Raw genomic sequence first — 72,089 nt, 5'->3', positions numbered from 1 at the left:
CAGAGTGACGTGCGGCGCTACGTGACTCCAGCTTAAATAGAGGCTGGGTCACATGGTGCACTGGCCAATCACAGCCATGCCAATAGTAGGCATGGCTGTGATGGCCTCTTGGGCCAAGTAGTATGACGCTTGTTGATTGGCTGCTTTGCAGCCTTTCAAAAAGCTCCAAGAAAGCGCCGAACACCGAACCTAAACCCGGACTTTTACGAAAATGTTCGGGTTCGGGTCCGTGTCACGGACACCCCAAAATTCGGTACGAACCCGAACTATACAGTTCGGGTTCGCTCATCCCTACGCATTACACATTGGTACAGAAGGAAAGAGGACACTGCCCGCGAGGGCTTACAATCTACAAGATATGCTACTAGACACACCTTTACTGGAGAGGTAACAAAATAAAAGATCTTATGTTCTCTTCAAAAGTAAAAAAAAAAAAAAAGAATGTCTTGATTTCTACCTTCATCAATTAGCATACCATCCCAAGCCTTTAATCACAGTGATTAGTGCAGTACACTCTTATACATATGATGGGCCTTTTGCCAGCGTGTAATGTGCAGTGGTCTTAACCACTAACAGACGAGGTGACCTCCACATAGTACAGGATTTATATTCGATACAGCAATCACTTCATCTCTAGCATGTTCATTACTGAAACTAGAGATAAGCAAATTACTCAAAAATTCGATTCGGCTAGTGCGCCGAAATTTTTCAAAAGAATTCAGTTTGATCCGAATTTATTCGCGGTGAATCACGTAAAAAACGGAGAGCCTTTATAGTGGTGTAGAACACTGTGCCTAGCAGTAACACACAGAGGAAGTCTGCTGTGGTAGTGAAACAATACTGTGAGGCCTCATGCACACGACCGTTGTGTGCACCCGTGGCCGTTGTGCCGTTTTCCGTTTTTTTTCGCGGACCCATTGACTTTCAATGGGTCCGTGGAAAAATCGGAAAATGCACCGTTTTGCAGCCGCATCCGTGATCCGTGTTTCCTGGCTGTGAAAAAAATATGACCTGTCCTATTTTTTTCACGGCCAACGGTTCACGGACCCATTCAAGTCAATGGGTCCGTGAAAGAACACGGATGCACACAAGATTGGCATCCGTGTCCGTGATCCGTGGCCGTAGGTTAGTTTTTAGACAGACGGATCCGAAGATCCGTCTGCATAAAAGCTTTTTCCAAGCTGAGTTTTCACTTCGTGAAAACTCAGAACCGACAGTATATTCTAACACAGAAGCGTTCCCATAGTGATGGGGACGCTTCTAGTTAGAATACACTACAAACTGTGTACAAGACTGCCCCCTGCTGCCTGGCAGCACCCGATCTCTTACAGGGGGCCGTGATCAGCACAATTAACCACTTCAGGTGCGGCACCTGAAGGGGTTAATTGTGCTGATCACGGCCCCCTGTAAGAGATCAGGGCTGCCAGGCAGCAGGGGGCAGACCCTCCCCCCCTCCCCAGTTTGAATATCATTGGTGGCCAGTGCGGCCCCCCCCCCCCTCTATTGTAATAATAGGTTGGTGGCCAGTGCGGCCCCCCCCTCCCTCTATTGTAATAATTCGTTGCTGGCACAGTGTGCGCCCCCCCTCCCTCGCTCTATTGTAATAATTCGTTGGTGGCACAGTGTGCGCCCCCCCCTCCCTCCCTCTATTGTAATAATTTGTTGGTGGCACAGTGTGCGCCCCCCCCCTCCCTCCCTCTATTGTAATAATTTGTTGGTGGCACAGTGTGCGCCCCCCCTCCCTCCCTCTATTGTAATAATTCGTTGGTGGCACAGTGTGCGCCCCCCCCTCCCTCCCTCTATTGTAATAATTCGTTGGTGGCACAGTGTGCGCCCCCCCCTCCCTCCCTCTATTGTAATAATTCGTTGATGGCACAGTGTGCGCCCCCCATAGGCCCCCCCTCCCTCTATAGCATTAACAACATTGGTGGCCAGTGTGCGGCCTCCCATCTCCCCCCCCCCTGCCCCCCATCATTGGTGGCAGCGGAGTTCCGATCGGAGTCCCAGTTTAATCGCTAGGGCTCCGATCGGTAACCATGGCAACCAGGACGCTACTACAGTCCTGGTTGCCATGGTTACTTAGCAATAGTACAATAGTAGAAGATTTATACTTACCTGCTGCTGCGATGTTCGTGTCCGGCCGGGAGCTCCACCTACTGGTAAGTGACAGGTCTGTGCGGCGCATTGCTAAATGAACCGTCACTTACCAGTAGGAGGAGCTCCCGGCCGGACACGAACATCGCAGCTCCCAGGTAAGTATGAATCTTTTACTATTGTACTATTGCTAGTAACCCGCTGCCACCAATGATCGGGGGGGGGAGATGGGAGGCCGCACACTGGCCACCAATGTTGTTAATGCTATAGAGGGAGGGGGGCCAATGGGGGGCGCACACTGTGCCACCAACGAATTATTACAATAGAGGGAGGAAGGGGGGCGGGCGGGGGGGGGCGCACACTGTGCCACCAACGAATTATTACAATAGAGGGAGGAAGGGGGGGGGCGGGGGGGGCGCACACTGTGCCACCAACGAATTATTACAATAGAGGGAGGAAAGGGGGGGCGGGGGGGGGGGCACACTGTGCCACCAACGAATTATTACAATGGAAGGGGGGGGGGCCGCACTGGCCACCAATGATATTCAAACTGGGGAGGGGGGGGTTTGCCCCCTGCTGCCTGGCAGCCCTGATCTCTTACAGGGGGATATGATAGTACAATTAACCCCTTCAGGTGCGGCACCTGAGGGGTTAATTGTGCTGATCACGGCCCCCTGTAAGAGATCGGATGCTGCTAGGCAGCAGGGGGCAGTCATGTACACAGTTTGTAGTATATTCTAACTAGAAGCATCCCCATCACCATGGGAACGCCTCTGTGTTAGAATATACTGTCGGAAATGAGGTTTCACGATCTAACTCATATCCGACAGTATATTCTAACATAGAGGCGTTCCCATGGTGATGGGGACGCTTCAAGTTAAAATATACCATCGGATTGGAGAAAACTCCGATCCGATGGTATAAAAGGGACTCCAGACTTTACATTGAAAGTCAATGGGGACGGATCCGTTTGAAATGGCACCATATTGTGTCAACGTCAAACGGATCCGTCCCCATTGACTTGCATTGTAATTCAGGACGGATCCGTTTGGCTCCGCACGGCCAGGCGGACACCAAAACGACTTTTTTTTCATGTCCGTGGATCCTCCAAAAATCAAGGAAGACCCACGGACGAAAAAACGGTCACGGATCACGGGAAAACGGAACCCCGTTTTGCGGACCGCAAAAAAATACGGTCGTGTGCATGAGGCCTGAGTCAGTATGACATGTAGAAGACAGGCATCGCTCTTAGAATCACTGCTCACTTCACTTATTTGGGCAGTTACGGGGCCAAAACTGACCAAATAACTCAAGTGTGAACTCAGCCTTACAGGTCAGTGTTAGCGTCAAGAAGAAGCGCACTCCTTTTACACCGTCGGCAGCTGATTCCACATAGATGTCTACAGAACCTGTTCTATTAAATGTTTATACAAGTAGAACCCCCCTGACAGAGTGGAGAGGGTGTCAGCAGTAAGTTTGTTTGACGTCACTGATTATTTTGCCCTTCATCTGATCCGTCAGAACAATATCCAACAAAAAACAGATCTTGTCTGTAGAGCATCCGCCTTCACTCGCTCAGCATTTGGTCAGTAATCCATCAGTATTGCTGAAGCCAAAAAAAACTGAAGTGGATCCAAAAAAGAGATGACATGTGAATGGAATATTTGCATGTCCTCTGTGTTTTGTACCCACTCCTGCTTTTGGCTACTAAATCATAAGCCAATTCTGATGCAAAATATGGACCATGTCATGCAGGCCTTATAGCTGTTACATAGAAAGGATCCGTTGTGCGTCTCATGTATCCTTCCTTCTGACAGAGTAGAAGAAAGGTCAACTAAATGATGATGTTAGCCAGGCCGAAAGGCAAAATAGTTGCCCAGTCATAAAGTGGGGAGGATGGGAACAGCATGAGAAGTCAACAGAGTGTCCCTATGACATAGTGGTGAGGTGGAAGCAGCATGAGGATACCACAGAGTGGCCCAATGACAGGGCGTGGAGGTGGCGGCAGCAGCATCAGGAGGAGGCCACAGGGTGGCACAATGACAGTGTGGAGGTGACAGCAGCATCAGGAGACCACAGAGTGGCACAATGACAGATTGTGGTGGTGGAGACAGCAGCATCAGGAGGAGGCCACATAGTGGCACAATGACAGTGTGGAGGTGGCAGCAGCAGCAGCAAGCCACAGAGTGGCTCAATGACAGAGTGTGGAGGTGGCGGCATCAGTAGATTCAGGAGGAGGCCACAGGGTGGCACAATGACAGTGTTGAGGTGGCAGCAGCATCAGGAGACCACAGAGTGGAACAATGACAGAATGTGGAGGTGGCAGCAGCATCAGGAGGAGGCCACAAGGTGGCATAATGACAGAGTGGAGGTGGCAGAAGCAGTAGCATGAGGAGACCACAGAGTGGCACAATTACAAAGTGCAGAGGTGGCAGCATCAGGAGGAGGCCACAGTGTGGCACAATGACAGAGTGTGTAGGTGGCAGCAGCATCATCAGAAAGCCACAAAGTGGCCCAATGACAGGGTGTGGAGGTGGCGGCATCAGCATCAGGAGGAGGCCACAGGGTGACACAATGACAGTGTAGAGTTGGCAGCAGCATTAGGAGGCCACAGAGTGGCACAATGACAGAGTATGGAGGTAGCAGCAGCAGCATCAGGAGGAGGCCACATGGTGGTACAATGATAGTGTGAAGATGGCAGCAGCATCATCAGGAGGCCACAGAGTGGCACAATGACAGAGTGTGGAGGTGGCGGCAGCAGCATCAGGAGGAGGCCACAGAGTGGCACAATGATAGTGTGGAGGTGGCAGCAACAGCATCAGGAGGCCACAGAGTGGCAAGGTGACATAGTGTGGAGGTGGCAGCAGCATCAGGAGACCACAGAATGGCAAGGTGACATAGTGTGGAGGTGGCAGCAGCATCAGAGGACTACAGAGTGCCAAGGTGACATAGTGTGGTGGTAACAGCAGCATTAGGAGAACACAGAGTGACCCGGTGACAGAATGGGGAGGTGGGTGGCAATACCAGTACCAGCTGAAGATGGTGGGTGACAGAAGGAGCACTTGGCATCAGATGTGTGGCATCAGGCGGGTGGCAGCATCAGAATTGTAGCTGAGGCAGGTAGCCAGAAGAAACCGGTCTCTTTTGTTAAAGTGTTGGTGTGGCACCATGGATGATCTAGTCTGATGCATCAGGTATTGATGGGTGGAAATCCTGGCTGATCCACGCCTGATTCATCTTGACGAAGGTCAGTCTCTCCACATTTTGGGTGGACAGGCGAGTTCTTCTTGGGGAATACTGGAATTATAGCTCCTCCGCACTAAACACCCGCTCTGATGACACACTACTGGCAAGCAAATGAGCATGCATCAAGCCATTTGTGCAAGTGACTCGGAGGGACTCCCTGTCTCCATCTCTACTGCATACTTCCACGGTGTGTATGGGTCCTTTGCCTCGTCTTCCTCATTTCCTGTAGCTCCTCTGGCTGCTCCTGCTCCTCCTCTCCTGTCACCTGTGTAGAAAAACTACCCATTTTGCTGCACATTACTTATGCTCCAATGTCCTCCTCCTCCAGTTCAGCCCCCACAGGGCTCATGTGGCCATGAGATCTAGGCGACACATCTCCAGTCTCCTTAACTGCCAGATTTACCAGCCTCTGTTCCAGGACATGAAGCAGTGGAATGACGTTGTTCATCCTGTAGTCCTGGTGACTGACAAATAACGTGGCCTCCTCAAAGGGCCTAAGCAAACGGCAGGTGTCATGCATGAGCTGCCACTGGCTGACATTGAAGTTACACAGGAGAGTACTCCGTCCGCTTGGATCATCAAGAAATCGTTTATGGCCTTTCTTTATTCATAAAGTCGGTCCAACATATGGAGGGTGGAATGCCAACAGGTGGAAATGTCGCATATTAGCCTATGTTGGGGGATGCCGTTCTGCCGCTGCAGCTCAAGGAGGTTGTGCTTTGCAGTGTATGAGTGGCTGAAGTGCATGCAGTGTTTCCTGGCCATTTTTAGAATGTCTTGCAGATGGGTGGAAGACTTCAGGAACCACTTGACAAACAGATTGAAAACGTGTGGCATGCAAGGCGCATGGCTCAACCCTCCTTGACACAGCGCCGACACCCTGTTCTTCCCATTGTCGGTCACCATGGTTCCGATTTTCAGTTGTCGCGGAGAAAGCCAGGATTCAATTTCTTGATAAAGGACATGTAGCAGTTCCTCCCCTGTGTGACTCCGTTCGCCCGGGCAAACGAGGTACAGAGCAGCGTGACACCACCGTGCCCTGCACATGTGGTATGCTGGAGGGGCACTGCTCAAGGACTGGCCCAACTTCTGTTCTACATGTGTGTGCAGGGCTGGTACTGCCTTTTTAGCAAAGAAATGACGGCTTGGGACTCTCCACCTCGGCTTGGCACAAGCCATCAGTTCTCTGAAAGGTGCAGAGTCCACCACTTGGAAATGGAGGGACTGCAGCACCAGCAACTTGGAAAGGAGCACATTCAGCTTCTGCACCGTTGAATGAGTGCACACATACTGTTGTCTCTTGTGATCGATTGCTGACGAAATGACTGACGAGAAGTAGGAGCAGGAGCATCAGGACCAGCAGATGATGGGAAGGACAGACAGCTCCCTTCGGCTGAGGTGGTGAAGCCTTGACTGCCTGAAACTGGGGGCATGCCACTGGGTGATGCAGCGGTTGCTGCGGCAGGCTGGACCACCACATCCGAGCCACGGTTCTCCCAGGCCAATTTATGATGACGCTGCATTTGTTGACGCAGGGCCGTGGTGCCGACATTGGCACCCTGGCCATGCTTCACCTTCTGCCCACAGATTCTACAAATGGCCATGTTCACCTCCTCCGGCGGCTTAAAAAACAACTGCCACACCACCGAATGGGTGATTTTACCCCCAACACTCCGCAGCACTACTTTCTGGGCAGGTAGGCTCCTGCGAAGCGGTTAATCTACCCCAGGCACTTTGGCTCCCAACCTCCCACTGCTACCACCCTGCTGACTCCCGGCCACGCTAGTGACTTGCTGGCTCCCCTGCTGCCTCACGGGCAAGTTGCCACCCTCTTCTTCCAATGATGATGAAGCCTCTTTGTCACCTGGCTCCCACTTGCGATCAGCTACATCATCATCATCATCGAGTACTGTCTGCACGTCACTGATGTCCTCCCCAACCGTCTTTGTATAAGGAGCCTGATTGCTTGCAACACCAGCTCCCACACCACTCTCCTCATCACTACTTGCCCACCTAGTGGAGGAAGCGGTGGATGTCTCCTCCACATCTTGGCTTGCCAGTAGCTGCTGACTTCTAGTAGCTCGTCCTCACTGTATAGTGGAGCTGAGCCCACAGCATAAAATACTTTACTTGCTGAGGGAACAGAAAAGGACAGAGGCAGGTCGAGGACAGGTGAGGGCACAGGACCTGCTCCCGGGCCATGCCAACTAAGGGTTGTGTCTGACGAACCCACCGACTCTTGGCTGGGGGTGTTGATGTCACTTGGGACGAAGTGGATAACCTAGTCAACCATTCAAGAACCGCTGGGTTGCTGGTCAAGGCACGACCGCTAGATGACACCGGGAGTTCAGGCCTCTAGCTGCGACTCCTGCTGCCACGCCCCCTTATTATGCTGCAACCTGTGCCTGCGCCAGAAACATTTAGGCCTCTGCCACTCCCCTGTGCAGGGTTTGGCACTTCTCTGTCTGACATACTGTTAGATCAAATAAATAAATAAAAAGGAAATTAAAACACCCCAAAAAAGTCTTTAATTTTCTCACTTCACCACACAACGGCTAATAAGCCCTTTTTTTCCCACTAATATACGGCAAAAAGGGCTTTAGAACATATAACTGCACTGCTGAACGGCAAATATATATATTTTTTGCCACTAATAGACGCCAAAAATGGCGGTAATTTTCTAATTTCACCACACAAATACTTTTTTTGTGCCACTTAGGGTACTTTCCCACTAGCGTTTTTGTTTTCCGCCATTGAGTTCCCTCACAGGAGCTCAATACCGGAAAAAAAGTTTTATCCTAATGCATTCTGAATGGAGAGCATTTCGTTCAGGATGCATCAGTTTTGTCCCTCTTACGTTTTTTGGACGGAGAAAATACCACAGCATGCTTCAGTTTTCTCTCCGGCCAAAAATACTGATCACTTGCCGGAATTAATTTACATTAAAGTGTATTAGTGCCGAATCTGGCATTAAGTGTTCCGGCAAAACGGATCCGGCTTTCCGGTCTGCGCATGCGCAGACCTTTAAAAGTGCAAAAAAAATTGTACCGGATCCGATTATCCGGATGACACCGGAGATACGGATCCGGTATTTCAATGTACAGTATTTGTCAGACGGATCCGCATCCGGATCCGTCTGAAAAATGCCATAGGTTTGCGTCCGCATTTCCGTATCCAGCAGGCAGTTCCGGTGACGGAACTGCCTGCCGGAATCCTCTGCCACAAGTGTGAAAGTATCCTACTAAAACGTAACTTTTATAATATTCAATTTTAAAATAGGTCCCACATATACAATATTAATAGACTGCGTATGATGCATCAGGCTGTAATAGATTGTATATATAGATACATGTACGAGGTACAGAGGCAATAAGGGACAAGGAGCGTCTAGGTCTAGAAATCAAAAATGGGGAAACCATACTCGGGGCAACCAAAGAGCCACATACTCAGATGGCCCTTCATCCTCTGGACCATCTGCTTTACCGCCCAATTTTTTAGAATCAGGGGGGACCCCATATCATCTCAGGGACCGCCCCAGACAACAAGAAAAATAGACCATGATCAGAAAGGACAGATAATTAACCTGACTAATAAAACATTCTCTGAAACAGAAATATCAGTCCTCACTAGGGGTATCACTTTTGTACCCACCTCTAGATTTAACTCTTTTCTATGGATTAAAGATCTAAACCTGTTTTGCCGCAAGCTAAAATGGCATAAATTTTTTAGGCATAACGATCTCGAGGAGAGTCTGAAATTAGGTATCCCCCTAAATGAACTCCCACTAGTCAGAAGTCTGGCTGAACTTTGTCAGGAAGGAGAAAGAAACATGGGGGAAGGCCCGTTCACTAATTTAAAACCTAAGAGTATAAAATCACCTCCCCCAATGGAAACCAACACCATAGATCTCTTCCTGAAAATGGTCAGCATGGAACTTGATAGACTAGAACAAAAAGTAGCTAAAGAAAAACCAAATCTTAAAAAAGAGGAAATAGAGGCCATGATCAAAATTCAGGAAGACCACAATATAATATTAAAGCCTTCAGACAAAGGAGGGAATTTGGTGGTCATGGACCATAAGATCTATAAACATATGTGTCTATCTATCCTGAATGATAAAAACTGTTATCAGACACTGGGAAGGGACCCTACATCCAAATTTAATAAAGATCTAGAGGCCCTACTTATAGAGGCCTTTGAAAATAGATTGATATCAGGTGATGAATTCAAATTCCCATCCCCATTCCTATCCCCAAACGGCCACGTTCTACACCATCCCGAAAGTCCACAAAGGGCTTACACCCCTTAAGGGACGCCCCATAGTTTCGGGGATCAACTCCTTAACTCAAAACACAGGCATATATATTGATAAGATACTAAGGACCTATGTCTCGGCATTACCCTCATTTATTAGGGACACGTCGGACCTACTTACCAAAATTGATGGTCTACAACTTGAAGATGGTATTTTGCTGGCCTCCATAGATGTGGAGGCTCTATATAGCAACATACCACACAATCTTGGACTACATGCAATTGAACACTTCTTAAAAACGAGAGGTGTTCAATTCATAGCCCACAACGTGTTCATTCTCAAACTAACCGAGTTTATCCTGAGGCACAACTATTTTCTTTTCGACTCCAGGCACTTCCACCAGCTCAGGGGCACGGCAATGGGGAGCCCCTGTGCCCCCACCTATGCTAACCTGTTCCTGGGCTGGTGGGAGGATACATTGGTCTTCACGGAGGAGAATGCCTGGACATCGCGAATTGTCTTCTGGGGCCGCTATATCGATGATATTTTAATATTTTGGAGCGGCTCCAGAAGACAATTCTCGGATTTTGTTGCATATCTCAACAATAACGAGATAGGTATGCATTTTACCTCAGAGATTGATGATTGCAGCCTGGCTTTCCTAGACCTACATATTACTCTGAATAACGGTGTAATAACTACCAAAACGTACAGGAAGCCTACAGCTGCAAACAATTTACTTAGATGGGAGAGTCACCACCCAGTGAACCTCAAGTGCGGAATCCCAAAGGGACAATATCTTAGGGTCCGCAGAAACTGTAGTAACAACTCAGACTTTTATAAACAGGCCAGAGATCTAAAGAACAGATTTAATGAAAGAGGTTACCCTGACCGTCCACTACAGAAAGCCTTTAAATCGGCCCTAAATACTGAAAGAAGGGAACTCCTGTCCTCAAAACAAGGGACAGAGCTAGAAACAGACCCCATCTTCCGTATTATAGGAACCTATGATAATCGGAGCAGAGAAGTGAGGGAGATATTTCAAAAGTACTGGGACATGCTCTTGACGGATATTGATGTGAAAGACATCCTCCCCACATACCCGGCCATAACATATCGTAGGGGACGGTCACTGGGTGATAGGTTTGTTCACAGCCACTATACCCCTGTTAAAAAAACAGGCACGTGGCTTGACAGAAGGCCTCTTGGTACCTTTAGATGCGGCTCATGTATTGCCTGCCCACATATTGTCCAAACAAAAACATTTACAAGCAATACTACTAAGAAAATATACACCATTAGGGATTTTGCAAACTGCAAAACCACAGGGGTTGTGTATCTGTGTACTTGCTCATGTAACCTACAATATGTGGGTAAGACCAAGAGAGAACTTAGAAGGAGGATTGGGGATCATCTCGGTGACGTGCGACATAAACGTGACACCCCTATAGCAAGACACATACAGAATTTCCATGATGGGAATAGCATGTCACTGAGATTCTGTGTAATTGAGGTAATCCGCCCATCCGCTAGAGGTGGGGACCTCAATAAAAGGATCCTACAAAAGGAGGCTGAGTGGACTCACAGGTTAAAAACTGTGAGCCCACTGGGCCTCAATGAAATGTTGTCATATGCATGCTTCATTTAATTCCGGTTGTGTCTGAAATGATTCATTAACCACTGATTAAAATAAAATATATATATGTGTAAAATGGACCAAGCAGGAATATAATATATTGACCGTGATAGGTCAGATTTTTGATATCTATATGTGTACAGCAATATATTTAATGGGGTTTATCTGGATATCTCTGCAATAAAAACACCCCCACTGAGCCCCAAACAGAATCTACCTTTACTTGCCTTATATTGGTATTAGTCATCTACCTACTTGAGATATTACCCTAAAAATAATAAAAATCACTAATTCATTGGGATATATTCTGTAATGAACCAAATAGAAAGTACAGAGATCCCATTAGTAATTCCTAATATAGTATTTGTAAGCCTGGGGGATCCCTTGCCGTTGAAGTATTTCATACTTTGCGCAGGTTTTTTATTAAGGTGCCTTGAATATTGTGTTGAAGTCTTTCAACATATCTGGCACTAATATAATACATCTGATCATGCGCCGGCTGAAGCGCAAGATCTATCCTCATGCGCTTCACAATGGACCCCTCCCCCTGACCTATGCGCATGCGCGAATAAAACACATCCATTTCCGGATGTGCCACTGAGAATGCGCAAGGTGGAGCACATGATCTCACTCGGTGCGTTCCACAGCGGACCTCGCTGGCCTCTGCGCATGCGCGGTCAAGGCAGTTCCGCTTCCGGACACACGAGCTGGAACGCACGCCACAACACACGGACATACGAGCTGGAACGCACGCCACAATATGCGGTAAGCGACACACCGCTATCTAATTAAGGTTAATGTAAAGGGTATTTAGGGGGACAGTTTCAGACACTCGTTCTGGACTGCATCTACCCAGTGGGCTTATCCAAGAAAAGAAAGTGATTGTGCTTGACGGTTACCTAGCCGCAACTTTATCAGTATTTACCCCCTGATGAATCTGACAGTATCCACTGTCAGAGGAAACGCGTCGGGACCTAAAAGAGAAAAACGACATCTAGCTGTTGATACTTGAGGACTCCTCTGTAGGGTGAGAAGATTAGGGAGAGCCACCGATAAGTGGGGTCGCTCCTTCTGGGGTGATTCTCCCGCAATTAGGCGGGAGACCTCTCCGCTTTCAGGCAGGGCCACACTAGCTGTATAGGGATACCTCTCCTCCTCTAGTGTCCCAGGACCCAGAACGTGTGGCACCTAACAAACATTGACGTTACTTTCCAGCATTCCAAGCCACCTCTGGGGATCGCATAGAGCCATCTACATGCCTGGATACTCGGAAAGAAGGAGGACTTATCCTGTATGCAACAAACCGTGAGTTACAAATATAAGACGTAACCCAACAGCATCCTCACCCAGCATCTAGTACCTCGTACATGTATCTATATATACAATCTATTACAGCCTGATGCATCATACGCAGTCTATTAATATTGTATATGTGGGACCTATTTTAAAATTGAATATTATAAAAGTTACGTTTTAGTAGTATAATAACTCAGTGAAACAATATATACTCCTACGACATTTCTAATCTAACCATTTCTGTGATTTTTTTCACAAGTGTGAAAGTACCCTAATACACCCAAAAAAGGGCTTTAGAACTGCACCGCTTAACGGCAAATATATTTATTTTTTGCCACTAATAAATGCCAAAAAGGGCTTTAGAACATATAACTTCACCGCTGAACGGCAAATAATATATATATTTTCGCCACTAATACATGACAAAAAGGGCTACAATTTTCTCACTTCACCACACAACGGCAAATACTTTTTTTGTGCCACTAATACACGCAAAAAAGGGCTCTAGAACATATAACTGCACCGCTGAATGACAAATAAGCCCTTACTTTTTTCCACTTATACACTTCACAAAAGGCTTTAGAACATATAATTGCGCCGCTGAACGACAAATAATATATATTTTTTTGGCACTAATACACACCACAAAAGGCTTTAGAACATATAACTGCACTGCTGAACAACAAAGAATATATATATTTTTTGCCACTAATACACGCCAAAAAGGGCTGTAATTTTCGCACTTCACCACACAACGGCTAATAAGCCCTTTTTTTCCCACTAATAAAAGCCAAATAATGCTTTAGTACATATAAATGTACAAGGGCAAATAAGACATATAAATATTTTCTTGTAATATACCCTGTTAATGGCTGTATCAAACAGCACTTGCACCCCAATAACAAGAACTATTTGCTGGAATTACAGAGCTGTATAATGGCAATTTGGATCTGCAGTCAGTGCAGCACGGGATTGTTCCTATTACCCAGGCTGTAAACTCCCCTACTGAACCCTGTTCTGCTTCAATACTGTGCAATGATTCCTCCCTATCCTTTCCCTAAACTTCTATTCAGCACAATACAAATTTTTAAGTCTTTCCAAGCACTGTCCCTACCTCCTGCTGACATCTCTCCCTGCACTAAGTACTCTGGAAAATGGCTGAATCCAAGATGGCTGAGGCTATTTATATGGCTGTGACATCACAGGGCTGCCTGGCTGCTGATTCGCTGCATGCATGGCATTATGGGTGATCCCTCGTTCTCAGAGTTCCTTGCTCCATGTCCTAACACGTGCAGCAGCCATTCGTTACTACGAAGTGTGAGGAATTTTGGATTCGGTGCGAATCAAATTTTTCCTGAAATTCGGATCGAATTCCACTTTGTCAACTTCGATTTGGTCACCTCTAATTGAAACTCTAAATAAAGATATTTCATGTATGATTCAGTATGTCATCAATGTATCTGCAGTCTGTCAAGTGTAGCAATATAATCTCAGCTATTGTAATATCCAAGCAAATGTATCTATGTAGACATCAGTGCATTTGTGAAATGTCAATCATTCCCAACCTTCCATGTGTACTGAGCAATGCTAAAAAGCAATAAAATACAGAGAAGAGACATTCTGTACAATTATACGCAGCACACTTTCTGGATTCCAAAGTTGTTGTCTTTAATAGTGCTCATGATAATATCCCCACTTTATAACCACCCATGTCAGCTTCGAATAAAAGGAAGAAAATGTAGCCCACCAACAATACAGCAAGTAGATCCAGTATCTGGAATATGTTTGTGATTTCTATAGCTTAGAGTATGGTAAATAATCTAATTGCAGGAGTCACATCTGCACATACTCAGCCAGCTGTGCGATCTTTCATTTGTGTCTCAGCCTATGACTTTCGTATGGCCGCTTCCAGTCCGAGATCTCTGGAGCAGCCAGAATATTTTAAACAGAAGATTTTCCATTTCTTGCCGCCACAGAATACTGTAAACACATGTATAGTTCACTTAAATCTGTGTAAAATATGTCAGTATCTTAAACTAAAAAAATCAGCCAAAGAACAAATGTTCCTTTGTAAAAGCAGATAAACAAATCCAACATATAAAAACTGCAAAGCAAAGAGGAATGAGATCGGATATTTCATGGGAATTACTCTTCCTTCTAATGCACAGCAAATTTCCTCTGCTGTACAGATGAAGGCATGTTCAGGTAAGGGCTCATGCACACGACCGTATGTATTTTGTGGTCCGCATAAAACGGATTCGCCAAAAATACGGATGACGTCCGTGTGCGTTCCGTTATTTGCTGAACAGAACAGCTGGCCCCTAATAGAACAGTACTATCCTTTGCGGATAATAATAAGACATGTTCTATTTCTTTGCGGAACGGAAATACGGATATAAGGAAACGGAGTAATTTTTTTAAATGAATGGTTCATACGGTCCGCAAAAAAATGGAACGGACACGTAAAGAGAATACGTTCGTGTGCATGAGCACTTAGTCTATGGTATCTATCTTTCCTTATTGTCCTACAGGCAGCACAACACAATGGGTTAACAATGTCTTGCTCCTCCCGTCTAGGACAGAAGATAAATCATTAGTAAATCAGACTAATTAAGCTGCCTATAAAGGAGTGCACAGCCACTAGGTAGATATGTTTTTTTTCCTTCTGTCTAGGACAATGAAGCTCACACATACAGAGGCTCCTGCTGCGAAGGTCAGTATGGATATTATATAGCTGGAAGTGGTTTCCAGAATACCATATGTGGTGCTGGAAGAGAGTCCATTGCTTTTTGCATGTTATAGAGCTGGAGGTGTGCTCCAAAGTCAACTGCAGGTCATTATTGAACTGGAAGTGGGTTCCAGAGTTATATGCATGTTATAGAGCTGGAGGGCTGCTCCAGAATTAACTGCGTAACATCAGTGCCGGACTGGGGTGCCTGGGGCCACCAAACAGCTACCAAAAAGAAATATTACTTGTTCAACTTTTGGGCTCATGCGCATGATTATTTGCAGTTTAGCACACAATACAGTATCTGTGAAGGTCCCTTTACACAGGGCGACAGAGCAGGAGATTGTTGGGAAGGAAGGAGGAGAACGCTGTATTTACATGTAGTGATCTCCGTTGTATGGGAGCAGTGATCACTAATGTTATTGTTCTTCCCCATACTGACTACTTGTTTGCCGGCAGCAGATCGTGATTACACAGCACAATCTAATTCCAATAAATGATCATTTTTATGTGCGCACAAACGATCGAATTACGGTACCCGATGAATGAGCATTTCATTCGTTCATCAGGTAATCAGCCTACACGGCATCCACCGCAGCCATTACGCCCAAGAGCTACTAAAGCGAGCAACATGGTAACCTGTGTCACAGTGAACTACACTGTGACAATATGTCTATCGTTATTTTTTCTGACATAATAAAACATTTAAAAAAAAATCATGTTTCCATTTATATATTTTTTTCTGCCAATGATCTTGTGTAGGGGCTCCTTTTTTGCAGGAAGAGTTGACATATTTATTGAATTTTTTGGGTGCATGTGATTTTTTTGATCGTTCAATATTACACTCCTCTTAGCAATTTTGAGGAGTATTTTTAGCTGAGGAGGAGTGTGAATTTTGCGGTAATTCACATATATAATCCATAGACCCACATAACGTTATGAGGCTGATATTTCTGCAGGGAAACATTTGCTAGTCTCCCAAGCAGAAATAAATGTAGACAATTTTTACATTTATCCAACATAATACACTAAACATAATACTGACGCCGCCATACACGGGGCCTGCCTGATGCCGCCATACACGGCTCTACCACATGCCCATTACATAGTTTACTATATACGCATTGCATGCACAGCTCTGCTACATGTCCATTACACAAATAGAACTACTGTTTGCACATTACACACAGAAAACTGTACAAGACTGGTTACACCGACATAGTCCTGCTTTATACACACCTTCCATACATGAAGTACCTCTGAATTCTCCACCAGCACAGACTGTGTTCCCCTAACTTCTCCCACACATGGCTGATCACATGACTGTGACATCACCACAGGTCCTGTAACCACAAAGTAGTGTTTGATCCAGTCTCTGGAGCTGCTCCTGGGGAGAGATGTCTGTGAGGGGTGCTGCTTCTCAGGAGAGGGGCGGGGCTTCAACTAGGCAGGGGCCCACCGAGGATTTCCCTGGGGGGCCAGTCCGAGCCTGCATAACATTACTGATCTAGAAGTGGTTTCCAGGATTTATTTTTCCCTTTGGGGGTTTCTATGGGTGGATTGAGCTGAGATTTATCTTTGAGGTTCCTGGTGAGTTTCTCATATGCATTGGGTGTTCCCTGCAAACTATCAATGTATGTTTCATGGTGTGCCAGTTTGGCTGTTACAAGCACTGTTATTGCCTTCAGGTTTGCAGCAGTGTCTCCATCTCAGGAGCCATTTTGGAGTAGAAGTATATAGGTGCAGTTGAGCTAAACTTGATGGGTAACATGTTAAGTAAAAAAATGGTACAAGGTTAACCTACTCTTTCAATGTATTTTCATTAGTTTGTCAAAATGGTATGAAATAACTCTGTGCCATGTGTTATCAGAGTCGTTTTTAGCTCCGCTACATCTGTGGTTCTGCACAGTGTGAGTTATTACTGCAGCAGTGGAATCACAGCAGCTCTAAGGATCATGGGTCTTGGAATGGCTCATGTGTAGCTTTTATGTATATGTTAGCGAATTATGTTACAATTACCGAACTCTGCAAAGAAGCCCATAAATGTTAGTATGTGCACCAACTGTGGACAATGTAGGAGATGTCTGTACCATTACCTTCTAACTGAAGGTCTCCAGTGCAGACATGGTACAGAGATTGTGGAATGGGTTACTTCTCAGCGGTCAGAAGCTTGCACTCTCTGGGCCTTTCTGCTCATATATCTACAATACCTTGCTTATCTGCAACTCCTTTACCTTATCTCCTGCCTCATCTCACCTGGATGTGAACTCTGTCTCTGTGATCAGGAGGATATTCAAGCTCTTTGTTTCATGATGGCCTACCTTAATTATTAAAAGTTGTGCTAGCTCACCTTGAAATTGTTGCACCCAGAGGGGATAAGCCCAAAATAGAGGGGGAAAAAAAGAGTATGGCAGCAGTGTGGTTACAGCGAGACAGGTAACATTATGTGGGAGCTTGATTACAGCTGTGTCTTGCAGATCCTGCAGTCTCAACTTAGCGGGTTAACCCGTTAAGGTAATATTCTAGTGGCCAGTTTGTCTGGGAAGACTTTTTTCTGCCTACCAGGTTATCCCTATGGTCAGAAAGATTGTTTCCTTCTCAACATAGTAATTCCTTGTCTATGGCAGACAGCAAAGCTTCTTTGGCTTTAGTTTCCTAGTGTCATAGGGATTGCTTCCCCATGAAGTCTCGCTTAGCCACTAAGATTGGGGGTCCATTCATAGAACCATCCGATTTTGCGGACCACAAGTTGCGGATCCATAGGACACGGATCTGTTGTGTGCATTTAGCATTTGTGGTTCAGTACTTCCTGCCCTATATGGTAATGCCCATTCTTGTCCGCAATTTGGAAAAGGGTAGGACATTTTCTATCTCTTTGGGGGCCGCAAAATGGATGTGCGGATGTGGACGGCACACTGTGTGCTGTCCGTGTTTCAGAGTCCCACTGTAATAATGGATCTGTATGGGATCTGCAAATTGCGGGACGTGTCGGGACTGTCCCTCTCAGTTCATTTGATCCCCCATAGACACAATGTGCAGAGGGATGTTCTGTTAGCGCCATTTTATTTTCCTCACCAAATTAATTCTACATTCTAAGGTCCCACAATATTCTTCTAGGTGTAGTTTCATTCTTGTCATTTTCATTCCAAAGATCAGCTAAGAGGGGCTCACAAGGAACAGGTAGAGAAGAGTACATTCTAAGTGTTCAGGCTCTCAAAGCACTAGAAAGTAGAAATTTGAAACAGGGAAACATCAAATTTAGGACACCAGGCTTCTGGTGGGATTACAGATCCTTTTCTCAAATTAGGCAAGGATTACGTCAGACTACTGGATAGAATCTTGTACCCAGGTGACTCCCTCAGGTTAAAGAAGTTTCCCCCAAGGCAAAATGGTCAACCCTTCACAAAGCCTCATATGGTGGTCTTTTCAAGAGTGTATGCAGTGCCAAAGCCACAGGTAAGATGGAGGTTAGAAAGGACGTGTTTAGATCTTTAGATGATGTAACATTCATCAGCAAGACTATTTTATAGCCAAGATCTCATACTTCTATCACATAACTGCCAACCCATTGCAAGTTCTCAGTGTCACTCCCTGCCCTGTGGGTGTCCTGAGGAGATCTGTCAGAGTTGCTGCACGTGACTCGATCTGACAGTTTGTTTTGTTGTGGGTTTGAGTAGAATACCACCTCCTCCCAGGTGTTGCTCTTTAGGTAATTGGTGAGACTATTTATTCCTCCCTCTCCCTATAGCCTTTGCGGGTTATAGTTCTGCCTTGTGTGAGCTCTGGAAGTTTGGTGGATCGTCTGCTCCAGCACATCTTTTGATAAGTCCTTTTCCCTTGTTCCTTCTGTGTCTGTTTTGACTAGGCCTCTAGGGTAACGCTAGCCCCTTCGGTTGTTGAAAGAGCTGGGTGCCTCTTTCCCTCTTCCCTACAGCTGAGGGTTTGGTTCAGTGTGTTATAGCCTTAGGTACGTGGGCATGTGCATATCTACCATTGAGATATGCACATGGGCATAGCAGCTTAGGGAAAGTGTTTTAGGGATTGCTAGGAGGTGACCCCTTTGTTCCATAGCATTTGGGGCGTAGTCAGTTGTTTTGTTTGCTTTGCCGTGTTCTGTTTCCTTCCCTTATCTTACCTACCATGACACTCAGGTTGGCAATCACTCACCAGGGTATCTCATCTTCAATTCACTGGCCTTTGGTTTTACCGCCTGGTATTTTTACTAAGTGGTGGCACTAACTCAGTCCCTAGCTTCCAGTTAGACTCCTGAAACTGGTTGCTTAAGCTATCACAAATCAAGGATCCAATAATCAAGGTGGATGTGAGTGGCAGTGGAGTAACTAGAAATAACTATAGATATAGAAAGTCAAATTGCAGCGCTCACCTGCGTATTGTATCAGAGGCACGGATGTGGCCAGGACAAAGCGAATATAAACTGTGTAAAAAGTAAAAGGGTCCAGCTTTTGATCAAACAATATCCCTTATTTGATGTGGTAAAATCCATACAAAACAAGACTGATGCAAAATTGATGCCTTTCAGATCTCAAGTTAACAATCCTAACTTATGATAACTCGGGAAGACCTGTATTGATGGCTTTGTCCAAGAAATACTGAACAAAGTCAATTTTTCTGGCCATTCTGATGACTTTGGTCGGGAAGTACACTTCCGCATTCTTTGAGTTCATGGGAGGCGGTCTCCTTAAGAGATGTATCTGTGATCTAATATCCGAGAACTGGGAGCAATATATCTAGCTCTTCATTTAGGGGAGACTCAAGAATCTGTCAGTGGTGGAGCAAACAGATAATCTCTACCATGTGCTATATGAACAATTGGCACAGGACTCACTTCGATCCACGGCACAGTCAATGCAGTCAAATTTTTACTTGGGCAGTGGAATGTCAAACCGTAGACAGCCATCCAGTCAAGGTATTCTGAATATTTAGACGGATCTGTTAAGTAGGTCACAGTTGAAGTCTCAGCGACTATTTTTAACAGATTGTATGCAGATGGGGTACCCCATTTAGATGCTAAGGGGAAAGCCTCCTATACAAAGCTCTGCTCCCTGAATCCAGCGGATCCATCAGAAAGAATAGATGGCCTATCTTTCAGTTGGGAAGGAATTTTTCATCCAAATTTTCCTCCATTGCCTCTTATATCCTGAGTAGTGTTGGGCGCAAATATTTGAATGGCGAATATTTAGAATATAGTGATATATATTCGTAATTTCGAATATTCTAGATTATTTTTTTTCATTGGTAACCTCCCTCCTTGCTTGTGGACCAATGAGAAGGCTGTAATGTCTTTGTCTGATCTTAGCAACATCCCTAGCAACCAATAGGAAAGTTGTCTACCCCTTACTATATAAGACCCTCCCCAGCAGCCCTTGCATGCAGTATTTTGCAGATCTGAGAGACAGCAGTGTTATTGCTGTTCTCTGCTTTCCTATGTCATTACATTAGTTAGTTAGCTTATACACTCACCTAAAGAATTATTAGGAACACCTGTTCTATTTCTCATTAATGCAATTATCTAGTCAACCAATCACATGGCAGTTGCTTCAATGCATTTAGGGGGGTGGTTCTGGTCAAGATAATCTCCTGAACTCCAAACTGAATGTCAGAATGGGAAAGAAAGGTGATTTAAGCAATTTTGAGCGTGGCATGGTTGTTGGTGCCAGACGGGCCGGTCTGAGTATTTCACAATCTGCTCAGTTACTGGGATTTTTCCTAACACCCCCACAGCGGCACGACAGGAGGATACCCCGCCTCCCCAGGGACAGGAAACAACGTGGAGATCTTTAAATACTCCCCTCCCCTTTCCTGCTCCAGTTGTTTCCTGTCCCTCTGGGAAGCAAGACGAGGAGTTTGTTCGCTGGTGGGATTTCTTTCGCCCATCAGCAGGATCGCCGGCAGGTCGTTAGGGGAGCAGGATCGCGGAACTGCGGTGCGGTTCTCCCTGTCTCCCAGGCACAAGTCCTCCAGTGGAGGCAGCCCCGGGCAGCGCTTCCTCGCTGATATCGCGAGAAGGAAGCCACAGGATCGCGGGTCACGTGAGCGCGAGCTCACAGGCGCCGGAGTTGGACGTCACTTCCCTGCACAGTTTTCAAAAAAGCGGCGGGAATCGGCGGCGTCCTGAGAACAGCCTGCAGCATGTCGGCATCAGGAGAGGACGCAATGCGCAGACCCTCGGATCCTTCCAAGACCGGCAGCCCGGTAAGCTACCCTCCTCTGGAGGGAAATGATGAATGTCTATATTGCTGTGATTCACTGTGGGGTTTAGGTTTTTTCTGACCTTCTGCACTGGATAAGGGACTGTACCTCTCCCTTTCTACAGACTAGGCAGCCCCCCCTTTTTTTATTAAACAAATTTTCTGACTTATATCTAATATAGGTCAGGGAAGTTCAGAAGTCAGAGGCCCAGCGTGTCAAAAAGTGTTCCATTTGTAAAAAGGCCTTACCGTCAGGGTATAAAAAAGCCCTTTGTGCCAAGTGTTTGGAAAAGATTGTGGCAGAAGAGTCCCCTTCCTTATTGGATAATATTAGAAATATTATTAAGGATGAAGTAAGCAGCGCTGTCGATCAAAGACTAGCTGCTACGTCCCAGAAGCCTTCTACTTCTATGACGGAGATGCCCGCGACTTTAGAGTCGGAATATCAAGAAGAGGACTTTGATGAAGGGGAGCTCTCAGAGTCTGAACCTCTTTCCTCTGAAGATGAGTCCGGGAAGCCTCTTTGTTCCATTGAGGAGACCGAAGTATTATTAAAGACCATTAGGGCAACTCTAAACCTAGAGGAGTCTAAACAGTCCAAAACTATACAGGATTTAATGTTTAAGGGCTTAGGAGAAAAAAGGAAGAGGGTGTTCCCCCTCCACTCTAATATTATAAAGTTAATTAATAAGGAGTGGACCGATGTGGAAAAGAGACCAAGCGTATCTAGGGTCCTAAAAAGAAAATATCCCTTTGCTGAGGAAGATACGTCCTCTTGGGACAAATGTCCTAAGGTGGATGCCCCCGTAGCAAAAATTACGAAAAAGTCAGCCTTACCCTTTGAGGATTTAGGTCTCTTAAAAAACCCAATGGATAAGAGAAGCGAGGCCCTACTAAAAAAATCTTGGGAGGCTTCCATGTCCATCCTTAGACCTAGCGTAGCCGCAACGTATACAGCCAGGTCCATGTCTATCTGGTTAAACCAGATGGAGGAGCACCTAGTATCAGGAACCCCTAGAGAGGATATTTTAGCTTCTCTTCCAGTTCTTAAACAGGCGGCAAAATTTTTGGCCGATGCTTCGGTCGACTCTATTAAGTTAGCAGCCAGGTCTGCGGCCCTCTCAAACTCTACCAGAAGGGCGGTGTGGCTTAGGTCCTGGTCAGGTGATGCGGCATCCAAAAACAAACTCTGCGGCATCCCCTGCGAAGGTGATAGGGTGTTCGGATCAGTACTGGACGACATCCTTGAAAAAGCCACAGACAGAAGAAAGGGGTTTCCTTCGGAACAAAAGAATTTTCGTCAGAGACGGTTTTTTCCCACATCTAGGGGCATACAAGATCAAAAGAGGAAGGATTTTCCCCCCGGTGGCGTTCGGGAAGAGGAAGAGGTCGAGGGTTTTTATTCAACCCCTCTGACTCCTCCCAAAGGTCATCAAAGCAATGACGCCAGATGCAGGGTAGGAGGAAGGCTGAAGTACTTCCTTCCAGCCTGGGAGAATATCTCCAATTCCCCTTGGGTTTTGGATGTAGTCTCATCAGGCCTAAAGTTGGAGTTTTCCACTCTTCCCCAGGAGGTGTTCCACATCACCAAAAAAGCCGGTCCAGTCCAAGCTCTAATACTAGATCAGGTAAAAATCCTTTTACAAAAAGAAGCTATAGTGTCAGTTCCCCTAGCAGAACAGGGAACAGGTTATTATTCCCCCTTATTTTTAGTCAAAAAACCGAACGGCTCATACAGAGCCATTATAAACTTAAAGGGACTGAACCAACATCTACTCTACAAACGGTTCAAGATGGAGAGCATAAAATCCACTATAAGTCTATTACAGAGAAACACCTTTATGGCAACCCTAGACCTTACCGACGCGTACTACCACATTCCAATCTGCAGAGAGCATCAGAAGTTCCTAAGATTTTCAGTACAACAGGGTTCGGTGGTACTCCATTATCAATTCCAGGTCCTTCCTTTCGGCATTACGTCAGCACCAAGAGTCTTCTCCAAAGTGATGGCAGAGGTGATAGCAGATCTTCATCTAAGGGGCATATTAGTTGTGCCGTACTTAGACGACTTCCTTATAGCGGCTGCATCAGAAAGTCTCCTATTAGAACAGATAGAAATAGTGAAGCAGAGCCTAACAGACCTGGGGTGGCTAATAAATATAGAAAAGTCAGACCTCCAGCCCGAAAAAAGGAAGATCTTTTTAGGAATGCTACTGGATTCAGGCCTCATGAGGACCTTCCTCCCACAGGAAAAAGTCCAGACTATCAAACAGGAATTTACGCTGTTCCGCAGCAAATCAAGAGTGACAATCAGATCAATAATGAAAATCTTGGGTCTAATTTCCTCAGCTATCCCAGCAGTAAAGTGGGCTCAGGCTCACTCAAGAACCCTCCAGGCTTTCATGCTCAGAGAATGGGACAAGAGCATAGCTTCTCTAGAACGGAGAGTAAGAGTCCCTCAATATGTAAGAGACTCCGTAAATTGGTGGTTGATCAACCAAAACCTAAACACAGGCGTCCCGTGGCAGCAAACAGATGTAGTCACTATCACTACAGACGCCAGCAAGAACGGTTGGGGGGCCTTTTCAGACAGGTCCGTAATACAAGGGGGCTGGCAAGAAAATCAAATCCTAGCCTCTTCCAACCTGAAGGAGTTAAGGGCAGTATGGGAGGCCTTGAAGGCCCTTCACTCAGAAGTCCACGGGAAAGAAGGGAGAATACTCTCAGACAACACCACAGCGGTGGCCTATCTGAACAGACAGGTGGGCACAAGAAGCCCATCCTTGGCGAGGGTCTCAAAAGAGATTTTCCAGTGGGCAGAAAGGAACATACTATCAATATCGGCAGTTCACATAAGGGGAGAAGACAATACAGTGGCGGATTTTCTCAGCAGAGATGTCTTGAAAGAAGGGGAATGGTCCTTAAACCCAAGGATATTCCATCAGATAGCACAAACATGGTTCCTTCCAGAAATAGATCTGTTCGCCACGCGTCAAAACAGACAGGTAGAGAAGTTCGGCTCTCTGGCTTATTCAGATCACCCTCTTATAGTGGACTCTCTCTCCCACCCATCGCCAAGAGTAAACTTGTACGCCTTCCCTCCCTTTGCGTTAATCCCCAAGGTGCTGCAAAAGGTACTACAGGAGAAACACAATCGGATCCTGATTGCTCCTTACTGGCCCAAGAGGTCATGGTTCCCTCTCCTAGTGAGAATGTCAGCAGGAGACGTGTGGCATCTACCAAACATCCCGGATCTCCTTTACCAGGGCCCAGTATGGCATCCCAGGACAACACAACTTCAGTTGACAGCATGGAGACTGAGCGGGAAATATTAAAAGGAAAGGGCCTCTCGGACGCGGTAATTTCCACAATTCTTTTTAGTCGCAAAAAGGTGACTTCTAAGATCTATGACAGGATCTGGCAGTCTTTCAGAAGATTTACAGGGGGGGATACCAGAGGTCCCCTTATAATCACTAAGGTACTAGAGTTCCTCCAGTCAGGTCTTCAGAAGGGGCTAAGAGTAAGCACTATAAAGGTCCATATATCAGCCTTGAGTGCCTTACTTGATATAAAACTAGCAGACATAGACCTTGTTAAGAGATTTGTGAAAGGAGCTCGGAGAAAACAGCCAATAGTGAGGTCCACTGTCCCTCCTTGGGACTTAAATCTAGTCTTAGCAGCCTTATCAGATAGCCCTTTTGAACCCTTATCTGAAATATCTCTAAAAATGCTTACCTTTAAAACAGTTTTCTTAATAGCTATCACCTCGGCTAGGAGGGTGGGGGAGATGCAGGCTTTCTCGTGCAGGCCCCCGTACCTGTCCATCAAGGATGATAGGATAGTACTGAGACATTCTCCCTCTTTTTTACCCAAGGTGGTCTCTAAGTTCCACTGTCTTCAGGAAGTGTCCCTCCCTTCCTTTGGATCCCCATCAGGCAGTCAGGAGCAAAGACTCTTCCATAACCTGGATGTAAGAAGAGCCGTTCTTACCTACCTAAAGGCTACAGAAGATCTCAGGAAGACGGACAGACTATTTGTTCAGTTTGCAGGCCCAAATAAGGGAAACGCGGCAAGCAAAGCATTCGTTAGTCGATGGATTAGATCGACAATCTTGACTTATTATGACTTAAGGGAGGTTCCTCCCCCGGCAGGCTTAAAAGCCCATTCAACTCGTTCTGTAGCAGCCTCTTGGGCTGAATCAGCGGAGGTTCCGTTAGAACAAATTTGCCAGGCAGCCACCTGGTCGTCACCTTCTACTTTCTTTAGACATTATCAGTTAGATGTGTTGAAGAACAGGGAATTATCATTTGCTCGCAGAGTGTTATCTGCTGTTGTCCCCCCCTGATATGGGATTCCTATGTTATTCCTCCTGTCGTGCCGCTGTGGGGGTGTTAGGAAAGATTTCAATTACTTACCGGTAATTGGTTTTTCCTCTAGCCCCCACAGCGGCACGGGGAATTTCCCTCCCAATGATTATTCAAACTTTTATAAAAAAATAAAAAAAAGGATGAAAGAAGGAAAAAGTTGTTTTGTCTTTCTTGGAGAGTATCCTTGTCTAATTCTCAATAACACATAAAGATTAATTTTGTTGCATCCATTCCAGAGTTTCTCGGTTATTTACTGGAGCAGGTAAGGGGAGGGGAGTATTTAAAGATCTCCACGTTGTTTCCTGTCCCTGGGGAGGCGGGGTATTCTCCTGTCGTGCCGCTGTGGGGGCTAGAGGAAAAACCAATTACCGGTAAGTAATTGAAATCTTCACGCACAACCATTTCTAGGGTTTACAAAGAATGGTGTGAAAAGGGAAAAACATCCAGTATGCGGCAGTCCTGTGGGCAAAAATGCCTTGTGGATGCTAGAGGTCAGAGGAGAATGGGCCGACTGATAGAAGAGCAACATTGACTGAAATAACCACTCGTTACAACCGAGGTATGCAGCAAAGCATTTGTGATGCCACAACACGCACAACCTTGAGGCGGATGGGCTACAAAAGCAGAAGACCCCACCGGGTACCACTCATCTCCACTACAAATAGGAAAAAGAGGCTACAATTTGCACGAGCTCACCAAAATTGGACTGTTGAAGACTGGAAAAATGTTGCCTGGTCTGATGAGTCTCGATTTCTGTTGAGACATTCAAATGGTAGAGTCCGGATTTGGCGTAAACCGAATGAGAACATGTATCCATCCTCTGATGGCTACTTCCAGCAGGATAATGCACCATGTCACAAAGCTCAAATCATTTCAAATTGGTTTCTTGAAAATGACAATGAGTTCACTGTACTAAAATGGCCCCCACAGTCACCAGATCTCAACCCAATAGAGCATCTTTGGGATGTGGTGGAACGGGAGCTTCGTGCCCTGGATGTGCATCCCTCAAATCTCCATCAACTGCAAGATGCTATCCTATCAATATGGGCCAACATTTCTAAAGAATGCTATCAGCACCTTGTTGAATCAATGCCATGTAGAATTAAGGCAGTTCTGAAGGCAAAAGGGGGTCCAACACTGTATTAGTATGGTGTTCCTAATAATTCTTTAGGTGAGTGTATATGTCAGTGTAGGTTATAGTGATATAGGTTCTGCTGTCCATACATACATGCTACATACATAGTGCTGTGATATCACAAGTTCACAACAATACTTAGTGCACCAATCACTAATAAGTAGTCAGACCTGTTAAAATGTGAAGTTGCGTGTATTGCACCAAAATATTCGCATAATTAATGCTGATTTCGCAATTGCGACTATATTGGATCACTCTATCTGCATATAAAGCTATTGTAATGTTCTGCCGTGCAAACCATTTTCTCCAGTCTCAGGAAACTTCTAGCAGCTTGAAAAAAAGTAGCTATAGTGACCCACGCCTGTATTTCACACGTATTATGCAAATATTACTTTGCCAATTTTTCGCAATCAAGAAAATTATCTGGAATTCTCAAATATATGACAAATATTTCCGAAATATCGCAAATTTGAATATTGCCCCTGCTGCTAATTGCTAATCCTGAGTGCTCAGGAAAATAAGACAAGAGTCTCGGCCATAGCCATAGTGCTCATCTGGCCAAGAGGGCATGATCCCTCACTGGCTACAACTTTCCAGAGGAAATTATTGGATATACAGTCTAGCCAAACTTTCTAGTTCAAGCAGGCCTACAAAATCCAACAGAGATGTTTCAGCTTATAGTCTGGAATCTGACAGTTCAGGACTGGAGAAGGGCTTGTAAGATGTGATGGAGGAAACTACTTTGCAGAACCCTGATTGGTCTGAAGTAGAGTTAAGCGGACACCTGGATGTTCGGGTTTGGCCGAACTTGAAAAAAAAAATCAGGTGGATGTGGCGGTGTAGGTTGACGTGGCGGTGTAAGTGGAAGCGGCGGTGAAGGAGGAATAGGTAGCCAACACTGATTTGTGTTATATTTTTTTTTTTAATTGGGGTATCCCCCAAAATATTGGGACATATAACAAAATAAAACAAAGAATAAGGGCACTTGAGTACAAGAATGGATGGTTGAGGCTGGTATAAATGTCTATTCTGCACAAGGTACGGACAAGTCCTGTGGGATCCATGCCTGGTTCATTTTAATAAACGTAAGCTTGTCCACATTGGCTGCGGCCTGTGATAATGCACTCTGCCGTGCTAAACACACGTTCACACTATACACTGGCTGCAGGGCAGGTCAGCACCTCCAAGGCTGACAAAGCTTTTCCACATTTTGGCCATGCTAACCCTGCCTTCTCAGGTGCTGGTGGTGCCCCAGCTGCGTTGGCGACCTCTTCCTCCTCCTCTGCCTTCGCCTTGTGCTTCCACTGTGCCCCCGCTGTCAGGTGGGAATGCTATCATCAGCGTGCGCTTGTAGTCGCGCATCTTCCGATCAGTAACAGATGTTTTAACTAAATTTTGTTCCCTGTCAGCAATGCAGAGCAGGGGTTCATTCATGGCAAAAGGGGATCTTGTCACCCAGCAATAGAACAGAGGATTTTGAGAGATTTAGGCCCCTGTCACCCAGGCTCAGCAGGGGTTTGTATATGCCAAAAATGGTAAAATGGCACCGACAATTGAAAATAATTTTTTCAATTTAGGGCACTAAAATTGGCACTTTTTTGCATTAAAATGGCTATAAAATAGTCCTTGAAAAGGCTAGAGGGATGTAAAAGGCAGTAAAATGTGCTTAAGAGCATGGCAACTGCTCTGCAAACAAATGTGGATAGGGAAATAACTTAAAATAAAATAATTAAAAATTACAAATTATTAACCTGCAACTCAGAGAATGAGGTGGATATGGAGTCGGAGGTTGAGGTGGCGGTGAATGTGGTGTTGTAGGTGGAGGCAGCAATGGAGGAGGAGGAGGTAGTCAACCATGTTTTTTTTTTTTTTTTTTTTTTTATTGGGGTAGGTAGCCCCCAAAATATTGTGACAAATAAAAAAAAAAAAGAAAACAAAGAATCATTGCACTTGACTTGAGTACAAGAATGTATGTTTGATGGTGGTATAAATGTCTATTCTGCACAAGAAACAGACAAGTCTTGTGGGATCCAAGCCTGGTTCATTTTAATGAACGTGAGCTTGTCCACGTTGGCTGTAGACAGGCGGCTGCGCTTGTCTGTGATGACGCCCCCTGCCGTGCTAAACACACGTTCAGATAATACACTGGCTGCAGGGCAGGCCAGCACCTCCAAGGTGTAAAGGGCAAGCTTAGGCCATGTGCCCAATTTGGTGACCCAGAAGTTGAAGGGGGCAGACCCGTCATTCAGTACGTGTAGGTGTGTGCACACATACTGCTCCACCATGTTGGTGAAATGCTGCCTCCTGCTAAGACGTTCCATATCAGCTGGTGGTGCTGGTTGTTGTGGCGTGCTGACAAAGCTTTTCCACATGTCGGCCATGCTAACCCTGCCTTCTGAGGTGCTTGCGGTGCCCCAGCTGCATTGGCGACCTCTTCCTCGTCCTCTGCCTTCGCCTTGTGCTTCCACTGTGCCCCCGCTGTCAGGTGGGAATGCCACCAGCAGCGCGTCTACCAGCGTGCGCTTGTACTCGCGCATCTTACGATCACGCTCCAGTGACGGAATTAAGGACGGTACGTTGTCCTTGTAACGGGGACTCAGCAGCGTGGCCACCCAGTAATCAGCACAAGTTAGAATGTGGGCAACTCTGCGGTCATTGCGGAGACACTGCAGCATGTAATCGCTCATGTGTGCAAGGCTGCCCAGAGGCAACGGAAAGCTGTCCTCTGTGGGAGTTGTATCGTCTGTGTCCTCTGTATCCCCACGCACCAGTGATGGCCATGAGCTGGTCTGGGTGCCACCCTGCTGTGAACATGGTTCCTCCTCCACCTCCTCATCCTCCAGAACTGTGCCCTGGCTGGACAATTGTGTACCTTGGGTTTGTGGGTGCAGGAACCTACCCTCTGAGCCACTTGGGAATGACTGGCCAGAAACCCTACGAAATGATCCCTCTTCCTCCTCCTCCTGTGCCACATCCTCTTCCATCATCGCCAGCAGCATTTTTTCAAGGAGGCATAGAAGTGGGATAGTAACGCTGAGAACGGCGTTATCGGCACTGGCCATGTTGGTGGAGTACTCGAAACAGCGCAACAAGGAACACAGGAGGCCCAGTCATTGGTGGTGAAGTGGTGCTGTTCCGCCGAGCGACTCACGCGTGCGTGCTGCAGCTAAAACTCCACTATCGTCTGCTGCTGCTCGCACAGTCTGGCCAGCATGTGCAAGGTGGAGTTCCACCTTGTGGGCACGTCACATATGAGGCGGTGAGCGGGAAGGCCGAAGTTACGCTGCAGCGCTGACAGGCGAGCAGCAGCAGGGTGAGAACGCCATAAGCGCGCACAGACGGCCCGCACTTTATGCAGCAGCTCTGACATGTCGGGGTAATTTTTAAGGAATCTCTGCACCACCAAATTCAGCACGTGGGCCAGGCAAGGGATGTGCGTCAAACCGGCTAGTCCCAGAGCTGCTACGAGATTTTGCCCATTATCGCACACCACCAGGCCGGGCTTGAGGCTGACTGGCACAAACCACTCCTCGGTCTGTTGTTCAAGGCCCGTCCACAGCTCCTGCGCAGTGTGGGGTTTGTCCCCCGTTTTAAGTTTTAAAACTGCCTGCTGTCGTTTACCCCTGGCTGTGCTGAAGGTGGTGAAGGTGTTACGCTGACCAGATGAGCAGCTGGTAGAGGATGAGGAAGCAGAGTAGGAGGAGGAAGCAACAGGAGGCAAACTGAAGTGCCCTTCAATCCTCGGTGGTGGAAGGACATGCGCCAAACTGCTATCCGCCTCAGGCCCAGCCGCCACTGCATTTTACCCAGTGTGCTGTTATGGAGATATAACAGCCCTGACCGCGCTTAATGGTCCACGTATCCGTAGTCAGGTGCACCTTGCCACAGATGGCGTTGCGCAGTGCACACCTGATTTTGTCCTCTACTTGGTTGTGAAGGGAAGGGATGGCTCGCCTTGAAAAGTAGTGGCGGCTGGGCATGACGTACTTTGGGACGGCCACCGGCATAAGGCCTTTAAAACTATCCGTCTCCACCAGACAGAATGACAGCATTTCAAAGGCAAGTAATTTAGAAATGCTGGCATTCAGGGCTAGGGATCGCGGGTGGGTAGGGGGGGTACTTCCTCTTCCTCTCTAGCGTTTGGGATATGGAGAGCTGAACGCTTCCGTGGGACATTGTGAAGATGCTTGGTGACCCAGGTGTTGGTGTTGCTGGCAGATCCTCTGTTTGTGGGGTGCCAGGTGGCACTGTCACTCCAGAGGTGGATGAAGAGGCCGCGACTGCAGCAGAAGAGGAAGCAGGAGGAGCCAGAGACCTTTCTTGGTTTTTGAGGTGTCTACTCCACTGCAGCTCGTGCTTTGCACTTAAATGCCTGGTCATGCAGGTTGTGCTCAGGTTGAGAACGTTTATGCCTCGCTTCAGGCTCTGATTGCACACCGTGCAAACCACTCGTGTCTTGTCGTCAGCACATTGTCTGAAGAACTGCCACGCCAGGAAACTCCTTGGAGCTGGTTTTGGTGTGCTCTGTCCCTTGCTGCGGTGGGCACTAGGAGGCGTACTGTCTAGAGGATGGCCGCTCCGCTTTTGCACCCTGCTCCCTCTTCTGCTGTGCTGGTGGCTCTGTGCCACCACCGCCTCTTTCTCCGAACTACATCGGTCACTCGCATGACAATGATTCCATGTGAGGTCGAGGACCTAATCGTCCTCCACATCATCTTCCACCCAGTCTTCACCCCTGCCTTCCTTGTCGGTCTGCACGCTTTCAAAAGCCCCAGCAGTTGGCACTTGTGTTTCGTCATCATCCGAGACGTGCTGCGATGGTCCTCCCATGTACTCATCTTGAAAAATAAGTGGTTGGGCATCGGTGCACTCAATCTCTTCCACTTCTGGGGCAGGGCTAGGTGGATGGCCCTGGGAAACCCTGCTAACAGAGTCATCAAAAAGCAGAAGAGAATGCTGCATGACTTGGGGCTCAGACTGCTTGGCTGATTTGCAAGGGGGTGAGGTGAAAGACTGATGGACATCGGCTGCAGGTACCAACTGTAGTCTTTCATCAGGAGACTGGGTGGGAGACAATGTGAAGGAACTGGATCCACTGTCAGCAACCCAATCTACTATCGCCTGTACTTGTTCAGGCCTCACCATTCGTAGAGCAGCATTAGGCCCGACCAAATACCGCTGCAGGTTTTGTCGCCTACTCTCACCTGAGGAAGGGGTTTTACTTGTGCGTGTAGCTGGCACAGATCGACCACGTCCTCTCCCTGCAACAGGAGCTCCACCAGCAGCACCACGACCTGGGCCACGTCCCTTATTTGACGCTCTCCTCATATTTTTTGAATTTAGGATCTTGCCCTAAATGGATGTTTAATTAATAGTAAAAAAGAACGACAGTATGTAAAGGGTGTATCTTACACGGTCTGAACCAGTGTAGGCCTCAAAGATTTCTTTGCACAAAATGGCTGTATTTCAAATGGCTGTATTTCAAATGGCTGTATTTCAAATACCTGATTCAAAACCCTGTATGTATAGGGGGATCACACACGCCCTGAATCAGTGAAGGCCTGAAGTAAATATATCTTTGTACAAAATGGCGGTATTTTAAATGGCTGTATTTCAAATGCCTAATTCAAACCCCTGCATGTCGGAGGGTATCTCACACGGTCTGAACCAGTGTAGGCCTGAAGTAAATATTGGTGCACCAAATGGCGGTATTTAAAATCTCTGAATGTAACCCAAATGTATTAAGGGTGTATCTCACAATGACATCTGCATCAAAGGCTGCCAACTAAATTTTTGGAGCCCAAACGACTGTTTGTTTAACAACTGAATTTGACAGCAGTATATAAGCCTGTAATTTCACACGTGCTGATGCTGCAAGGCCTGAAAAATAGTGTTTTTTGTCAAATAAGTGTGTTTTTCAAACCCCAGAAAATGATGGGTGTATTTCTACCTTAAATTGCACACTGACTAATCCAGATGTTGTAGTTTGCCCCCAAAAAATGGTGATTTGCAATGTCCCAAAAGCTCAGATGCAGTGCTGGTGCACTGAGCATGCATAAAATGGCCGCCATTGCCACCCACCTAACTAACAGAATTATAAAAGTTATATTTTTTTTTGGTCAATGGCCTCAGGGCAGGGTAAAACAATTGTATCCTGCACCCACACAACTATTTCTAGGTAGATCGCTGAGTTAGATTCTCTCCTATTCTCTCCCTGAAATCACAAGTCCAGCAGCATCCTCTCCCTACACTTGTAACAGCAGAGTGACGTGCAGCTGTCACGGCTGTATGTGAGCAACAATAGTATACACAGTACAGAGCTACTGACTGGACCCAGAACTAGGGAGGATAAAGGGTGACCCCTGTCCGACCCTCAACGCTCTCCCTATTCTGCTAAAGCACATGCCCGGATCCAAATGGCGGAACGAGGCATGCCCACGTGCCTAAGACTAATGACCACTGTAACCCCTACAATAGTGGAAGGGGCACGGCCACCAGTGCCCTACTCAGTATATGGAGGGAACCGTGGCCACCTCAGATCCAGTCAGAAAATAAACAGGAACACAACAATGTCTGCACACTTAGCTGAAGGTGTTGCAGCCGCAGAGAAGACGGATCCAAGGACAGGCTGGCAATATCCGGAGTGCTAGCTGCAGCAGAACACAGGTCCAGTGAACTGATAGCTACAAGTGAAGATACTAAAGCAAGAGCTACAACTGAAGTGAGAACTATAATCCACATCCTATCATAGGAGGAGGGGTGATATAAAGAGAGGGAAATCAAACACATGAAGAACAGCTGTGGTGAAAGAAACCAAAATTAAACAGAGTAGTGAGAACTCCTCCCAGCTCTAGTAGTGACATCATCACAGGGGTGGAGAAACAGAGCTGTGAGAACGTCCCAAAGCTCTGGTAGTGACAGTACCCCCCCCCCCTCTACGGGTGGACTCCGGACACCCAGGACCCACCTTCTCAGGATGAGCCCTATGAAATGCCCTGATGAGGCGAGTGGCTTTAATGTCCGACACCGGAACCCACATCCTCTCCTCAGGACCATAACCCTTCCAATGAACGAGGTACTGAAGAGAACCGCGGACAATGCGAGAGTCCACAATTCTGGAAACCTCAAACTCCAGATTGCCATCAACCAAAATCGGAGGAGGAGGCAAAGAGGAGGGTACCGTGGGCTGGACATATGGTTTTAAGAGAGATCTGTGAAATACATTATGTATCTTCCAAACCCGTGGAAGATCAAGACGGAAGGCAACAGGATTGATGACTGACAAGATTTTATAAGGCCCAATAAACTTGGGACCCAATTTCCAGGAGGGAACCTTCAACTTAATGTTTCTAGTAGACAACCACACCAGATCACCCACATTCAGGTCCGGACCAGGCACACGTCTCTTATCAGCCACACGCTTATACCTCTCACTCATCTTTTTAAGATTACTCTGAATCTTTTGCCAAATGGTAGACAAAGACGAGGAAAATCTCTCCTCCTCAGGTAAACCAGAAAGAGCCCCTCCCGAGAATGTCCAAAACTGCGGATGGAACCCATATGCACCAAAGAATGGTGACTTATCAGAAGATTCCTGACGACGGTTGTTCAGAGCAAACTCAGCAAGAGGGAGAAATGAACACCAATCCTCCTGGTTCTCTGCCACAAAACAGCGCAAATATGTCTCCAGATTCTGATTGAGGCGCTCAGTCTGACCATTCGACTGCGGATGAAAAGCAGAAGAGAAGGACAGCCGAACCCCCAGGCGAGAACAGAAAGCCTTCCAGAACCTGGACACAAACTGCGTGCCTCTATCGGAAACAATATCAGAGGGAATGCCGTGCAATTTAACAATATGGTCGACAAAAGCTTGCGCCAACATTTTAGCATTGGGTAAACCAGGGAAAGGTACGAAATGAGCCATCTTGCTAAAACGGTCCACCACCACCAGGATCACCGACTTCCCCGAGGAACGAGGAAGATCCGTGATAAAGTCCATGGACAGGTGTGTCCAAGGACGGGAAGGAATGGGTAACGGGAGAAGGGAACCTGAAGGCCGTGAACGAGGGACCTTAGCGCGAGCGCACGTCTCACAAGCAGCCACAAAACCCTCCACCGACTTACGAAGAGCCAGCCACCAAAATCTCCGAGCAATGAGATCTACCGTGGCTCTACTCCCGGGGTGACCAGCAAGAACCGTATCATGATGCTCCTTAAAGAGTTTGTGACGTAGCTCAGGAGGCACGAACAACTTCCCAGAAGGACAACGGGCAGGTGTCTCAGTCTGGGCAGCCTGGACCTCGGCCTCCAAATCGGAATATAGAGCAGAAACAACTACCCCCTCCGCCAAAATGGGACCCGGGTCCTCGGAGTTTCCTCCTCCCGGAAAACAGCGAGAGAGAGCATCAGCCTTCACATTTTTTATCCCAGGTCGGAATGTAACAACAAAATTGAATCTGGAGAAGAACAGAGACCATCTGGCCTGTCTCGGATTCATACGCCTGGCCGACTCCAAGTATGCCAGATTCTTATGGTCGGTAAAAACGGTGATAGGGTGCCTGGCCCCCTCCAACCAATGGCGCCATTCCTCGAAAGCCAACTTGATGGCCAACAACTCCCTATCTCCCACATCATAGTTTCTCTCTGCCGGGGAGAGTTTTTTAGAGAAAAAGGCACAGGGTCGCCACTTGGCAGGGGAAGGGCCCTGGGACAAAACCGCACCCACACCCACCTCGGAAGCATCCACCTCAACCATAAAAGGTAAGGAAACATCGTGATGCACCAAGACGGGAGCAGACGCAAAATTCTCTTTAATCTTAGAAAAGGCTGTAAGCGCCTCCTCCGACCAAGAGGAAAAATCCGCCCCCTTTTTTGTCATGTCAGTGAGGGGTTTGACAACAGAGGAATAATTCAAAATGAACTTTCTGTAATAGTTCGCAAAACCCAGAAAGCGCATCAATGCCTTCTGATTCTCAGGAAGCTCCCACTCAAGTACAGCACGGACCTTCTCGGGATCCATGCGAAAACCAGAAGCAGAGAGGAGAAAACCCAGAAATTGAATCTCCGATACCATAAAAAGACATTTCTCCAGCTTGGCGTACAATTTATTTTCCCGCAGAATCTGCAGAACCTGAAAAAGATGATCCTGATGGGTCTGAGCATCAGGGGAAAAAAATCAAAATATCATCAAGATACACCAATACAAATTTCCCCATTAAATGATAGAAAATACTATTAACAAAATGCTGAAAGACGGCCGGAGCATTCATCAGGCCGAAAGGCATAACGAGATTCTCGAAATGCCCGTCAGGGGTATTAAAGGCCGTTTTCCATTCATCCCCCTCTCTGACCCTGACCAGGTTGTACGCGCCTCTCAAATCCAATTTGGAAAACACCTTGGCCCCAACAATTTGATTGAAGAGGTCCGGGATCAGAGGAAGGGGATAGGGATCGCGAATCGTGATACGGTTCAGCTCCCTAAAATCTAGGCAAGGTCTCAGAGAGCCATCTTTCTTTTTAACAAAAAAAAAACCCGCGGCCACAGGTGACTTTGAGGGACGAATATGGCCCTTTTCGAGACTCTCGGAGATGTAAGTTCGCATAGCGATTCTTTCCGGTTGTGAGAGATTGTAGAGGCGTGCTTTTGGCAGCTTGGCGCCGGGAATGAGGTTAATGGGACAGTCAAACTCCCGGTGAGGAGGTAGCTCCTGAACACCGCTCTCGGAAAACACGTCCGAGAAATCAGAGAGAAATGATGGCACCGTTTTAGTAGACACCTCTGCAAAAGTCGCTGTGAGACAATTCTCTCTACAAAAATCACTCCACTCATTTATTTGCCTTCCTTGCCACTCAATAGTGGGGTTATGTCTAGTGAGCCAGGGTAACCCCAAAACTAGAGGAGACGGCAATCCGTTAAGGACAAAACAAGATATATCCTCCACATGAGTGTCACCTACAGCTAGCCGGATATTGTGAACAATGCCCTTCAGAGATCTCTGTGAGAGTGGAGCAGAGTCAATAGCAAAAACAGGTAGATCTTTATCTAATGTGCAAACCTGAAAACCATGCATGACTACAAATTGAGTGTCAATAAGATTGACGGCCGCTCCACTATCGACAAAAATCTCACAAGAAATGACTTTGCTCTCTAGCGCCACCCTGGCAGACAGGAGAAAATGGGAACTGCAGGTAAGAGGAAAAGCATCAAATCCTACATCAACTTTGCCCAAAGTAGCAGATGAAGCAGAACTTGATGATTTACCTTTTGAGATTTTTCTCTTATTATCGCTCTTAGTACGGTTCAAGAATCTCCTAGACGGACAAACATTTGCCAAATGACCTATGCCCCCACAACAAAAACAGACCATACTCTGAGGACTAAATCCTCTTTTATCAGGGGCAAGTCGAGCTAGCTGCATGGGCTCCTCCTCAGAGGGGAGCGAGACAGGATGAGGCCCCTGCACACTGAATGAGTCCGCACCACTGCCCCTAGACTGACAATGGCTGGACAGAGAGGTCTCGTTTCTTTCTCTTAGACGCCTGTCAAGGCGTACCGCCAATGACATGGCAGACTCTAAGGACGTTGGTCTCTCATGGAAAGCAAACGCATCTTTTAATCTCTCCGAGAGACCATGACAGAACTGACTCCGGAGTGCAGCATCATTCCAACCCGAATCAGCTGCCCATCTCCGAAATTCAGAACAATAAAGCTCCGCAGACCGTTTGTTCTGGCATAAAACACGTAGGTTAGATTCGGCCAGAGCAACACGATCCGGGTCATCATAAATCTGCCCCAGGGCCACAAAAAATCCCTCCACGGATCGAAGGGAGGGATCCCCTGATGGCAGCGAAAAAGCCCAAGTCTGAGCATTACCCCTGAGCAGGGAGATGACAATCCTCACCCTCTGCTCCTGATTACCAGAAGATTGGGGACACAAGCAAAAATGGAGTTTGCATGCCTCTCTGAAACGAACAAAATTCTCACTGCCCCCGGAGAACGTCTCCGGAAGTGAGACCTTTGGCTCGCAACAGACTCCATGAGCCGGAGCAGGGCCCAATGCTTGAAGCTGGGTCATAGATTGACGGAGATCCGCTACTTCCAAAGAAAGACCTGCATGCGGTCAACCAGGTCAGAAAGCGGATCCATGTAAAAAAAGGACGGTTTTGGTGGATTATAATGTCACGGCTGTATGTGAGCAACAATAGTATACACAGTACAGAGCTACTGACTGGACTCAGAACTAGGGAGGATAAAGGGTGACCCCTGTCCGACCCTCAACGCTCTCCCTATTCTGCTAAAGCACATGCCCGGATCCAAATGGCGGAACGAGGCATGCCCACGTGCCTAAGACTAATGACCACTGTAACCCCTACAATAGTGGAAGGGGCACGGCCACCAGTGCCCTACTCAGTATATGGAGGGAACCGTGGCCACCTCAGATCCAGTCAGAAAATAAACAGGAACACAACAATGTCTGCACACTTAGCTGAAGGTGTTGCAGCCGCAGAGAAGACGGATCCAAGGACAGGCTGGCAATATCCGGAGTGCTAGCTGCAGCAGAACACAGGTCCAGTGAACTGATAGCTACAAGTGAAGATACTAAAGCAAGAGCTACAACTGAAGTGAGAACTATAATCCACATCCTATCATAGGAGGAGGGGTGATATAAAGAGAGGGAAATCAAACACATGAAGAACAGCTGTGGTGAAAGAAACCAAAATTAAACAGAGTAGTGAGAACTCCTCCCAGCTCTAGTAGTGACATCATCACAGGGGTGGAGAAACAGAGCTGTGAGAACGTCCCAAAGCTCTGGTAGTGACAGCAGCGCTACGTGACCCAAGCTTATATAGAGCCTGGGTCACATGCTGCTCTGGCCAATCACAGCCATGCCATTAGTAGGCATGGCTGTGATGGCCTCTTGGGACAAGTAGTATGACTATTGTTGATTGTCTGCTGTGCAGCCTTTCAAAAAGCGCCAAGAAAGCGCCTAACACTGAACCCAAACCCAAACTTTTACGAAAATGTTCGGGTCCGGGGTAAAAAAAATCCTAAAGTTCGGTACGAACCCAAACTTTACAGTTTGGGTTCGCTCAACCCTAGTCTGAAGTCTTTATTTTTTTTACAGGAAGGTTTCTAGTACTGTAAGGCCTCATGCACACGACCGTTGTGTGCATCTGTGGCCGTTGTGCCGTTTTCAGTTTTTTTTCCGCGGACCCATTGACTTTCAATGGGTCCGTGGAAAAATCGGAAAATGCACCGTTTTGCAGCCACATCCGTGTTTCCTGGCCGTCAAAAAAATATGACCTGTTCTATTTTTTTTGACGGACAATGGTTCACGGACCCATTCAAGTCAATGGGTCCGTGAAAAAAACACGGATGCACTCAAGATTGGCATCCGCGTCCGTGGTCCGTGGCCGTAGGCTACTTTCACACAGACGGATCCGCAGATCCATCTGCATAAAAGCTTTTTCAGAGCTGAGTTTTCTTCAGATCCAACAGTATATTCTAACACAGAGGCGTTTTCATAGTGATGGGGACGCTTCTAGTTAGAATATACTTTGAACTGTGTACATGACTGCCCCCTGCTGCCTGGCAGCACCCGATCTCTTACAGGGGGCTGTGATCCGCACAATTAACCCCTCAGGTGCTGCACCTGAGGGGTTAATTGTGTGTATCATAGCCCCCTGTAAGAGATGATGTGCTGCCAGGCAGGAGGGGGCACCCCCCCTCCCTCCCCAGTTTTAAATTCATTGGTGGCCAGTGGGCCCCCCTCCCTCCCCTGTATTACTGTCCATTCATTGGTGGCCAGTGGGCCCCCCTCCCTCCCCTGTAGTACTGTAGATTCATTGGTGGCCAGTGGGCCCCCCCTCCCTCCCCCTCCTAATTAAAATCTCCCCCCTTATCATTGGTGGCAGCAGAGAGTTCCGATCGGAGTCCCAGTTTAATCGCTGGGGCTCCGATCGGTAACCATGGCAACCAGGACACTACTGCGGTCCTGGATGCCATGGTTACTTAGCAATTTTTAGAAGCATTATACTTACCTGCGAGCTGCGATGTCTGTGACCGGCCGGGCGCTCCTCCTACTGGTAAGTGAAAGGTCTGTGCGGCGCATTGCTTATAGCACAGACCTGTCACTTACCAGTAGGAGGAGCGCCCGGCTGGTCACAGACATCGCAGCACGGACGAAAAAACGGTAACGGATCACGGACCTACGGACCCCGTTTTTGCGGACCTTAAAAAAATTATTCCGGCAAGTGTTTAGGATTTTTGGCCGGAGAGAAAACTGCAGCATGCTGCTGTATTTTCTCCGGCCAAAAAATGTAAGAGGGACTGAACTGAATGGAATGCTCTCCATTTAGAATGCATTAGGATAAAACTGATCAGTTGTTTTTTTTTCCCCGGTATTGAGCCCCTGTGACGGAACTCAATGCTGGAAAAGCAAACACTAGTGTGAAAGTACCCTTGGTATGATAGTATTACCAATTGTATATGCCGTAGTTTTTATGTTTTTAATACTTAAAGAAAATCTTCGCATCAACATATTCTGACACCAATAACTTTTTTTATATTCCCATCAATGCTGTATGAGGGATCCTTTTTTGCCCCCAAGCTGTTATGTTTAGTTTTAAATTTTTGGGCGGTAAAGTAACAAAAAACTGTGATTTGGCCATTTATTTATTTTTGTTCCATATGCGATAAATAGTATTATATTTTAATGAATTGGCCATTTTCAGACACACAGATACCAATGGTGCTTAAAGGCTATTGACAAATTTGTAAAAAAATATATAAAATAATTACACTAATTTTGTGGAGAAAAGAATTTCACCAATTGGTTGTCTTTATTTTTCTGTTATTGTTCTACAGCATGCTGTGCTTCCTGTGCACAACAGGCTGCTCTCAGTGAGTTTACAGAGAATCCGTCATCTGACAGATTATCTAACTCCTGGCTCTACACAGGAGCGTGCACTGTCTCTCTCCCTCCCCTGCAGCCATCCTCCCTCCACCCTCTCCCCCTCAACAGGATGGAGGAGGGTGCAGAGTGTCAGCTGTAACATACAGCTGACACTCTGATTGAAATGGCTGACATAATCCCCTCCATGCTGTGATCCTTAGGGACCGCTGTATGGAAGGGGCTAACCATGGCAGCACAGCAGTCCTCCATCCCTCCCTCGACCCTCTCAATGCTGCCAGACAGAACTGCCCCCTTATCCCCCAGTTCAGGATGGCCAGCTCAACAGTCCTCCATTCCTCCCGCCCCCCACAATCTGAAGGTCTGCTGGACACCAAACTACTCCCCCCCCCCTATACAGCATACAGCTGACACTCTGCTTGAAATGATATCCAATTTCGGCCATTTAACCCCTTCCATGGCGCTATCCTTAGGACCACTGTATGGAAGGGGCTAACCATCGGGCTGCTGCTCTGGCAGTGTCCCGATGGTTACCATGGCAACTGGACGCTTTCACAGGCATCTGGCTTGCCATGGTATATCAGCCTGCAGGAGCCTGATCAGTCTAAGTGTACATGCAAACACTGCAGTACACTATATAGTATACTGCAGTGTATTGTAGATCCATCAGACCCACTGGATCTTCAAGAACCAAGTGGGTCTGGGTCAAAAAAGTGTAAAAAAAACCTACTTCTTCCTATAAAGAAATATATAAATATATATTTATAATTATAATAACATGATTAGTTAAAAATTAAAAACTAAAAATGTTTGGCATCGCCACATTTGTAATGATCTGATAATCATAACTTATGATCCATGGTTGCGGAATCCATAACAGAATTTTTAGATAACTTGAAACACAAATTCACTCAAAACTAGTCTCAATGTTTCAGCTCATAGCTTGAAAAAAGGCTCTGTGAATGAGCTGAAAGCATTGTGACCACAGGGGTGAATATAGTGTTTGAGTGCTGTAAAAAAATAAATAAAATATACACTCACCTAAAGAATTATTAGGAACACCATACTAATACGGTGTTGGACCCCCTTTTGCCTTTAGAACTGCCTTAATTCTACGTGGCATTGATTCAACAAGGTGCTGATAGCATTCTTTAGAAATGTTGGCCCATATTGATAGGATAGCATCTTGCAGTTAATGGAGATTTGAGGGATGCACATCCAGGGCACGAAGCTCCCGTTCCACCACATCCCAAAGATGCTCTATTGGGTTGAGATCTGGTGACTGTGGGGGCCATTTTAGTACAGTGAACTCATTGTCATGTTCAAGAAGCCAATTTGAAATGATTCGAGCTTTGTGACATGGTGCATTATCCTGCTGTAAGTAGCCATCAGAGAATGGGTACATGGTGGTCATGAAGGGATGGACATGGTCAGAAACAATGCTCAGGTAGCCCGTGGCATTTAAACGATGCCCAATCGGCACTAAGGGGCCTAAAGTGTGCCCAGAAAACATCCCCCACTCCATTACACCACCACCACCAGCCTGCACAGTGGTAACAAGGGATGATGGATACATGTTCTCAATCTGTTTACGCCAAATCCGGACTCTACCATTTGAATGTCTCAACAGAAATCGAGACTCATCAGACCAGGCAACATTTTTCTAGTCTTCAACAGTCCAATTTTGGTGAGCTCGTGCAAATTGTAGCCTCTTTTTCCAATTTGTAGTGGAGATGAGTGGTACCCGGTGGGGTCTTCTGCTGTTGTAGCCCATCCGCCTCAAGGTTGTGCGTGTTGTGGCTTCACAAATGCTTTGCTGCATACTTCAGCTGTAACGAGTGGTTATTTCAGTCAACGTTGCTCTTCTATCAGCTTGAATCAGTCGGCCCATTCTCCTCTGACCTCTAGCATCCACAAGGCATTTTTGCCCACAGGACTGCCGCATACTGGATGTTTTTCCCTTTTCACACCATTCTTTGTAAACCCTAGAAATGGTTGTGCGTGAAAATCCCAGTAACTGAGCAGATTGTGAAATACTCAGACCGGCCCGTCTGGCACCAACAACCATGCCACGCTCAAAATTGCTTAAATCACCTTTCTTTGCCATTCTGACATTCAGTTTGGAGTTCAGGAGATTGTCTTGACCAGGACCACACCCCTAAATGCATTGAAGCAACTGCCATGTGATTGGTTGACTAGATAATTGCATTAATGAGAAATAGAACAGGTGTTCCTAATAATTTTTTAGGTGAGTGTATATATTAGTCATTTTTCAAACTAGTGTAAAGTAGAACTGGCTTAGTTGCCCATAGCAACCAATCAGATTCTACCTTTCATTTTTCACAGCTCCATTGGAAAATTAAAGGAGGAATCTGATTGGTTTCTATGGGCAACTAAGCCAGTTTTCCTTTGCACTAGCATTGATAAATCTCCTCCCCCCTCCCTTTGACTTGTGTGTACATAGTATAGTGTGACGACAAACAATGCTAATCTGTGTGGTAAGTGACCGCTCACAGTGCAGACTGCAGACAAATACTGTATTAAGAAGAGTGCATGTTGTGACCATGTGAGAGCTGTCGGTAAAGGAGATCTATATCGGCCTTATATTGCCACGATTCTGACTGTAGATCGCTGAGGGGGGAGCAGAGCTGAGCTGGTGCATGTGAAATCAACAGGAACACCCACACAGGCTCAGGAGACATCCGAACAGTGAGTGAATCTCATAGAAGAGCATTTCTGAGTGCATGTGAATCAAAGCTGATACCAATAAACAAACAAGTGCAATTTTATTATGTGCTGCATTACAGTAAGCCTTTAACTTTGTTTTATTTTTTTATTTTAAAATAGAGCAATGTGATATTTTTGTATTTTGAAAAATATATATTTTTTTACCTTTCATTTTTTAGTCCTCCTAGGATGGTTTAACATGCAATTGTTAGATCGCTTACACCACAGACTGCAATCAAATAGCATTGCAGTTCATAAAAAATTCACTGTTTCTACTAAAGGGAACCTGTCTCCATAAGAATGCAATGTCAGCTACCAGCACCATGTTATAGAGCAGAAGGAGCTGAGCAGATTGATATATAGTTGTCACACACACGGCCTAAAAGGTATTTACATACGGTAGACCTATAGGTCTTCATTAAACCCTTGGCTGCCATGTAAAGGTATTGGCACTAGTGTTGATCGAGCATGCTCGGCCGAACATTATTTGTTCGAGTCTCCTCCCCGCATGTTTGATGGCTGCTACGCAGCCAATAAACATTTAGGTGAGTACTACCACTTGCTGTAATGCCTTAGCCATGTTGGTTACTGGCATTAGTAATTGGCTGGCCAAAACGCGTCATCGGGTGCTATAAAGCACCCAAAGACACGTGGTTCGGCTCATTGTTAGTCAGGGAGAGCTGTGCTCTAGAAGGGATAGATGGTGTAGGGAATTTATTCAATTGAATTTAATTTTTTTGTTAGGCAGTGTTGGTGTTAGAGACCCAAAAGTCCTTTTAAGGACTATTGTTGTGTCTGGCAGCAACATATAGTTTTATTGCAATCTGCGCTAAATTGCATGCAATTGTTTGGCTGCTCCATTACCGCCACAACATTTCCTGCGCTACATCTCCAGTATAACGTTAGCGCATCCGAAATATCAGTGACATTCAGTGTAATTTTTTGGGCATTTTTTAATGGCAGCGATATTACCTGCGCTACATCTCGCATTTCCAAAAGTCATCTACAGCTGCCACCGGCCTGGCAACGCTGCAGCAGCGCTTGCAATTGCCAGCTCACCGACTGTTTTGCGACGTGAGCACACGCTGGAACTCCACGTTCCACATGTTGGCCAGGCTTTGTGAGCAGCAGAGGGCAGTAGTGGAAGACCAGCTGCAACATGGTCATTTCCAGTCAGCTTCCACTCTTCACAAGCGATGAGTGGGCATGGATGTCTGACCTCTGAGGTTTTACGCAACTTTGAGGAATCAACACAGATGGTGATCGGCGATGTCGCTGTTATCAGCGTAACCATCCTACTTCTGTGTCTACTGAAACGCTCGCTGCTCACAATGAAGGCGGACGCTTTGCATGTGAAAGAGGTGGAAATAGGGGAAGACAGTACACATGGTGATAGCCAGACCACCCTCATTTCGTCTTCTCAGCGCGAATTTGAGCAGGAACAGGAGATGGTGTCTCCGCTACAGAGGATAGTACCCATAGTAGGTTTATTCCATTTGTTCAGCGTGGATGGGCAGAAGAGGAGGAAGATGATAAGGTTGAGAGTAATCCTCCTGTTGAGGACAACGAAGTCTTGTCTGTTGGGACTCTGGCACATATGGTTGACTTTGTTATGCTGCCTTTCCCGAGACCCTCGCATTGTACGCATATTGGCAAACACTGATTACTGTTTGTTCACCCTTCTCAACCCCCGCTACAAAGAGAACTTCTCATCTCTCATTCCTAGGAGGACTAGCAAAATGGTGCAATACTAGAAGGTCCTTGTGGAAAAATTGCTCCCAAAATTTCCAGCTGACAACGCTGGCGGCAGAGTAAGTAGTTCCTTGGGCAACTGAGGAGGGGAGACGAGGGGAACACAGCAGTTCCAACAGAGGCAGGGCAACACTCTCCAAGGCCTGGGACAGTTTCATGACACCCTGCCAGCACCCTCACCCTGATGCACAGCATACTGTCACGAGGAGGGAAAAATTTGGTAAGATGGTGAAGGAGTACGTAGCAGAATGTGTCTGCATCCTCCATGATCCCTTTGTGCCTTACAACTGGGTGTCTAAGCTGGACACATGGCACGAACTGGCGCTCTACGCCTTGGAGGTACTGACCTGCCCTGCCACCAGATTTTTGTCAGAGCGGGTATTTAGTGCTGTTGGGGGCATAATAACTGATTAGCGCATCTGCCTGTCAACTGAAAATGCTGACCGGTTGACTATTATCTAAATGAACAAGGCCTAGATTGCCCCTGACTTCTCAACTCCACCAGAGGAAAGCGGCTGAACATAAAGGCACTTTAATTGTGGCTTTTATGGTGTATTGAATACACTGTATTCTCATGCACCCCTTCCACCACAAAAAAGGGTCTCCTCACCTCCATCTATAACCCCTGCCGCTGGCGGGGGGGTCCGGGGCAGCTTCTACGTAGGGGACCCCTTCCCAGGGGAGCGATAGTCCTGTGGCCGTGTCCGGGAGCCGCTCCTGCCTGCGTCCTGCCTACTGTCCGGACCTGCGGGGAGCCGCTGTGGCCGTGTTCAGGCGGCTCACCAATGCTACTTCCGGGTTGGGGCCTCCGCCAGCAATCGGGTAGGCTGCGTGCATCGGCGTTCTGCCTGGCGCTTCTTTGATGACGTCGGCGGAAGGGGTGGAGCTTCCCCCCCCGGCCGCAGGGTCAGAAGTAGAGCCGAGGCACGTCCTTTAAAATCTAGAAATGCGGCTGCAGGAGCAGGCAGCCAGCGGATTGGCACACAGTGTTTGTGCTGAAGAGGATTCTAGCTTGTAGCAGTATGTCTGAACCCTCAGATGGACGCGCTGAACCCCTGGAACCCTTGAGGCCCGTCAGTCCGGTACAGGTCCTAAAGAGTGGGGAAGGAAAAATTTACACATCTGTTGGTGAGAGTAATCTTTTCCTTACTAATGGGGGTTGTTGTTCTTATTCTTTGTAGATCTCAAAGCCGCCCAAAAATCTATTATCAAGACCAAGCACAAAGAGTGTGCACAATGTAAAACGGCCCTAGCAGCTTCATATCTTAAACCATTATGTCCAGCATGTATTGATAAGCTAGTGGCGGAAGAGTCAGAGTTTAACCAGGTCTATGAAATCGCTAATTAGGTCAGAAGTCAAAGCCTCTCTTAAAGCGTTCAGTAAGAGTCGTCCCAGATCCCCAGATAAATCCCCGGAGTATGACCGTTCAGATAATGACTCTTCCGGCAATGAAGATAAAGAATCAGGGCAATTATTTTCCAGCAACTGATTCTTCAGAAGGGGAATATTCTGGGAGATCCTTTTTTCCTACTGAGGATACGCAGCCATTACTAAAGGCAGTGATCTACCATGCAACTGGAGGATATTAAACAATCTAAGTCAGTTGCGGACAAAGCCTTTCAAGCCCAAGGCCCAAAGAAGCACAGAGTATTTACAATTCACGGAAATTTACAGGCCTTAATTAGGAAAGAATGGAAGAACCCTGACAGGAAATTCTTCATCCCCAATTCTGTTAAGAGGAAATACCCATATGACGAATCGGTGTCCACAGTGTTCGATAAGGCTCGGACCGTGGATTCCCCGGTCGCCAAAATAGCTAAAAAAAGCGTCTCTTCCTTTTGAAGACCTGGGTTGCCTGGCTGATCCGTTAGATAAGAAAGCTGATATCTATTTAAAACTGGCTTGGGAGACGGCAGCCACATGCCTTAGACCGGCTATCGCAGCCACTTGGGTATCTAGGTCTCTGCGTCTTTGGTTAGACCAACTGGAAATTCACCTTAAAGAAAAGAAATCCAGAGAAGAGATCCTAGCTTCACTACCTACTTTTTCTAAGGCTGCAGATTTTTTAACAGACACATCTACAGACGTCATCCGGTTTGCTGCAAAGTCCTCTGCTATGACTAACGCAGCTGAAAGGGCAACATGGCTCAAATCTTGGAAAGGGGATCACGGCTCAAAAGCTAGACTCTGCTCCCTTCCATGTGAAGGCAACAGACTTTTTGGATCCTGTCTGGACGACATCCTAGAAAAGGCGTCAGACAAGAAAAAAGGGTTTCCCATTCCTCAAAAGAATTCCCTTTTTCGTAAACCCCAGCATGGATTTAGGAGACAAAGAGGAAGGCCATACGACAAAAAATAAAAAGACAGACTTCAGAGGAAATCAGGAGGATTTCTTTTTAGGACCCAAGATAGCAGACCTAAAGAGAAGCAATGACACCAGATTCCAGGTTGGGGGAAGACTGTCATCCTTTCTCCTGGTTTGGTTAAGGATTACTCAGAACAAGTGGGTTCTGGGAGAATTAGGGAAGGGATTCCGTTTGGAGTTCCTCTCCTATCCTCAAGATTTTTTTGTTCAGACCCCTCTCCCCAGGGATTTGCAAAAGTCCAAGTCCCTAGAATCAGAAGTCCAACTACTGATAAACAAAGGAGTAGTATGCCAAGTACCGAAGAGGGAGGAAAGGCAGGGGATTTTACTCCCCTCTATTTTTAGTCAAAAAACCCAATGGTTCCTTCCGCATGATATTGAACTTAAAAAAACTAAACAAGTTTCTAAAATACAAAAAAATTCGTATGGAAACATTAAAAACTACTGTGGATCTGTTATTCAAGGACTTTTGGATGGCCAGCATAGACCTAGAAGATGTGTACTATCATATACCAATTCATGCATCCTCCCCAAAAATTTTAAGAACTGCAGTCCATGTACAAGGTCATCTACTGCATCTACAGTACAAGGCGCTCCCCTTCGGTGTCTCTCAGGCCCCGAGAATTTTCACGAAGTTGGTGGCAGAGATGGTGGCCTTTCCTCAGACTGTCCAAAATAGTTTTAATACCATATCTGGACGACTTATTATTCATCTCTCACGCAAAAGAGGCATTACAGAAAGATCTGACCCTGGTGTGCTCACTGTTAAACGACCTCGGGTGGAAGATAAATCAGGAAAAATCATATTTAACTCCATCTCAAGTTTGCACTTTTCTAGGAATGAGTCTGGATTCCAAATCCCAGAAAACAATCATTCCACAAACAAAGGTGTCATCGACCATAGAACATGTCTGGGCTCTGTTTCGTTTCTTCCACTGTTCTTTCAGGCAAGCAATGATGGTTTTGGGGCACTTGACGGCTACAATTCTGGCGGTGCCCTTCGCCCAAATTCATACAAGACTACTACAGGCAGATATCCTACAGGCCTGGGATGGACTCCCGCAAAAACTGGAGAAAAAGTTCCATCTATCCTCCAGAGCAAGGTCATCCCTTCTGTGGTGGACATCCCAAAGAAACCTTTCAGAAGGAAGACCCTGGTCTTTTCCAAACCCAATTTCGATAACAACGGATGCCAGTCCCTGGGGATGGGGTGCACATTCACAAGGAAGATGCTGGCAGGGAAGGTGGGATTTAAAAACAAGGAATTCCACTTCAAACTTCAAAGAACTCAAAGCAGTGGAAAGGGCCCTAAAAGTAGCGATTCCAGAGATCTCGCACAGGAAGGTGGTCTTTTATTCAGACAACGCAACAACAGTGGCTTATATAAACCACCAGGGGGGGACGCGAGTGGCGTCCCTTCTCTCCCTCTGCCACAAAATTTTTCAACTAGCAGAAGGGAGGAATCTTTTTCTATCTGCAATCCATCTAAAAGGGAAAGAGAATCTCCTGGCAGATTACCTAAGCCAAAACAAGCTGTCAAGGGGAATGGAGTCTGAGCGCAGAAACTTTTTCTCAGATTATAATAAGATTTGGACTTCCTACAATAGATCTGTTTGCATCCCGGAAAAACAAAAAGGTGGAAAGATTCTTCTCCCTCAACTATTCAGAAAATCCTACAGCAATAGATGGTCTGGCACAGGACTGGAATCAGGAGTTCGGGTACGCCTTCCCTCCATTTGCCCTGATTCCTCAAGTCCTGAAGAAAGTACAGAGGTAAGGAGCCTCCATCATACTAATAGCTCCAAGATGGCCGAAGAGGAGCTGGTATTCAACCCTGATAAGCCTGACAACGGGTCCTCCTTGGATCATTCCTCCAAGAGAGGATCTTCTCTCCGAGGGTCCTGTCCTTCACCCCAATCCAGAGATTCTCCAGCTGGCAGCTTGGAAATTGACAGGGAAATCTGGTTAGGGAGAGGCCTTTCTGATAGAGTAGTCTCAACCTTGTTAGGTAGCAGGAAGGTAACAACAACTAGGAAGTATAACAGGGTCTGGAGAATCTTTTCCTCCTTTTTAGGATCCAGTCCAGATCCTTTCATTCCTCCCAAAATCCCAAAGATCCTTGACTTCCTGCAGGCAGGTTTAGATAAGGGACTCAAGGCATCTACCTTAAGAGTTCAAGTAGCAGCATTGAGCTATTTTTTTGACTACAAACTAGCGGTCCATCCTTCGATCAAGCGCTTCCTGTCAGCAGCTGCCAGACTCCATCCTTCCCTAAGACCCCTATCCCCTCCATGGGACCTAAATAGGGTATTGACAGCTTTTTCCCAAGAACCTTTTGAGCCTCTGTCTGATCTCCCGATTGTCATTCCCCCCATAAAAACAGCCTTTCTTCTAGCTATCACCTCTGCGAGAAGGGTCTCAGAGATACAAGCCTTTTCAGCCTTTCCTCCCTATACTACGATTCAAGAGAACTAAGTAATTACTAGACCCTTGCCATCTTTCCTGCCTAAGGTAGTTTCAGACTTCCACAGAAATCAGGATATTGTATTCCCTTTTTTTCAGAATCCTTCCAACAGCTCAGAAGAAAAATTCCACTGTCTAGATGTTAGAATGTGCCTGATAGCATATCTAGAGGCAACTTCTTCTTGGAGGCTGGATGAGAATCTTCTGATCCAGTTTTTGGAAAAAAACAAGGGACGCAAAGTATCCTCTGCTGTCATTTCTAGATGGATTAAAAAAGCCATAGTAAAAGCTTGTTTCCTTGGGGCTTTCCCCTCCGTCAGGCTTTGGGGCCCACTCTACTAGAGCAGTCTCGACCTCCTGGGCAGAAAGGGAGGATGCCTCCTTGGCGCAGATTTGTAGAGCAGCCACATGGAGTTCCCCGCATACATTCCTTAAACACTATAGACTGCAGCTTCACTCTGATGCATCCTTCGGTAAGAGGGTTCTTCAGGCTGTGATCCCTTCCTAAATTCCAATTTAAAGTCTCTCTCGCATGGGGTGCCGTCATGGGTGAGGGGAAAACAATATTGCTTACCGGTAATCGTTTTTCTCAATACCCATGACAGCACCCCCTTAAATTCCCTTCCCAAAAAAAAAAAAAAAAAAAAAAAAAAAAAATGTATATAGAGAATTTTTTTTTCTTTGTGTATATATTTATATACCTAGATGATGTAATATGGGTGTATGTGCCTTGAATGTTAGGAATTCCTACCACAGCTCTATACGGAGTACAATTTATTTCTTCCACTGGGGCTTGGTGGGGGTGTGAACCTTTTATCTTCTGAGGTTTCCTGTCCAGGTGGGAGGTCCTGAGTCGCATGGGGTGCCGTCATGGGTATCGAGAAACGATTACCGGTAAGCAATATTGTTTTCTCGTCCTCCTCCGTCATATCAACATGCTTATTAGGCTGCCCTCACCCCTATTGTTTTTGAGGGTCACAAGCAGGCCAACAATCATAATTTTTCAATTATGTGTAACAAAGGGTGTATTGGAGTACCGGTTCCTTGTAATTTTGGCAGCCCTTTCACTTAGTGCATAGGCTTTATAAGTGTAGGAGTCCCACTACCTGAACAATTGTACCACAATGTGAATGAGGCCCTCCTTTATGTGATATACAGGTTGTATCAGAGTGCCTCTTCCACTTTATATACAAGTAAATATAAAGGAAAGAAGGATTCCTAACATTTTTTCCTCAAATCAATTTGATCTTCGGTTTTGTGCGTATTATTAGTCTGTAAAATTGGCGTACTACTCGGACAACATTGTTCCCAGTAACAACCTGGGAGTTCAAAATGCATCAAGACATCCTCCCCATGCTGTTCCCGAACCATTTCAGTGGTGTTTTTATCAATTTCTGACCTTTTCATGTGAACCAGACACCCTCCCCTCTTCAGAGCAGTGGATGCCTGGTTTAATGCTCGGGTTCTCCCATTGACTTCCATTGTGCTCGGTTGAGCACGTCAGCATCCCGAGGTGTTCTACTCGAGCGCCCGAGCACTTTGGTGCTCGATCAACATTAATTGACACCCATGATCGCATTTGCAGGGGGCTGTTGAGTGATGGAGGGAGTCCCTTCCTCTGAAACCACTTGGATGCGATGGACCACAGGGGTTAAATGGCTGGGATTGGTTTCTCTTATTCTTGCCATTAGAGCAGGTGCCCAGCTGTCAGTAGACAGCTGGGTACCCATTCCACCCAGCATATGACACAGTGCCAGGCTAAAGCGGCTGCAACATAAAAAGACAAATGTACAGGTTTAAAGCACATTACACATTAATGGCTGCTGTAAAAACACATATGGGCAGTCGCCCAGCCCTGATATAAACACAACAGCAAAGCGGCATACACCTAATCAACATGGCTAACTGCACTCAATTTTCCACCTACATACAAGAGTGGCACAAAATGGCAAAAAGTCACAAATGTTTGTGCAAAAATTAGTCATTATTTTTCTGGCTGAAATGGAATTCTTCCCTATGTATACTATACTGGCTGGAGGGTATGAGGATCTGTAGTTGTCTTGAGGTTATCCTACAGACCATCCCCCTGTGAAGTGAGTCAATACTTTTTACACCTTTATAATTCTATATATATTTTTTCGGTGCTTTTATTCATTTTGCTCTCACTTATCTATTTGATCACTATCTTTTAAATTCTCTAGTGACTTATGTTAATAACTCCTGTGTTTGTGGCCTCATTTTCATGTGTTCTTTTAGACCAATTGGTTCACCAACTAGAGTTGAGACCATTTTAATCCGGATATCTGCTCTCATATGTCATTGACCACCATCTGGCACCTATACACAGAGAAGGATTGGTGCTTATTTTGGGACTGTAGAAAACGGTCACACGTCTGGATGTTATCCTCTAACACACCCAACCCTTACTTGTTTTCCACCACAGGTCCTTTAGCCGGCAGCTCATGATTTAGGAAGTAAGAGATCGGCAACTACGCGATCAAGAGGAGGAAGTGAGTTAATAATTTTATTTTTTTATCACTCAATCCACATTTTACTACGCATTCTGTATTGGGAGTGCTATTGTTTTCCCTTGTTATACCATGTTATAAGGGAAAATAATAAAGATCGGGTCCCCATCCCGATCATCACCTAGCAACCATGCGTGAAAATCGCACTGCATCCGCACTTGCTTGCCTAAACCCTCATTCACACGTCAGTGTTTTGGACAGTGATTTCCATCAGTGATTGTGAGCCAAAACCAGGACTGGAGCCTCCACAGACATGAGGTATAAGGAAAAGATCTGCACCTGTTCTGTGTTTAGAGCCACACCAGGTTTTGGCTCACAATAACTGATGGAAATCACTGACCGAACACTGACATGTGAATGAGGCATAAGAGTTACCACAATTATAATGAGCGTGAACTGGATGCTGCAACTTTGTCTTTATTTTATTTTTCTCTAATCTTGTATGATGTTTGATTCTGTGATTACTACTAAATGATGATATTAATGCAGTCAGGGGCGGACTGAGAACCCTCAGGGCCCCCGGGCAAAATAAATCAAGGGCCCCCTTACAAGCCCCACCCATGTTCTGCTGCAAGCCCCACCCTTGTCCCGCCTCCAGTCACACCCTACACAATCTTTAATAAGATTTCAAAGTTAAAGTGACACAAAAGGCACCCAGACCCCTTCAGCTCATTGATGTGGTCTGGGTACAGTGTCCCTTTTGCAAATCGAGCTGCAATGTTCTAGAGAAGCTGCATTGTTACGTTCCAGCAATAAGTCAGCCTCTAGTCGCTGGCAGCCACCTGAGGGCTTCCTGGCGTAAAACAGACCTTTGGTCCGGTATCTGACGCTGGACGTCCTCACACTCTGCATGATGACCTCCAGGGTCAGATTTTTCCCCATAGGAAAGCATTGATTCAATGCTCTCATATGGGGTGATCTAATCTCAGCGTCTATTAGTGAGCCTCTGTTAGAAGCAGTGTGGGCATAACTACTGTGAAGGGGGCACATATCTGGGCATAACTACTGTGAAAGGGGTGGGAGGCCCTTCACAGTAGTTATTAATCCCTTTCAGCAGTCCCCCCTTCAGTGAATGGGGGACTGCTGAAAGGGGTTAATAACTACTGTGAAGGGCCTAGCTGTCTGGGCAACCCCACAGATCATCCCCCCACCCACCTTGTACTTGTTCTACTGATCCGCTACTTGCGGGCTACATGGGCATGAGTTCAGTCACTTCGGTGCGCAATCCCATCTTGCGGCGCGTGATCCCGCGAGACCTATAGCGGCGGGTCTTGCGGGATCACGCGCTGCAGGACGGGATTGCGCACCGAAGTGACTGAACTCATTCCCGCGCAGCCCACAAGTAGCGGAACAATTACAAGAGGGGTGGGGAATAGCCAAATTAAAAAATATTTTGAACCAAAAGGTGTTATGGGGGCTCTGTGGATGGCACTGTTATGGGGATCTGTGGATGACACTGTTATGGGGGCTTTGTGGATGGCACTGTTGTGGGGGCTCTGTGGATGGCACTGTTGTGGGGGCTCTGTGGATGGCACTGTTGTGGGGGCTCTGTGGATGGCACTGTTGTGGGGGCTCTGTGGATGACACTGCTGTGGGGGCTCTGTGGATGACACTGTTGTGGGGGCTCTGTGGATGACACTGTTGTGGGGGCTCTGTGGATGGCACTGTTGTGGGGGCTCTGTGGATGGCACTGTTGTGGGGGCTCTGTGGATGGCACTGTTGTGGGGGCTCTGTGGATGGCACTGTTGTGGGGGGGATCTGTGGGTGACACATATATAGCACCTATGCTATATATGTGTCATTCACAGATCCCCCCCATAACAGTGTCCCTGTGAGTGAATGATCCCCAATACAGGGTCTGGGGGCCGGCATCTGGTGTTGTAATGGCAGCGGGGCCCGGTGCAGTCACTGTATTCTATTACACCGGGCCCCGCTCACTGTAATACTAATATTCATATGTGAACAACTTGAAATCCTCTGCGATCCTCTCCCTGTGAGCTCTCTGTACTCACAAACTCAGTAGCAACTCACTGACGTCACACAATATACAGTATACCGCTACAATGTGTAGTCTGTTCTATTAGCACCATTGTTTTGTGGTGATGGACAGAAAATAATCTGGAAGTGCCCCTCCCGAGACCAGGCTCTGACTGCTAGGGGGGGTCTGCTGAGCTAACGGATGCCCCCTATGGCAGCAGCACCACCATAGCCCCCATATATGGCTAAAAAATTATTGCTTCGGGGGGGGGGGGGGGGGGGGGTGGTGACACCATTTTCTACCGCACCGGGTGACACCAGTCCTAGCAACGGCACTGGCTCCTCCTGCTTCATTCATAAAGTGGGAGGAGCAGGCGCGTGACGTCAGTGAGTTGCGCTGCCGCCCGGCCTGCTACTGAGTTTGTGAGTACAGAGAGGGAGAGGATCGCAGAGGATTTCAAGTTGTTCACATATGAAAATTAGTATTACAGTGAGCGGGCCCTGTGTAATAGAATACAGTGACTGCACCGGGCCCCGCTGCCATTACCAGGCCAGCATAACATTCGGAATCGGGGTGCTGGGCACAGTGCTCCAGACTAAAAAAAATACCTAGTAGCCATTAGCTCCTGGACTGAAAAATTTAGTCGCCAAATGAAATTTTTATTCGCCAAATCAAAACTAAATCAAAATTTTGGTATCGTGACAACGCTACGCCGATCGGATTGGCGTAGGGTTGTTTCAATACCAAAGTTTTGATTCGCTTTCGTCACCATAAAAAAGTATTGCGATACTCAATACCGTGCAAAAAAAAGACGCGTGCATTTCGCATTTTATGAAACGTTCGGCCCATAATAGAAAAGTCCTATCCTATTTTTTGGGGTGACAAGGTGACTAAAAATGGCGAATGCTCACCGCATAGGAGATATTTTTTAATAATTTAATAGTTTGGACTTTTCGGACACAGCGCTATGTAATATGTTTATTTATTGTTTATATATTTTATATATAAAATTGGGAAAGGGGGGATTTAAACTTAATATTTTAGGGTACTTTCACACTAGCGTTTTTCATTTCCGGCATAGAGTTCCGTCACAGGGGCTCTATTCCGGAAAAGATGTCTTCAGGTCAGTCTTTTTGACTGATCAGGCAAAAGATAAAACCGCAGCATTCTACGGTTTTATCTCTGGCGAAAAAAACAGAAGATTTGCCTGAATGCCGGATTCAGCATTTTTCCCCATAGGAATGTATTAGTGCCGTATCCGGCATTCAAAATACCGGAATGCCGGATCCATCCTTCCGGTTGAACCGTGCGATTTTCACGCATGGTTGCTAGGATGAAAGTCTATTCACTGTATTACTTTCCCTTATAACAACATGGTTATAAGGGAAAATAATAGCATTCTTTAATGCAGAATGCGTAGTAGAAGGTCAATATAATAAACATTGGTGGCGCAGTGCGTCCCCCCCAACATAATAAACATTGGTGGCGCAGTGCGCCCCCCCTCCCTAGTATAATAAACATATAAACATTGGTGGCGCAGTGCGCCCCCCCTCCCTAGTATATTAAACATATAAACATTGGGGGTGCAGTGCGCCCCCCCCCCAACACCCCAGTATAATAAACATTGGTGGCGCAGTGCGCCCCCCCTCCCTAGTATAATAAACATATAAACATTGGTGGTGCAGTGCGCCCCCCTCCCTAGTATAATAAATATATAAACATTGGTGGGCAGTGTGCCCCCCCCCCCTCCCTAGTATAATAAATATATAAACATTGGTGGGCAGTGCGCCCCCCCCCTCCCTAGTATAATAAATATATAAACATTGATGGGCAGTGCCAATGAGGGTTAAAAAAATAAATAAAAATTAACTCACCTCCTCCAATTGATCGCGTAGCAGCCGGTCTCCTGTACTTTCTTCAGGACCTGTGGTGACATCACTGTGCTCATCACATGATACATCACATGATCCATCACCATGGTAATGGACCATGTGATGGAGCTCAGTGACGTCACCACAGGTCCTGAAGAAAGTACAGGAGACTGGCGACCGGCTGCTATGCGATCAATTGGAGGAGGTGAGTTAATTTTTTATTTATTTTTTTAACCCTCATTGGCACTGCCCACTGCGCCACCAATGTTTATTATAGGGGGGGGGGGCCGCACTCAATGTTTATTATACTGGGGGGGGGCCGCACTCAATGTTTATTATACTGGGGGGGCCGCACTCAATGTTTATTATACTGGGGGGGGCCGCACTCAATGTTTATTATACTGGGGGGGCCGCACTCAATGTTTATTATACTGGGGGGGGCCGCACTCAATGTTTATTATACTGGGGGGGGGCCGCACTCAATGTTTATTATACTGAAGGGGGGCCGCACTCAATGTTTATTATACTGGGGGGGCCGCACTCAATGTTTATTATACTGGGGGGGGGCCACCAATGAAGATAACTGAGCTGTTAATACAAATACAGGTAGCGGGTGCCGGAATCACATAGCGGCACCCGACCTCTATGACAGGGAGCTACGATCAGCGGCAGTTAACCCCTCAGGTGCCGCTCCCTGTCACAGAGGTCGGGTGCCGGCTATTTGATTCCGGCACCGCCTCCTGTATTTGTATTAACAGCTCAGTTATCTTCATTGGTGGCGCAGTGGCCACAGCCCCTCCCCCTGTCCCTCTTCTTATTGGCCGCGGCGGCAGCAGCACAGGGGGAGGGAGAGACTCTTCCACTGCGCTGCTGTTGAGAACATGATAGTTCAGCTCCTGTGCCCCGCCGCTGTATTATTCAGAGCTGCGGCGCGGCTCTAGTCGCAAATGGCGACAAGACTGGAGCCCTGGGGCATAACATTAACACATAATGTTATTCTGCGGCGGGCCCCCATCCCGGCCGGGCCCTCGGACCGTGTCCGAAGTGCCCGACCGGTCAGTCCGCCCCTAAATGCAGTTGATGTCTTAAGCCTCATTCACACGCCAGTGTTTTGGTCAGTGATTTCCATCAGTGATTGTGAGCCAGAACCAGGATTGGAGCCTTCAGATATCAGGTATAAGGGAAAAATCTGCACCTGTTCTGTGTTTAGAGCTGCACCTGGTTTTGGCTCCCAATCGCTGATGGAAATCACTGACCAAACACTGATGTGTGAATGAGGCATTAGTGTCCACTTACTCATCTGCATTGTTGCTGTTTTCTTCACTGCAAAATGATGTAACCACGTCCAGAAATGAATAGTAATACTATGTTATAATGTATGTTTGGATCATAGTACTGTCTAGCAAAGTTCTAACAGCTAGCATTCTTATATTATATTGAAGGACTGTAGATTGAGTTCCTGTTATACCCTAGACATACCTGCCCCCCCCCCCCCCCCACACACAGACAGACACACTGTGGGCAGAGTTTAGTTTACTCCTCCAGTCTTACCCTAAATCCCTTAGATTTTGTTCTGCTTGTTCTTCAGCAGATCTGTTTTGACATGTTTACAGAAACCTGAGGTGATGACATCATCAAACCACATGTCATATGACCAGAAAAGACCACACAACTCAGATGACATTTGGGAAAAGGGTAGCCTTGTGTCTAAGAGATGATCCCCATTCTCTTCACACTAAGCTTAGGGCAGACATGAAATATGGCAGTAATGAAAAAAATATATACAGTGTATACTGTATATAAAACTAAGAACTAGACACTAAAATGTATGCAGGATATAAGTGTAAACTGTCTCTAGCATCACTCAATGAGCACAGCTAGTCTGTAAAAGGCAGAATATATTGGTTAGATAACAATCCTTGTAATATTTTAGATCTTTATATTCTACTAGCAGAAGGACCCGGCTTCGCACAGGTATATTTCATCTATTTCAATCAATGTTTCTGTGTGTCAAGATATCGACAGTATCCCCCATAACAGTGACTTCTACAGTACACTGTCCCCTTAACAGTGAATTCCACAGCAACCCATACCCTTAAATTTGACTTTCACAGCACCCCTCCCCTTTAACAGTGAGATTTACAGCTCCCCACTCCCTTGACACTGACCTCCTCAGGGGCCTGCCCCCTTAGCAGTGACCTATACAGTACCCTGCCCCTTATCTGTGACCTCCACTGTTCCCTGCCCCTTATCTGTGACCTCCACTGTTCCCTGCCCCTTATCTGTGACCTCCTCAGGTGCCTTCCCCCTTCACAGTGACCTATACAGTACCCTGCCCCTTATCTGTGACCTTCACTGTTCCCTGCTCCCTTAACAGTGACCACCACAGTATCCTGCTGACTTAAAGGGAATCTGTCACTAGCAATTTAGCAATTTTTTTTTTCATGAATCCATGTTTAACAGAGTACCTTTTTTCCATCTGTCTGATTCTTTTGATTGTCAGTCTTGTCATTTCTTAAAAAAATCGATTCTTGTGATATGTAAATGACGCTGTAAGGAGCCCAGAGGGGCGTTCTTCTTACTCCACGGTGCCCAGGAACGCCCCTCTGAAGTGCCGTGCCCGCCGAAATTTCAAATCTAATAACGCCTCCAAGTTCATCTAAATCCCCTCCCAGAGGCGCGGCTAAGTGCTCAACACCCCCCCCTCCTCAGCGCCGCGCTCTGCGGCAAACACCCCGATCCTCCTCTCGCCGGCATCCCAAATCCCGCGCAGGCGCAGTGCCGTCACTCATCTCATCATAGCGCAGGCAATCGCCGTCACAGCGCCTGCGCGGGATTTGGGATGCCGGCGAGAGGAGGATCGGGGTGTTTGCCGCAGAGCGCGGCGCTGAGGAGGGGGGGGGTGTTGAGCACTTAGCCGCGCCTCTGGGAGGGGATTTAGATGAACTTGGAGGCGTTATTAGATTTGAAATTTCGGCGGGCACGGCATTTCAGAGGGGCGTTCCTGGGCACCGTGGAGAAAGAAGAACGCCCCTCTGGGCTCCTTACAGCATCATTTACATATCACAAGAATCGATTTTTTGAAGAAATGACAAGACTGACAATCAAAAGAATCTGACAGATGGAAAAAAGGTACTCTGTTAAACATGGATTCATGAAAAAAAAATTGGGGTAAATTGCTAGTGACAGATTCCCTTTAAGTGACCTCCACAGCAGCTGCCCCTTTAGTAGTGGCCCCTGCCCCCTTAACAGTGACCTCCACAGTGCCCTTCCCATTTAAGGCTAGGGCTACATGACATGTGTCGCAACATTTTGTCGTACTGTTGTCGCGCAACAATTTTTATAATGATAGGCTATGGCAGACATGGCCAACCTGCGGCTCTCCAGCTGTTGTAAAACTACAATTCCCATCATGCCCTGCTGTAAGCTGATAGATGTAGGCTGTCTGGGGATGCTGGGAGTTGTAGTTTTGAAACAGCTGGAGAGCCGCAGGTTGGCCATCCCTGGGCTATGGTGTCACACTGCAACACGACAGTCGCAAATATCCATCCAAGATGGATGCATATAGCAGCATAGTTGTGCCCTATGTGTCGTGCAACTTATTGTCTGCCTGTAGCCCTAGCCTATAGCAGTGAAGAAAAATGGCTGGGTTGTTAGGGAAACCTGGAGTAAAACTGTGTATATGTGGAGACTAAGGGCCTGCAAGCTTCTATTGGCTGATAAGGGACATGTGACCGTGTGTATGGAAGTTGTGATATGAAGAGAGAGACTTGCAAGCTTGAATTTGCTAATGCAGGTCACATTTTAGGAATATCTCAGGAACGGTAGGTCCTAGAGAGCTGAGACCTGGTCTGAAACCTTTCCGAACACCTGATGTGCCAAATTTCGTGAAGATCGCTCCAGTTGTTTGATCGCACAGAAAGACAGACGTCAGGACAGACAGACAGAAACTCAATTTTCTAATATAAAAGATAAGAGATATGCACTGCAGGACTCATAGCTAATGATTAGGGATGAGCGAACCCGAACTGTATAGTTCGGGTTCGTACCGAATTTTGGGGTGTCCGTGACACGGACCCGAACCCGAACATTTTCGTAAAAGTCCGGGTTCGGTGTTCGGCGCTTTCTTGGAGCTTTTTGAAAGGCTGCAAAGCAGCCAATCAACAAGCGTCATACTACTTGGCCCAAGAGGCCATCACAGCCATGCCTACTATTGGCATGGCTGTGATTGGCCAGTGCACCATGTGACCCAGCCTCTATTTAAGCTGGAGTCACGTAGCGCCGCACGTCACTCTGCTATGATCAGTATAGGGAGAGGTTGCAGCTGCGACGTTAGGGCGAGATTAGGCAGATTAACTCCTCCAAAAGACTTCATTCTGTGATCGATCTGCAGCTGTGGATCATTGAAGTGCTATTATTGACTTGCTCACTTTTTTGAGGCTGCCCAGAGCGTTTTTAGATCACTTTTTTTCTGGGGTGATCGGCAGCCATTTTGTGACTTGTGGTGCGCCAGCACGAGCTATCACCAAGTGTATTTAACCATCGATAGTGTGGTTATTTTGTGCTATATCCTACATAAGCTGCAGGCTGGGCCTGTGTCACCGAAGTGCATTTAACCATTACCGTCTGGTTATTTTTTGGCCATATACTACATCAGCTGCAGGCTGAGCCTGTGTCACCCAAGTGTATTTAACCATCGATAGTGTGGTTATTTTGTGCTATATCCTACATCAGCTGCAGGCTGAGCCTGTGTCACCCAAGTGCATTTAACCATCAACAGTCTGATTATTTTTTGGCCATATACTACATCTGGTGCAGGCTGAGCCTGTGTCACCCAAGTGCATTTAACCATCAACAGTCTGATTATATTTTGGCCATATACTACATCTGGTGCAGGCTGAGCCTGTGTCACCCAAGTGCATTTAACCATCAACAGTGTGGTTATTTTTTGGCCATATATTACATCAGGGGCAAGTTGAGCCTGTCACCCAGCGCCTAAAAAATAGACCTGACATTTCTATTCAACCAAATCTGTACTGTTTTAGCTGGTCAAGTTATTTGTATTGACCGTAAAAGCACACTTTTTTTTCTGGGTTGAAAAAGCATTCCCAAATTTGCCATTCTCAAAATAACTAGTTTCTGGAATTTGAGGCCTACTTGAAATCTATCCCAAAAAGAAAATCTTACATTGAAGGTATTGATAGTGTCATTCAGAAAAACCTAAGACACACGCTAGCGTGCTGATAGAAGTGTGATTCTGTGATTAAACCTATACCTGTCACACAGCGCATAAAAAAACAGGTCTCACATCTCTATTCAACCAAATCTGCACTGTTTTAGCTGGTCAAGTTATTTGTAGTGACCGTAAAAGCAGACTTTTTGTTCTGGGTTGAAAAAGCCTTCCCAAATTTGCCATTCTCAAAATAACTAGTTTCTGGTATTTGAGGCCTACTTGAAATCTATCCCAAAAAGAAAATCTTACATTGAAGGTATTGATAGTGTCATTCAGAAAAACCTAAGACACACGCTAGCGTGCAGATAAAGTCTGATTCTGTGATTAAACCTATACCTGTCAAACAGCGCAAAAAAAAAAACAGGCCTCACATCTCTATTCAACCAAATCTGTACTGTTTTAGCTGGTCAAGTTATTTGTAGTGACCGTAAAAGCACTTTTTATTTTCTGGATTGAAAAACTATTCCCAAATTTGCCATTCTCAAAATAACTAGTTTCTGGTATTTGAGGCCTACTTGAAATCTATCCCAAAAAGGATATCTTACATTGAAGGTACTGATAGTGTTATTCAGAAAAACCTAAGACACACGCTACCGTGCAGATAGAAGTCTGATTCTGTGATTAAACCTATACGTGTCACACAGCGCAAAAAAAAACAGGCCTCACATTTCTATTCAACCAAATCTGTACTGTTTTAGCTGGTCAAGTTATTTGTAGTGACCGTAAAAGCACACTTTTTGTTCTGGGTTGAAAAACTATTCCCAAATTTGCCATTCTCAAAATTGTGGTGAACGGGAACAATGAGGAAAACATCTAATAAGGGACGCGGACGCGGACGTGGACATGGTCGTGGTGGTGTTAGTGGACCCTCTGGTGCTGGGAGAGGACGTGGCCGTTCTGCTACAGCCACACGTCCTAGTGTACCAACTACCTCAGGTCCCAGTAGCCGCCAGAATTTACAGGGATATTTGGTGGGGCCCAATGCCGTTCTAAGGATGGTAAGGCCTGAGCAGGTACAGGCATTAGTCAATTGGGTGGCCGACAGTGCATCCAGCACGTTCACATTATCTCCCACCCAGTCTTCTGCAGAAAGCGCACAGATGGCGCATGAAAACCAAGCCCATCAGTCTGTCACATCACCCCCATGCATATCAGGGAAACTGTCTGAGCCTCAAGTTATGCAGCAGTCTCTTATGCTGTTTGAAGACTCTGCTGCCAGGGTTTCCCAAGGGCATCCACCTAGCCCTTCACCAGGGGTGGAAGAGATAGAATGCACTAACGCACAACCACTTATGTTTCCTGATGATGAGGACATGGGAATACCACCTCAGCACGTCTCTGATGATGACGAAACACAGGTGCCAACTGCTGCGTCTTTCTGCAGTGTGCAGACTGAACAGGAGGTCAGGGGTCAAGACTGGGTGGAAGACGATGCAGGGGACGATGAGGTCCTAGACCCCACATGGAATGAAGGTCGTGCCACTGACTTTCAGAGTTCGGAGGAAGAGGCAGTGGTGAGACCGAGCCAACAGCGTAGCAAAAGAGGGAGCAGTGGGCAAAATCAGAACACCCGCCGACAAGAGACTCCGCCTGCTACTGACCGCCGCCATCTCGGACCGAGCACCCCAAAGGCAGCTTCATGGAGTTCCCTGGCATGGCACTTCTTCAAACAATGTACTGACGACAAGACCCGAGTGGTTTGCACGCTGTGCCATCAGAGCCTGAAGCGAGGCATTAACGTTCTGAACCTTAGCACAACCTGCATGACCAGGCACCTGCATGCAAAGCATGAACTGCAGTGGAGTAAACACCTTAAAAACAAGGAAGTCACTCAGGCTCCCCCTGCTACCTCTTCTGCTGCTGCCGCCTCGGCCTCTTCTGCTGCTGCCGCCGCCTCGGCCTCTTCTGCTGCTGCTGCCGCCGCCTCGGCCTCTTCCTCTGCCTCTGGAGGAACGTTGGCACCTGCCGCCCAGCAAACATGGGATGTACCACCAACACCACCACCTGCGTCACCAAGCATCTCAACCATGTCACACGGCAGCGTTCAGCTCTCCATCTCACAAACATTTGAGAGAAAGCGTAAATTCCCACCTAGCCACCCTCGATCCCTGGCCCTGAATGCCAGCATTTCTAAACTACTGGCCTATGAAATGCTGTCATTTAGGCTGGTGGACACACACAGCTTCAAACAGCTCATGTCACTTGCTGTCCCACAGTATGTTGTTCCCAGCCGCCACTACTTCTCCAAGAGAGCCGTGCTTTCCCTGCACAAACAAGTGTCCGATAAAATCAAGTGTGCACTGCGCAACGCCATCTGTGGCAAGGTCCACCTAACCACAGATACGTGGACCAGTAAGCACGGCCAGGGACGCTATATCTCCCTAACTGCACACTGGGTAAATGTAGTGGCGGCTGGGCCCCAGGCGGAGAGCTGTATGGCGCACGTCCTTCCGCCGCCAAGGATCGCAGGGCAACATTCTTTGCCTCCTGTCTCCTCCTTCTCCTACTCAGCTTCCTCCTCCTCTTCTTCCACCTGCTCATCCAGTCAGCCACACACCTTCACCACCAACTTCAGCACAGCATGGGGTAAACGTCAGCAGGCCATTCTGAAACTCATATGTTTGGGGGACAGGCCCCACACCGCACAGGAGTTGTGGCGGGGTATAGAACAACAGACCGACGAGTGGTTGCTGCCGGTGAGCCTCAAGCCCGGCCTGGTGGTGTGCGATAATGGGCGAAATCTCGTTGCAGCTCTGGGACTAGCCGGTTTGACGCACATCCCGTGCCTGGCGCATGTGCTGAATTTGGTGGTGCAGAAGTTCATTCGCAACTACCCCGACATGTCAGAGCTGCTGCATAAAGTGCGGGCCGTCTGTTCACGCTTCCGGCGTTCACACCCTGCCGCTGCTCGCCTGTCTGCGCTACAGCGTAACTTCGGCCTTCCCGCTCACCGCCTCATATGCGACGTACCCACCAGGTGGAACTCCACCTTGCATATGCTGGACAGACTGTGCGAGCAGCAGCAGGCCATAGTGGAGTTTCAGCTGCAGCACTCACGGGTCAGTCGCACTGTGGATCAGACACACTTCACCACCAATGACTGGGCCTCCATGCGCGACCTGTGTGCCCTGTTGCGCTGTTTCGAGTACTCCACCAACATGGCCAGTGGCGATGACGCCGTTATCAGCGTTACAATACCACTTCTATATCTCCTTGAGAAAACACTTAGGGCGATGATGGAAGAGAAGGTGGCCCAGGAGGAAGAGGAGGAAGAGGGGTCATTTTTAGCACTTTCAGGCCAGTCTCTTCGAAGTGACTCAGAAAGAGGTTTTTTGCTACACCAGAGGCCAGGTACAAATGTGGCCAGACAGGGCCCACTACTGGAGGACGAGGAGGACGAGGATGAGGAGGAGGTGGAAGAGGATGAGGATGAAGCATGTTCACAGCGGGGTGGCACCCAAAGCAGCTTCGGGCCCATCACTGGTGCGTGCCTGGGGGGAAACACAGGACGATGACGATACGCCTCCCACAGAGGACAACTTGTCCTTACCTCTGGGCAGCCTGGCACACATGAGCGACTACATGCTGCAGTGCCTGCGCAACGACAGCAGAGTTGCCCACATTTTAACGTGTGCGGACTACTGGGTTGCCACCCTGCTGGATCCCTGGTACAAAGACAATGTGCCCACCTTACTTCCTACACTGGAGCGTGATAGGAAGATGCGTGAGTACAAGCGCACATTGGTAGACGCGCTACTGAGAGCATTCCCAAATGTCATAGGGGAACCAGTGGAAGCCCAAGGCGAAGGCAGAGGAGGAGCAAGAGGTCGCCAACGCAGCTGTGTCACGCCCAGCTCCTCTGAGGGCAGGGTTAGCATGGCAGAGATGTGGAAAAGTTTTGTCAACACGCCACAGCTAAGTGCACCACCACCTGATACGGAACGTGTTAGCAGGAGGCAACATTTCACTAACATGGTGGAACAGTACCTGTGCACACCCCTCCACGTACTGACTGATGGTTCGGCCCCATTCAACTTCTGGGTCTCCAAATTGTCCACGTGGCCAGAGCTAGCCTTTTATGCCTTGGAGGTGCTGGCCTGCCCGGCGGCCAGCGTTTTGTCTGAACGTGTATTCAGCACGGCAGGGGGCGTCATTACAGACAAACGCAGCCGCCTGTCTACAGCCAATGTGGACAAGCTGACGTTCTCAAAAATGAACCAGGCATGGATCCCACAGGACATGTCCATCCCTTGTGCAGATTAGATATTAACTACCTCCCCTTAACAATATATTATTCTACTCCAGGGCACTTCCTCATTCAATACTATTTTTAATTTCATTTTACCATTATATTGCGGGGCAACCCAAAGTTGAATGAACCTCTCCTCTGTCTGGGTGCCGGGGCCTAAATGTGTGACAGTGGCCTGTTCCAGTGGTGGGTGACGTGAAGCCTGATTCTCTGCTATGACATGAAGACTTATTCTATGCTGACATGAAGCCAGATTCTCTGTTACGCGACCTCTCTCCTCTGCCTGGGTGCCTGGACCTAAATATGTGACAGTGGCCTGTTCCAGTGGTGGGTGACGTGAAGCCTGATTCTCTGCTACGACATGAATACAGATTCTGCGCTGACATAAGGCCAGATTCGCTGTTACGGGACCGCTCTCCTCTGTCTGGGTGCCGGGGCCTAAATGTGTGACAGTGGCCTGTTCCAGTGGTGGGTGACGTGAAGCCTGATTCTCTGCTATGACATGAAGACTGATTCTGCGCTGACATAAGGCCAGATTCTCTGTTACGGGACCTCTCTCCTCTGCCTGGGTGCCTGGGCCTAAATGTGTGACAGTGGCCTGTTCCAGTGGTGGGTGACGTGATGCCTGATTCTCTGCTATGACATGAAGACAGATTCTGTGCTGACATAAGGCCAGATTCTCTGTTACAGGACCTCTCTCCTCTGTCTGGGTGCCGGGGCCTAAATGTGTGACAGTGGCCTGTTCCAGTGGTGGGTGACGTGAAGCCTGATTCTCTGCTATGACATGAAGACTGATTCTGTGCTGACATGAAGCCAGATTCTCTGCTATGGCATGAAGAGACTGATTCTGTGCTGACATGAAGCCAGATTCTTTGCTATGGCATGAAGAGACTGATTCTCTGCTGACGTGAAGCCAGATTCTCTGCTATGGGACCTCTGTCCAATTGATATTGGGTCATTTTTATTTTTTTTATTTTTATTTTAATTCATTTTCCTATCCACATTTGTTTGCAGGGGATTTACCTACATGTTGCTGCCTTTTGCAGCCCTCTAGCTCTTTCCTGGGCTGTTTTACAGCCTTTTTAGTGCCCAAAAGTTCGGGTCCCCATTGACTTCAATGGGGTTCGGGTTCGGATCCCGAACCCGAACATTTCCGTGAAGTTCGGCCGAACTTCTCGAACCCGAACATCCAGGTGTTCGCTCAACTCTACTAATGATGCTCTTGTTCATAAATCGTCTATGGAAAAATTACCAAGGATTCAACAATAGATCTACAGCCAGCCAATCAGCTTTCAGCTCTCATTTACCAATGGCTTTTTATGTGCAAGCTGTAAATTGATTGGAGCAGTTGCTCATGACGACCAATTTTCCTTTCTACTCATGTTAATAAATGTTCCCTGTTGTCATCTAGTAATTTCACAGTGAAGCAGTTAAAATCATTTAATAAAGCTAGCAGCTATTAGCTCTTTACAGGTTAGTGACCTCGGATCTCTCAGGATTAGGGTCCATTCATAAAAACTTATTTATGGGTCCCGCAGCCCTGCAAAAAAGATAGAGCATGCCCTATTCTTGCCAGAAAAGAATAGGCATTTCTGTCATAGGGCTGGTTGTGTGCATTCCGCAAACCACAAAACACGTACGGTCATGTGAATGGACCCTTTAGGGTCACATCTTAAAGGTTGTCTGTCACCAGGAAATTTACTGTTAAACCAAGAAAAATTACTTGTAGGGCTAGCTTAGCTGAATGTAATGCTACCTTTCACTAAGCGAACCATTACTTCATTCTGAAAAAAAAAAAACATACAATCCATTTGAAAATGACCATCTGTGCACCCCATGCATCTTCTGCCAGCTTCTGATTCTCTTTCTTGATAGAGCCAGGTTCCTACAGTCATTTCACCTGGCCCTGTTAATCTGGAAGAAGAACGAAGGGCTGGCAAGGGAGCACAGAGGAGTTTGGACCCCCATCCCTCCTGGCTACACTTAGCTGGACACTTCTATATGAATTAAAAGTACTTTCTCCAGAATGAAGCAGTAGATCGCTAATTTGAAAGGTATCATTACATTGAGCTGAGGTGGCCCTACAAGCAGGGGCGTACATAGAAATCACTGGGCCCCATAGCAAGAATCTGAATTGGGCCCCCTAACCCCGCCCACCCACTTCCTGTCCTGGCTCCACCCCCATTTGCCAATAAAGAAATGTATACATACATTCGTACGTATTCGTACTGACCCAGAGAATGAAGGGCACAGGACAGTTTTGTGGCAAAGGGAATGCCGTAGGAACAAAACCCTGTGGTATCTGAATCTATGGGACTCCTGTGGATATTCCATAAAACTTTTATCTGCAGTCCTATGTAACATTACAAATAACACAGTGATAACTCTCTGAGTACAGATAATGTAGTAGATGTCACCTGTAGTCCTAAGTAACACCACAAATAACACAGTGATAGCTCTCTGAATACAGATAACACAGTGATGGCTCTCTGATTACCGAAAAATGTAGTAGTGTTACCTGCAGTCCTATGTAAAACCACAGATAACACTAGTGCTGATAATGTGGTAGTGTTACCTGTGTCCTTAGTGTGCCTCCCTGTGCCTCTCCCACGGACTCCATGCTGGCGGTGCTGCCTCCTCTTCCTTCATCTTTCTCTTGCCCCGCACAGAACGTCCTGATGCAGCTGCGTCAAGACATAGGAACACTGTGGGCATAGTGATGGTGACACAAACAGACACAGGGACAGACATACATACATACAATAAATATGATTACATCACACATCACTGCTCCTGCCTGTCTGCTTTGGTAAAGCCGTGCATAGATGGGCTATGTCAGGTTTTAGCAGAGTGGGCACAGGACAGTGGACACAGGGCGCAATATGTATGTGAGCACAGCTGAGTGAGTGCAGGGCAGGAGCCCGCATACACATCACTCCTCCTTCCAGACGTAGGCCATCCCCCACATCTTAACCCCTTTGCTACCAGCGAACAGTGTGCTTGTCTCCTATCCCCCCCCCCCCTGGGCATTTTGGGGTAATGGGGACATTAGGGGGGCTCATAGAGGATTCAGGGGGGGGGAGGCTCATACAGGACAGAGTAGGAGGAAAGCAGACTGTCCTCTGAGTCACCCCTCCCTATGAGTTCTCTTGCTGCCTGGCAAGCAATGCTGCATTAATCTATCCCTTCGCTTCCCATACACAACAAACCACAGGCACCAACCAAATAGACCACCGTCCGGGACTCCGTGTCCGGTCAGGTGCACAGCCTACTTCTCTCACTCCAGTCACGCTCTGTATGGGTATGTATTGCATCGCTCCTGCTGCAAACACTGGCCAATCAGCAGCTGCCTCTTTGTGCAGCTGACTTGCGCTGATTGGCCAGTGTGAAGTCTAGAACACACCCGCGGCCTGGCCAGGAGAATCAAGTTCCTGAAGTGACTAGTGAGGCTGGTGAATACAAGACGGGGGGGGGGGTGCCGGGGGTGCCGCCGATCAAAGGCAAGTGCCGTGGGCCTGATGCGCCTGCGCCACAGTGTGTACTACAGTACTGGCTAAAATATAAATGGAGGGGGCGGGGCCTTCAGTGTGCTCCGGGGCCCCCCTGCGCTCCGGGCCCCATAGCAATGGCGTGGTCTGCCTATATGGGTGGTACACCACTGCTTACAAGGCATTGTACTGGGTTTAACAGTGAATTTTGTGGTCCCTGCAAAGGCCACTTTACATAAGCCATTCATTCCCCATAATTGCCTAATCTTGAGGGGAGGTGAGTGCTGCATTTACATGGAGCAATCATCCCCAATGTATGGGAACAAGATGTCACTAGTACAGCAATAGCTTGTTCACAGTAGTGATGCGCAACATGGGCAATATAAACTTTTGTGATATTTCGCGAAGTTTTGGTCTTAAATTCTAGAATTCATGATCTCCAGTCATTATTTTCTTAATTGCGAATATCTGTAATGTAATATGCGCGTATTGCGCACGTGCAATACAGGTGTGGCTCACTTTTGCTACATTTTTCAAGCTGCTAGACATTAATCCCTATAATAGCACAGCAATTCCTATCAGCTATACTATATAACTATCTACCCTACACTGACTATCTTCCACTATCTGTATTATATATATGAGCTAACTATCTAATGTAATTAAATAAGGATCCAGATGACTCAGCAGGGCACAGCAATGACATCTCTCTCTCTCTCTCTCTCGCAAAAAGCAGCAGAAAATGGCTGCTGGGGAGGTTCTTATATAGTGAGGGGTAGGCAACTTTCCTATTGGTTGCTAGGGATGTTGCTAAGCTCAGACAAAGATATTGCAGCCTTCTCATTGGCCCACAAGCAAGAAGCAGGAGGGAACTGATGGAAAAAAATCTAGACTTCGCGATTAAGAAGATATAGCACTATATTCTAGATCTTTGCAAATTCTCTAAGTGCCGATATTCACGATAAAAATTTGTGATTCGAATATTCGCCGTCAACACTAGTTCAGACACACTTTTCCTGGGCAGCAGATTGCTGTTCACACAGGACAATATGTTGCCAAGAAATAGTGATTTTGTGTGCCACATCAGAGATGCTTTCATCTGATAAACGAGTGTTTCCCCATTCATCAGGTTTCACCATTATACGGGGTGCCCTCATTGGCTGCCCATGTGAAAGGCTCTTAAGTTCTATAAATATTGGAGTCAGTCAACTTAGATCTAAATTTATTTCTGTTAGAAGGAGCAGACTGCATATAAATGGTGAGGGTTACTATGCAGAAAGTGTTTATCAACCTTTGATTTCATATAGAACAAGTGAAATCGAATTATACATAAAGTTCCATTTATTCACTAAGACGTCCCCACTGCTTCCTGTCTCTAGTTGATGATGATAAATAATGGTCATGTAGATAGCTGCAGCAATTCACTAGCCTTAGTGTAGTTGTACTCTTAAACAGTTTATCTGCATTTTTTAAATTATTTTTTAATGCCCCCACCCCCCCTTCATGTGACTAAGCACTTTGACAGTGATAATGGGGAAAATATTCCTACCTAGCCAGCACTGCGCTCCCCTGTGCAATTGCATTGCAGGTACTTCCTGGATCAGTTGCCGTACATTCAGCACGTGATCCTAGCCTGGATACAATCCACAATGTATATTGGTTGCGCCTGCACAGTGAGGCAGCCTCAGGCGCTTAAAATAAACCCTTTAAGTGACATTTTGCCACTTAGTGGGTAACCTTGCTTGTACATAGCGCCTCTAAAACTGTAGGTTATAACAACATTGGAGAAAGAAGGATCAGGCATGCTGGATTGCAACATCTCTGACCCTTTGTTTTTGCATGAGATAATCCATTGGCAGACATGCTAATTCCCTGCTCCTTTTAGAAATAACAATCATGCTCAGCTGAACATGCAAGTTAATGGTGGAGTACCCACACACCAATATGGTCACCCTGCCTCACCAATAAAGTTATTAACCTGATAGTTACCAAGTCATGGGGCTTATGCTGGAGTGCAGTATAAATACGGCACTCTGATTGGATGGGCACAGGAACTGTCTGCACCATCAGAGGCAGGGGCCAGGCACATGCTGTAGCCACCAATATCAGTGAAAAATGCAATGCTGGCAGATTAGCTATGGTGTAAAAAATGTTGACTCCATTTCTTAATGCTTTTGAAAGGTGGAGTTTCCAAAATGGGGTGACTTCTCTGGGGTTCCATTTATTATTTCACCCCAGAACCTCTACAGTCATCAGCACAAGGTGCTTAAATCACAACATTAGGCCTCAAGTGTGCATGATGCTCCTGAGCCCTGTAGTATGTACACTCAAAAGATTAGGGCCACATGTTGGGTGTTTCTAAAACCAGGAAGCACAGCGTAATAACAAGAGGGCTGAATTTTCACAATGGCATATGCTGGGCACAACATATTGGGTAGAGATAAGCAAATTTTAAAAATTTGTCCGGTTCGCATAATTTTTCCAAAAATTTGGTTTGATCCGAATTTTTGCGGTGATTCGGGTTAAATAACGGCTATTTCCTGGCTGCAGAGAGC

This window comes from Bufo bufo, chromosome 8 (genome assembly GCF_905171765.1).
Source record: "Bufo bufo chromosome 8, aBufBuf1.1, whole genome shotgun sequence".
NCBI lineage: Eukaryota > Metazoa > Chordata > Amphibia > Anura > Bufonidae > Bufo > Bufo bufo.
Note: the sequence above shows the minus strand (reverse complement) of the source record.